This window comes from Cydia amplana, chromosome 13, assembly GCF_948474715.1.
Source record: "Cydia amplana chromosome 13, ilCydAmpl1.1, whole genome shotgun sequence".
NCBI classification, from domain to species: Eukaryota; Metazoa; Arthropoda; class Insecta; order Lepidoptera; family Tortricidae; genus Cydia; species Cydia amplana.
Genome location: NC_086081.1, coordinates 15,598,260 through 15,670,348, shown reverse-complemented (window position 1 = coordinate 15,670,348; position 72,089 = coordinate 15,598,260). Strand labels below are relative to the sequence as shown.

General features: G+C 38.1%; 4 protein-coding genes across 4 annotated transcripts in view; 1 reads left to right on the top strand and 3 right to left on the bottom strand.

Annotated features, from left to right (window-relative positions):
• The window catches only part of LOC134653732 (neuroglobin-like), an 18,953-nt gene extending 16,072 nt beyond the window's left edge, over window positions 1-2,881 (top strand). Inside the window, exon 3 of the mRNA XM_063509127.1 lies at window positions 2,606-2,881. Coding sequence (XP_063365197.1) covers window positions 2,606-2,881 — 276 coding nt within the window. The remainder of the gene's footprint in view (window positions 1-2,605) is intronic.
• A 43,075-nt stretch (window positions 2,882-45,956) lies between these two features.
• Window positions 45,957-53,041, bottom strand: LOC134653300 (uncharacterized). Its single transcript, XM_063508628.1, has 4 exons — window positions 52,853-53,041; window positions 47,590-47,778; window positions 46,851-47,009; window positions 45,957-46,042 (listed from the first exon to the last, which is right to left on the bottom strand). The coding sequence occupies exons 1-4, from the start codon at window positions 52,910-52,912 to the stop codon at window positions 45,971-45,973; spliced, it is 480 nt and encodes a 159-aa protein (XP_063364698.1). The 5' UTR covers window positions 52,913-53,041; the 3' UTR covers window positions 45,957-45,970.
• Window positions 53,042-55,571: 2,530 nt separating this feature from the next.
• Window positions 55,572-59,330, bottom strand: LOC134653299 (CD63 antigen-like). The gene is made up of 4 exons (XM_063508627.1): window positions 59,198-59,330; window positions 58,442-58,630; window positions 56,355-56,555; window positions 55,572-55,643 (listed from the first exon to the last, which is right to left on the bottom strand). The coding sequence occupies exons 1-4, from the start codon at window positions 59,255-59,257 to the stop codon at window positions 55,572-55,574; spliced, it is 522 nt and encodes a 173-aa protein (XP_063364697.1). The 5' UTR covers window positions 59,258-59,330.
• Window positions 59,331-66,749: 7,419 nt separating this feature from the next.
• On the bottom strand, window positions 66,750-68,178 carry LOC134653298 (aquaporin-like). The gene is made up of 2 exons (XM_063508625.1): window positions 67,649-68,178; window positions 66,750-66,992 (listed from the first exon to the last, which is right to left on the bottom strand). Exons 1-2 carry the CDS (start codon window positions 68,146-68,148, stop codon window positions 66,785-66,787), a joined length of 708 nt encoding a protein of 235 aa, XP_063364695.1. The 5' UTR covers window positions 68,149-68,178; the 3' UTR covers window positions 66,750-66,784.
• Window positions 68,179-72,089: the final 3,911 nt, after the last annotated feature.

Below are 72,089 nucleotides of genomic sequence, written 5' to 3'. Positions count from 1 at the left end.
GCCAACGCCCATTTAGTGGGGGGGAGGGGGGGAATTTCGACGCTGCCGCGTTTCAATTGAAGCCACATTTCTCTAAAGCTATAAATATTAGGGCACGTGATATATCATTTTCAGATAAATTGAGGATGAGGAATCTATTTTTAGAACAAAAACAATGCACTTTCTAACAAAAAAATGAATAAAGTAGAAAAGACTAAAAAAAGTATAATTTGTTTTTTTTTTATAATAACCATTTTTTTTTAAGTATAACCGAAATCTCAAAACAAAAAATATTGTCGTAAAGCTACACTTATCTAGTTTATAAAAATATATAGTTTATTATATAAATCTGTTGAAACATGGGAGATAAAAAATAATATTCAGATCACCCTAAGATCTCAATGCATGATCGTCCGTGAAGTAGGGCTTAGGTACTGTTTTAAACACACGAATGGTAAATATATTATTGTTTTAGATCTGTTAGCGCCACTTGCATCAGCACTTGTGCAGTGGATCGTCATCATCATCTTCCTCGCGTTGTCCGGGCATTTTGCCAAATGTACATTGCGTTGTTTCATTTAAAATACTACGCGCCACTTGCACGATCCCACTGACCCGGGGTTAAGCGGGTAAACCGTTAACACAGTGTCGAATTGTACTGGTAACCATGGTAACTCCAGGTTTAACCGGTTAACCCCGGGTTAGTGGGATGATGCAAGTGGCGCTAACAGATCTAAAACAATAATATATTTACCATTCGTGTGTTTAAAACAGTACCTAAGCCCTACTTCACGGACGATCATGCATTGAGATCACCCTAACCCACACTGAATATTATTTTTTATCTCCCATGTTTCATCAGATTTATATAATAAACTATAGTCAACAAAACGTTTATTTAACGTAAATAGTACAAACTTAATACTTAAGTACCTTATAAAATAATACTTATACTTCACGGACGATCATGCATTGAGATCTTAGGGTGATCTGAATATTATTTTTTATCTCCCATGTTTCAACAGATTTATATAATAAACTATATATTTTTGTAAACTAGATAAGTGTAGCTTTACGACAATATTTTTTGTTTTGAGATTTCGGTTATACTTAAAAAAAAATGGTTATTATAAAAAAAAAAACAAATTATACTTTTTTTAGTCTTTTCTACTTTATTCATTTTTTTGTTAGAAAGTGCATTGTTTTTGTTCCAAAAATAGATTCCTCGTCCTTAAATTATCCCAAAATGATATATCACATGCCCTAATACTGCTTTAATTGAAGCGCGGCAGCGTCGAACTTCCCCCCCCCCCTCCCCCCACCCAATAAAAGGAGGTGGCTCTCGTCGGCTCCCGATCTCTATCAACTCAAGACCAGCTAAGAATCAATTGTGCCAAGTTTCAGCGCATAGTCACAAAGTGCAAGGTGTCGTGCACTATCAAAGCAGCTATTAAATTCAATACCTTCAATACTTCATCTTAATCAAAAATATGTCAAGCAAGCGCATAGTGCTTGCCCTTAGAGTGGGTCAAAGATGCCTAGTCTTAGTAAGATGGCATAAAGTCGAGAAATTGGGACGGGTTCCACCAAGGCAAGTGGCCAAGGGGTTAAAGGCGTTAGCCCGGATTGCTAAAGACGCCGGTTCGAATCCGGCCTTCACCACTGGAGGGCGTCTACACTTTTTTTTACAAAAATATCTCACTAAAGAATAACTAACGGCTAAAGTGTTAACTTACTTTTCTATATAGTTTTCAAGCGACGCTCTATACTACCCAGAGGCCGCCTGAAAGTCTAATTTACTCCGTTCGATTTCTTACCTTTGTGCCCCGAGGGGAAATATAATGATCAGAAATCCATTTAAAGGAGCGACTACCTTTGATACAGCAAAAGGAAATCTTTATTGTGGAAAAATGTAAGGAAATTCGGTTGGCAAGTTGTTTAAGGTATAAGGTATAGGATCTATATTTACGTCATGCTCTCTGGCAACCCCACATTGCAAAACGTAATACCTACTGTTTAGAGACATTCCCAACTTTTAGCAAATTATGTCGTAAGAATGGCATCATTAGATCATTACGTTTCTCTTTCACAATTGTGATTAATTCAATAAAACGTATTATAAATAATTTATGACAAACGTTTTATTAAATCTTGACGCTATTTGTATATGAGATACACTACGGTTGTAAATAATGTAAATGGCATTTCAACTGTATTGTGACGTCGGTTTTTTTCTATTAAATATTATTTATTGTATCGTAGAATGATAATTTACGTTAGGAAAACCACCCTAAATAAGTCCTTCACCGAGACTCAAACAGACAGTTACTTAGGCCTGAGATATATCTTGGGCCTTACGCTGCGTCTTACGTAAGCGAACAACTCGCGAACGCGAAGCGAAGCGGCGCGGCGCGACACGGCGGACCCAAGGCGTTCGCGTTCGCAACGAGATCGCCCACGTACACGTCTATAAATAGGTATCAAAGGATTGATTCACCCCGCGCCGCATCGCTTCGCTTCGCGTTCGCGTGTTGTCCGCCTACGTAGTACACTGCGACATTTACATTATTAATTTAATAGGGATTATTTTTTTACTCAAAATAAAATAAATATTTTCTCCTTTCAGAAAGTAGAGCAGCCTTTTCTAGAGGCAGCGAAGATCACGCTTGGAGACCGCTACACACCTAACATTGAGAATATATACAAGCTGACTATCCGATTCATACTCGAGAACCTAGTTAAAGGCTATGAGGACGCCACCCCGGGCAGCTGTCAAAACGCAAACGGGGACGGTCAGAATGTAAACAGAAACGGTCAGAACACAAACGGGGACGGTCAGAATGTAAACGAAAACGGTCAGAATGCACACGGGATCGGTCAGACCGTGAGTTACGCGAGTTAGGTAACGGTCAGGCTATCTATATACAATGTTATGATCAGTTGTAATCTATAGCATTATCTGTATATAAAATACATGCAAATATTACGTGATAATAACCCAACGGCTCATATAGACGGTGCGCAAACTCGTATGCGATTTTAGTTACATTGCGGACTATTGAGGGTACGTCCAGTTCAGCCGATCGATCAAATATCGCATTGTAATGAAACCCGCGCCGTTTAAATGAACCTTAAGAGCCAACAGGAGTGGTCATTTCTCCATACAAACGTACTCGACTGTTTCCTCCGTGGGTTTTGAAGCTAGAGCAATGATTTTTTCAACACAGATTAATATTGTCAATATCTGTGTCGGACCGTTTTGCTTTTTTTGATATGTTTGTTTTTTAAGGCGCTAGAGCCCTTCAAAAATGGCCAAAATGGCCTAATTGACTATGCCGCAATGAGAGGCGTGCTATTCAAAACTGACATCAATTAGTCAAAAAAGCAAAACGGTCCGACACAGATAATGTCATAATCATTTAGATTTCCAAATTTGGTTACGATTGGTTAAGTTTTGGAGGAGGAAACAGTCGAGTACGAAACCTCGATTTTTGAGATTTTTACGCAGGATTTTTCGCCTTGTCCTTATCGCACTAGTTTTAGGAGCCGCTTCCGTTAGCGTGACGGGTATATTTACCTAAAATATTTAAATCTTAGCTCCTGTTGGCTCTTAAGACTCGGACGATTTATAATATTAGCATTGATAAGTAGTTATTTTAGCTTATAACTTCTTTGTTTCTCAGAAACATTAAAGTGTATATTGAGTAGGTACCTAGACTTAAGTCGAGACAAAAGTCTCGTAGACTCGTAAGTGGAAAGTCTCGTAGACATGTTTCTTAAATTGTATACATTATATTTATTGAGCTTTTGTTTTTTACAATATTTTTATAGAAAATAGATGAAATATAAAAATACACTCGATAACAATGGTTTTTGCCGCTACTCCTGTAGCTTATTTTTGTACCTACTTACACTTTACCTACCTATTATAATAAAGTGTAAATGGAAATTCCTTCTCTTATTAGTCATAATCTTAGAATGCCTATTACAGAGGCTTAGACTTACTTGTAAAGCCACATTTAAAACCCTTTATAAGTATAAAACAATTATAAACTGAAATAAATGTCATATACTAAGAAAAAGTGACCCAAGCCTCCACTCTAACTCGGTATCACCTGAGATGATCCAGTTAGAAGGTCGAACCATACTGTTCTACTTTATAGGTGGCCAGGGGGCGCTATAAGCCTTCAGTATGAAGTGCATATACTTGGAAAAATTCGACCTATGCCGCTGTGGCCCGGTGGCCAAGTGGGAACAGGCACCTGCTGCGATAGTAGAGGACGCTGGTTCGATTCCAGCCTAGGGCACTGGAGGTTTAGGTCACTTCTTCTTAGTATATGACATTTATTTCAGTTTATAATTTATATAGTAGTGTTTCTACTTGAAATAACAACAAATTAAAATATTATCTGAAAAATAATTTAATTTGTTCCAATATGTATAAAACAATTGTAGACTAGTTACCATTTAGAATTAAGACTAAGTAAATGCCTATCTTGGTATTATCAGTACTTAATTATAATATAAATAAAAGAAAAATGTATTGGCTTAATTTCCCTGATCTTCCCGACTGTAAATAAATAAATTAAAATTTGTAAATGCCTCAGTAAAAACGGAGTTACATTTGGGGCATTAAGAAATCAGAATAAACAATTAGATTTTACTTATGGTAATAAAACACAATAAAACTCATGGTGAGGGCACTGTTATCTCGGGACAATTTTACTTATCGTTGGGCATTTTTCGGTACAAGATTTTTGGCCATGTCTCCAGCGGGCGTAGCATGGTTCCATTTTTATCGCCTGTCACTATGCCCGTCCCTTACGTACTTACATACTCGTTAGAACGTGACAGACATGGTGACAAACGATAAAAATGCGACCGTGCTACCGCCGCTGAAGAGCAAAAACTTTGTCTCAGTATTACCCCAATCACAATCACAGTATTATTCTTCTGTCCGTCTGTCTGCCAACGGGCCAGTAATTACAATTTTAATCAGGACAAAACATTCACCACCGTAACCCTCTGAAACTCAATTACAGCTGTGCGACCCTAACCGTTATGTATTTTATGTTGTATGGAGTAACGCACGGCCATAGTGAAAACAGGAAAGTAGTTGCCTTTCGTATAACTAAGGAAACAAGATACAACTATACAAGAACAAATAAGTAGAACCAACAAGGAGAAACAAGAAGAAACAAGCTACAAGGTACAATCAATCAATCAATCAAGGTACAGGTAATGAACAAGGTCTGTAATGAATGTTTTGTGGCAAATAAATGTAGGTATGGAGGCCTTATAAGTAGGCTTATCTAAGCTTGCAACTTGCAATAATCTAATAAAAACAGATCAAATATATTATTAAATTGTACAGCGGGACTTAATCGCGTATATAAGTTTTTAAGATTTACCTCCGACGTTTCGAGGACGGTGTTGTCCCCGTGGTCTCGGAGAAGACTCAACCGTTGTACCGTTGTACAATTTAATAATGTGTAAAAATCGTGCAAGTAAGGCCTATACATACCCTACAGACCTATACTACATTACATACCCTACACAGACTAACGTACATCCAGTAATTTTTAACCTTCTAAGTCTATGTGTAAGGCCTGAGTGGACGCTCGAAGCGGAGCGTTCAGCGGGGCGTGCAGCGTGGCGTACGTACTATACGTTTGCATTTGTTTAACATGCACGCCGCACGCACTACCCCGCTGCACGCCCAACTCGAGCGTCCACTCAGGCCTTACACTAAGGCCTGAGTAGACGCTCGAAGCGGGGCGTGCAGCGTGACGTCGGGCTCACGAGTGATTTGAGCAGCGTGCACTAATATAAGGCCGCTCCTATACGCTTGCATTTGTTTAACATGCACGCCGCATGCCCAGCCCCGCTACACGCCCAACTCGAGCGTCCACCCAGGCCTTATACACTAAGAAGGATGTGACCAGTGAAACATTTAATACATGTTAGATTCAAGTAAAATTTCAGACTTTAACATTCGTATTTACAAAAAAAACTAGATAGACTAAGTACTGTTTTGATTGTACTATGTATGGATGGCGTGTCGAGACTCAGGGGATTAGCCTCCTGCGTTGGTGGTTTTGTAACTTTTTGTGGGTTTTTAAATGCGACCACAGGGTGCTTTATAGGGTAGGATTAACAATTTCTAATAAGGGTGTGAGTGGTGTGTGTGAGTGTGTTAAATAATAATGTTATCAAACATGAAAATGTCAAAGACAAAGACGCCTAATCTTAGTAAGGTGTAAGATGGCATATACGAGTAAGTAGTCGAGAAATTAGGACACTGGTTCCACCGTGGCGGGGTGGCCAAGGGGTTCAAGGCGTTAGCCCGGATTGCTAAAGACGCCGATTCGAATCCGGCCTTCACTAGAGGGCTTCATCACTTTTTCTTTAATATATGACATCTATTTCAGTTTATAATGAAAATGTCATCAAATTAGGTACCTAAAGTTCCGTATAATGCCTACATGACATACATAATTATATAAATTCTAATTCAATTTCAAGAAGCACGCACGAGCGCGCTGTGATTGGTAATGTTACTAATGTTATTCAAATTACATTCATTTGCATTTCTCTCCGAACACGTGCCGTGTTTACACGGAGCTTAGTCTTTATCTTAAGAAATAAAGAAGGTAGAAGAAAGAGTGAGAAGGCAAGAAAAAGCATAAGGAATAAGAGCAGGCGATACTATGTATTCACTGAGTCGTGACACTTTTTAGCACCACACTGTATCAATTATATCAATGTCAACTTATTAACTAGGTTCTTACTTAGATTTTAATGATTGACCTTGTATTTGGTGTTAAATACAATTTATCTCTCTCTCTCTCTCTCTCTCTCTCTCTCACTGTGGGCAGAATTTGTCATTACAACAAAATTTGCCCTATTGTATCGACCGCACTATGTTGCTGTATTTAAACATTACTCCACAAAAATCTCACTGTGAATCTAAATCCAATAAAAAATATTAACTTACTGTCTGGCCAAATTTCTTCATAGGAATTTGTATGGATATTTCAGATATAAATGGGAAATGGGCACAGGTCTAAAGGAATGACCTAAATCTGTTTTCAGGGTGTTTTGGGGTAGTAACAATATACCTACTTAACTAGAGGTATGCCTTGGTAATTATAAAAATCGCCAAATAAGCGCAAAACCTTCTATTGATCTTGAGTGTCTCGTGGATTTTGTTTTCAGCGGGCGGGCTTAAAATGGTTGCGCTTTTATGATATGTTATCATTGCATTGTCGTCGTTTTCTAGGGTGTCATAATACTCATAATCTTAGTTCAGGAGTGACGCAAGACGCTATAAAGGACAAAATTGCAACCATCATTATATCAGTAGTAACGGTTACTGCTCTGACGTTTCAGTGAATTAATACTGTGGCTCTAGTAAAAAAGGGTACGTTTAAAAAAGGGCATAAGTACCATGTACTACCTGTGCCCTTTTTCACTGATCTACGCGAGATTTGTACCCCTGTACACGAGTGCCACAATAATAAATGATACAAGGACTTAACATAGAGTTGTGTATTAATATTAACGACTGCAGCAGCTATGTAAACAAGGCAGTAAGCATTTCAATTACGCCATGCAAATGTCCGCGTGTGATTAATTTTCGAGACGAGAATATGGAATTAATATTCTGGATTGAGTTTTCACGAAGAAAAGTAAACGAAAGAGAGGCAGGTTACTAACACGAGCATTATGGCATCTCTTGCTATGAATTAAGGAAAGTCTTTATTAATTTAAACAAATTAAATAACATGATTGAAAAATAAAATAAAAATGGCGTCATTTTTGGAACAGCTTTGCAATCTTAAAATTATTGGATTAAAAAATTGCAAAGCTGTTCCGTTTACCATTTTAGATTTAGATTTAGATTTATTTATTTCATAATATGAAATTACAATATAAATTATTTTACACTAATCTATACGAGTTTATATTATGATCGTCAAGTAGGAAAATAACAATTGATTATAATTATACAAATTATTATTTTTTATCGTCTTCCTAAGTTTGAGTTTATACTGTTAACTACTGAAATTACGATTCATAAACAACACTATTTTTCGAAGCATGTCCCATCTCTAGCACTTGGCATGCGCCATCTTGGATTTACGCAGTCGGATTGATAGCGTCGCTGAGATTTGATTATGCATTTTATAAAGAATTCCCTCGAAGCTCAATGTTCTGTGTAAGTTATTAGTATGTATGTTAGGTAATCCGTTAATAGTCGTATCTCATCCACGAATATAAATGTCCTCCGCGTACTGTCTAAATAATGGCGTATGCGTATTTTGAAGTGAGAGTCATCTATCATAGTTAGCACCCGAGCGGAATGTGTTGTAGTTTCTAAACTAAAGATGTAAGGCAGACACGTCAACGTTACTCAAACTGATGAACAGGGTGGGATTATTAACCCCACAATATTAAGAAATTAAATTACTATATTACGCGCCGCATTTCGACGTAAAAAATTAGGTTGTAATTGGTCTCATTGTCAATGACATTACAGCTGACAATATTGGCATGCTGCATCGCTGCCGGTTACATTGGATATTGCTACTGAAAATGCCACTGTCACTGGCAATATTGGCAAAATTGTTGCCGGGCGCTTTTTCGGGGAAATGTCATGGTTAATCTCGATCTCAAAGCCAGACAACTAGCAGCAATATGCGACGTGGTAATGTAGCCTGACATTAGGATTGGTAACCGTCAATATAATAGGTTAGTTAGGTATACCTAATTATAACCGATACTAATGTTATAATTACCTAAAAAAAAGGAATTCCGCTATTCTAATTGAGTGCTTTTTAGGGTTCCGTAGCCAAATGGCAAAAAACGGAACCCTTATAGATTCGTCATGTCTGTCTGTCTGTCTGTCCGTCTGTCCGTCTGTCTGTCCGTCCGTATGTCACAGCCACTTTTCTCCGAAACTATAAGAACTATACTGTTGAAACTTGGTAAGTAGATGCATTCTGTGAACCGCATTAAGATTTTCACACAAAAATAGAAAAAAAACAATACATTTTTGGGGTTCCCCATACTTCGAACTGAAACTCAAATATTTTTTTTTCATCAAACCCATACGTGTGGGGTATCTATGGATAGGTCTTCAAAAATGATATTGAGGTTTCTAATATCATTTTTTTCTAAACTGAATAGTTTGCGCGAGAGACACTTCCAAAGTGGTAAAATGTGTGTCCCCCCCCCCCCTGTAACTTCTAAAATAAGAGAATGATAAAACTAAAAAAAATATATGATGTACATTACCATGTAAACTTCCACCGAAAATTGCTTTGAACGAGATCTAGTAAGTAGTTTTTTTTTATACGTCATAAATCGCCTAAATACGGAACCCTTCATGGCCGAGTCCGACTCGCACTTGGCCGCTTTTTTGGAATAAGCAAACGTTTGACATCCCTGAAGTCAGAACTTTACAAATCACCAAATCCCAATTTGTAGCAGACCCGAGTGTTGAAAGCCTTTTCTAAAATCTAAATTTCGTTACCTCCCTCTCTATCGCACGTATAATTTCCAGAGAAAGAGACGCAGATAAAGAAACGTCTTCAAAGTTCGCGGTAGAATCCTGGAGATGGATTGTTGGCAGTTTGGACAGGGAATAATTTGGCCATTCGATCCAGCCGCTATGTGTTCGACGATTAATTAGAAGGCTTGCACAGCCTGCTAAATAGCTGAAAACAGCAAGTTCATGCTTATTCATATTGTTTAAAGCAGTTAACAATAAATAAGGTATCTCAAAAATAAATAAGGTAACTATCTACCTACCTAATATATAAATTTATTTACAAAATACGACGATTTAATGACGCTGCTGCGTGAAGCCTCTTTCGACCCCCATTTGGTAGATGTTACGATGTTTTTACCACTTTTTTACTTTTTTTTAATAGGATCATCTTTTATGATATAATTTTATTACGTTGAGGTGCCGTGGAGTACGATACGAGCTAAGTTGTGCCTTTCTCAAGAACTTTCTCTGTTTTCTATATGAAATTTTCTTGCTCGAAAGTATTTCCCATAGGCAACGGAGTAGGTACGTTCTCGAGAACGGCACAACTCTAGATCAGCGGTCGGCAACCCGCGGCCCGTGAACCTGTCACTTGCGGCCCGCGAGCCTCCCTGGCTATTTTGTATGTAATATTGATAAACGACAATGTCTGATAAAGTCATAAATATTAACAAAGTGCGGCCCGCGTCAACTTCGTTAACTACTATGTGGCCCTTGCCCAGTGCCGGCCCGAGCCCTTGATCAGGGTAGAACGAAATCGGGTTTTGGCGCCCTTCGTAGAATTTTTCAAGTGTATTTCGCCACGTACCTCGCCACACTCGCGTCTTTTAAAACTTTGCATTTGCCATTTTGGCGCCCCTTTGCCATCCGGCGCCTAGAGCGGCCGCTCCACTCGCTCTACCCTAGATCCGGCCCTGCCCTTGCCTACTAAAAGGTTGCCGACCGCTGCTCTAGATAAGAACGAGTAAGTATGTAACATAATTAGGCGAAAAAAGTTAACATTTAAATCGGAACACAACTTTGGGAACAAATCAAATTATTTAATTAAATATTTTGATTTGTGTTTTTTAAGTAGTCACGCCTTGGCGTTGCGTTGGCGGGGTGGCCAAGGGGTTCAAGGCGCTATCGAAACGCTAGCCCGGATTGCTAAAGACGGCGTTCGGATCCGGCCTTTACCACTGGAGGGCTTCGTCACTTTTTCTTTTAATATATGACATCTATTTCAGTTTATAATTTAAATCGGAAGCTAAAAAATGCCTAAAAATAAACGAAAAGGACCCAATGACTTTCAAAATGTCTACTTCACTTCCAGATTTTTTACTCCAACGTAATAAAGTCATTCTACGAAGCTGTCTAAACAGGACAACCGTGCGGGGTGCGAGGGGTGGGTCGCGCGCACCCGAGCTGCATACATCGCCATTGTTAGTAGCTCGGTACTAACTTACAGGGCTAGCGTGTCTGTTAAGAAATGTTTGTAATTTTGGGCAGTTGTGTAAAAAAAAGTCTGTGACACATGTTCTTCAACATGAAAGTCGTCGGGTCCACTGTTACTTTTCACACTGTGCTGGTATTATGATTGATTACGATAAATGATTTTTTTTCTACTCCCTTACTTTTATTTGTCATATAAAGGGTCGTGCACACACCTTTAAAATCCTACCTTATAGTTGTCAAGACAAGTCTTTAGTCTATTCCCCAAAAAAGAATTTGTGCATACACGCAGTATCTTTTTGGCGATTTTACGATACTTCGAGTAATGATCACTTAAAAAATATTGAATAAAATACAGTATTGCCAACCTTATTTTAAATGTCATCTCTGACAAATAAGTGAACCATAGATATGTTTTTTTTTAATTTCATTCATTCATTCATTCTTTTCCCGTCCGTACCCTCCATTTTTGCTACTTCTTGAATTAAAAATATTTGTTAAATTTACAATTTTATTTCAAAGTAAGTGCTTGGTCGTAGAAAAAGTATTGTATGCAACGTTGTTTAACTGAATCAAAAAAATACTCGTGGCGTCTTTATTAACAATTTTCGACTTCGCCTCAAATTGTTACTCACGCCACTCGCCTTTTTTGACCTCTCTTAAACAACGGTTGCATAAAATACTATAACTGATCTTTATTCAGCACGACAGGTAAAACTCCCTAAAAGATTCACCTAAATAGCGGTAATTATTTCACGGCTCCCCGGGGAGCTATAAAGCAATCCAGACAGTTTAATTTCGGACCTCTGGCCCCTTTTAATTAAACACAGATACCTCGTGGAGCTAATTTGCTACTGGGTAATTCATCTCATGACCTCATAATGTACACTTGCTTGTTGCTGTTGTTGTTGTTGGAGAAAACTAAGGTAAATAAGTCAGTTTGAAAAATACGACTCGAATATTTAAATTAAGTGTATTTATAACATCAGAGTTTTCTGAACGGTAGGTATTTCTGTATGATCCCAATAAAAATGATACATCACAAAAATAATTGTAAAAGATAAAATCATTGTATCAAGTAATACAATTTACTCTTCGGTTCACCATAAGGACATGCACAAATGAAGCCCGAACGTTATTTTTATTTTTCTTCTGTTTAATATGAATTTTACACATACTACTAGTTTATGTTAGTTGAGAACATAATTAAATGTAACATTATAAAATAAATTAAATTACATTACATTAAATTAAAAATGTACAGGAAATGTAAGGAGTGTACAGGTTTTTAAAAAAAGGTCGGCAACGCGCATGTAACACCTCTGGAGTTGCAGGCGTCCATAGGCTACGGTGACTGCTTACCATCAGGCGGCCCGTATGCTTGTTTGCCACCTATGTGGTATAAAAAAAAAATTAATGCAGGGCAGAGAAACATTTCATCTCGCTCGGATCTGGAAAAGCTCAATTTGTTGCTAGCGTTCAAAAGTTGCAATGCACATCGCTGTCGAGGTATAAAAAAATATTGGTCGAATGAAATCGAGAGAAAGGTCAAAACTAGATAAGGCAAGGGGAAAGAGAATATTGAATAAATACATTATAAAGGTAATATTGATTATAGTCCAAAAGACACGATGAAAGAACAACGATAAATCATGACCGGGGCAATCATGACCCCCGGGGGCCCCGGGGCCTAGTAATGAGGAAAACAAGACGAGGAGGAAGATTGATTTAACATTAGTCTTAATGCATCCCGTTCGCATTAAAGCAAACGAGATCTACTGAAACATGTATGAAATCAAAATCAAATCAACATTGTATTTTTTAAATTGGAATACACCCTACGCGCTCACCCCATTTGTCAATTTCAGCTCAGACCGAGCATTAGGCAAATTGAAATTCTAGAAGCTAGGCTACATAATATGTGTTTTCCGAAACGTCTCGAATTACGCCTAGGGATATGTACCTAAGTCTGTCAGGTTTGTAGGTTACGTAGAGTTCTATATTATTTACGGGTTTTCAATACAGAATATTTGAAAAGGTCTGAGTTCGTGAGGTGAATAAAGTAGGCGTACCTACCTAGATGAACACACCGCATCATATTGGTATACATATAATCGACTTTTAGTTGTGTAAAACCTTGAAATCGTAATATGTAGGTTTAAAAAAAAATTAAAACCCGACTATACCTTAGAACTGAGACAAATCTAAAGACACGTAGGGCCCGATTCGGATTTTGTAATAGACATCTATTAGAGATATCTTTTAGACATCGCCAAGATACGATAACGATATGTTTAAGATCTAACCTGTCAAATTTGACATTTCCGCGATTCTGGAGATACTCTTGAACGATTTCCACAAGATATTACTTAGAGATCTAATTCACATCTAATAGATATCTAACACGATCTATCGTAAAAGTGACATTGGTTGCCCGAATTGCGCTGCAAAACAGAACTAGTTGAAATCTAAACTACTTATAACATATCTAGAATGGATCTCGTACGTGTCGTCTCTTGTGAATATCTTGAAGTTCGAATACGGCAGCTTGTCGAATGTAGAGAGAGGGAAATAGATAGTACTCTCTCCAGCCGGGCTAGCACATGATTGGCGCGACAAGATCTCGCGGCGAGATAGACTACCCGTCCCTCTTTTATTAACACAGTTAGAAAAAGACCGGTAAGTAGTCTATCTCGCCGCGAGATACTGTCGCGCCAATCATGTGCTAGAGGTGCAGGCGGGTGTTATGCCTGGGGAAGTCCAATGAGAGTTGTTTACGTTACGAGTTGTTTATATTGCAACTGACATCCGGATCTCATTTCATTTCATTACGTTTATTCATGCTAAAATAAATAGCCCGGTTGATGGGGTATAGCAGAATAGTTATTTTCGATACAAGTGCGAAAAAGAGGAAATTCGAAACGAGCGGCGATAAACAACAACAACAACCAACAATCAGCAACATGCTGAGATGAGGCCATTTCGTGGCACTTTAATCTTATTTTGTGTTTCTTTTATATTATGTATTGTCTGTGCTTACGAATAAATTATATTCTATTCTATTCTATTCTATTCTATTCTATAAATTAAAACACGACCGAAGGGAGTATTTTAAATCGACACGAGTTGCGAATTACCTATTCGCACGTGTATCGAACAACGTTTTACAGTACATATTGCACTTTAAAGTTTCGACATACGCACGAAAAGTGCTATTTTATGCACTATTGCGGAAAAGTAGCCCCATATGTACTGTAAAACTTATTATTATCTCACGACGGCACGACGTTGAAAGTGAAAGAGAGACGCCACGCCACAACCTCATTGTAATACGTCAAACGGTGCAGTCGGGTAAAAATTTAATTTTTAGTCACTAAAAAAGTCCTTGGTTGAAATGTATTAATTAGTTTCATGTGTAGTTATTTAGTACTTATGAGTTGTTTATGGTAGGTACAGGTATGTTTATTAAAGTATCGTATTCGACTTGCAAATATTCTAGAGTCTAGACAGTATAAATATGTATGTTGAATACCATGAATGAAATCCATTCATTCTAACCATGAATGGATTTCAGTCCGGAAAACAAGCTGGTGCTGATGATGATTTTTTTAGGTCTTAAAATAGAGGTAGTAATGCTTATAGATAATACTCGTAAAACCAATAACTCTTTAATAAAATGTAAAAGAATAAATCCCACCAACAAATATCCTCCTACTTGGTATTTGTAGGTGAAAGGGTCTACTGTAAATCACCGTCTTTTCACTAAGTGCTCTGACACATGCTGAGTGGTATTCTAGTGATGTCTTTGAGACAACAAGTTACAAAACAATGTCATTATTTATTAATATAGTCTGTTATTCTTAAGAAATTGAAATCCGTGGTCTCTGCCTACCCCTCCGGGAAATAGGCGTGATTATATGTATGTATGTATGTTAGTCTTAAGATTGGTGTGTCAAATCAATTATTTTCATTTCATTTCAAATTGTACTTCTTGTCCAAATCGATAGATATGTCCCGTCCTCAGAGCAATTCTCATGGGTATGTGTAGCTTTATGTAGTTTTTATGACCATCGGATACTTCAGGAGGTCTATTCTCGAATAAAAATGTGACTTTTCGCGTTAGATTGAAATCGGATTCCTTATATTGCGTTTTAATCATGTATCACTTTCGCACTTTCACAGTCATATTAGAATGCGTTTTATCACCTGTTACCATAGGTGATAAAAACTCGACCATGCTACGCCACCAGCTTTTGTTAAGTTGTCATACAAGAGATACAAAATCTAAGAAAAAATCATGCCCCGAATTTGACAACTGAATTAGATGGCGCCGTGTGGAGCCAAATGTTTTGTGGTAACTGAATTGTCAAACGTCAACTGTTGACAAACAAAGTTACCGCTAAATTTTCTTTGTCAAGCTTTATACCTCTTCTGTTTACTATTGTGGGAACACACTTGGATTGCCAATCCCACTACGCAGCGAAATTGAATCGGCGCGCGAGACGCGCGGGGAGCTTGGCGTCCATGTATGTTCTCACTAGCCCCGCCACTTCTTGATTTACCATAACTGTGTGAACACGTAAATAAATAATATAATTAGCACTTCTGATTTTCAATGGGTCACCACCTAGTCTCCTAGACCTTGAGCGTGCGACATCAAGACCACAAGTCGCACACTATGAATAACTCGTTAGCTTTTCCATACAAACGTAATAGTCCCCTTTTTCCTCTCCGGATATTAACATTATAGAAAATATATTTACGCAACCCTCGAATTTCTCTCTGCAAGCGATATTTTGATCATCTTCCTCGCGTTGTCCCGGCATTTTGCCACGGCTCATGGGAGCCTGGGGTCCGCTTGGCAACTAATCCCAGTAATTGGCGTGGGCACTAGTTTTTACGAAAGCGACTGCCATCTGACCTTCCAACCCAGAGGGTAAACTAGGCCCGTATTGGGATTAGTCCGGTTTTCTCACGATGTTTTCCTTCACCGAAAAGCGACTGGTAAATATCAAATGATATTTCGTACATAAGTTCCGACAACTCATTGGTACGAGCCGGGGTTCGAACCCGCGACCTCCGGATTGCAAGTCGCACGCTCTTACCGCTAGGCCACCAGCGCTTTTTTGATCATCAGATTAAATTGGAATTAGATGGAGAGATTTATGAATTCAGTCATTATGACTGATAGACATTTTATTGAATTTCCAGCATTTACTACCGCAACGTCGGCGGAATATAATATTTTAGGGTAGAATTTGGTGGTCCTGTCCGTTTTCCATATGCGGCGTCTGGAGAAACTAAGCGGAGAGCTAGGTTAAGGATGACTCACGCTGGACCGGGCCGGGGCCGGGCCGAGGCGTCCGACACGTCATTTTCTATGACGGCTGATCGGTGATCACGTGGTGCTTTCCATAGAAAATGAAGCGCCGGAAGCTCCGACCCGGCCCCGGCCCGGTCTAGCGTGAATCATCCTTTATGTTGTAACCCAGGGCGCATGGACTTATTTTTATACCTTTAAATTTCCTCGCAAATACCTATAACATAGACTTTCACATTGCATATTTTACAGTCAGCATTTATTTATTATTTATTCAGGCAATCACAACATAATATCTAACAATAAACAATAAAAAAAATTATCTGACAATAAATGATTATTTACTTAAACTTTTTTACATATATAGGTTTATATTTAGTGACGCCAAACAAAAGCTGATTGTTCAGTATACATACCTAAGTTCTAAGATGTCCTTTAGTTTTGCCAGCAATTTTTTTTAATCATTGTACGTAAATAACTTATACGCAAAAGTTTTTAAGGTAAAAAAGATAAGATAAAGATAAAAGATAGTTTATTCAAGTAGGCATAATTACAATGCGCTTATGAACGTCAAATAAAGCTAGGTAGACCGGCTCCAACCCTACACCTCTGCCCCGAGAAGATTTAAATCCCCCCTCAATTGGAGGAGGGTATCCCAATATGGGACCGGCAACAAACTCGGCGGGACACATCTTTAAAAAAAAATTACATCTTATAATTAACATGCATTACGAGAAAATAAGGAAAAAGAAATACAATTTAAATTACTATAGAATTCATGCAATTATACACATAAGGTGTAATAGAAATTAGATTTAAAAATATATACACATGTACATGGAATCATACAAATACGTAGCTCTTTCAGAAAACATATCAAATTCATACAAAAGGAAAAGAAAATAAAGTTATTAAAATAAATGGGAAAACATATATAAATCTGTGTATAGTTTGTAGCTTTCTAGTAGAGCCCGAAGGCTTATCCTATTGTCTATTGTTCAGTAAAACCGCACGTGCTACTTACCTGCAAAAAAGGGTCCTAATTATTCTATTTGGCACTTGAGCGCGGGCTAGTCCAACGCTCAAAAAACCAGTGTAGGTGCGCTCTCCGATAACGCGCCTTTGTTACGCATCTCGATGACACATTTTAGAGTGGTTCTGTAGCGTTCGACTCGCCGGCACTCTGTAACCGAAGTACCGATTTTTTATGCAGGTGGTTGTGGCACGTGGCACGAGCGGTTTTACTTAACAATAGACAATAGGATTAGCCTTCGGGCTCTATTAGAAAGCTACAAACTATACAATATATATAAAAACATATGTAAATGCAATGAAACCAGAATGAAACATTGAGTAAGCGTCATCTGATCCCCGTACTAGTAAAAACTGTATCACGGTGGAACAGGATTCCCCTTGTTGTTTACATGAATGTTTAATTATTATGAGTAGGTAACTATTATAACATGATTTTTTTTAACACTATTTCTCAATCAAATCTCCGAATTCTCATCGCCACAAGGATTTTTCCACTCCCAAATAAGAACTAATCATGTCTGGGCTGATTCGAGTTTCCGGAAGTACAATCAGTCTTATTTATTCACCAAGCTTAACTGTCACTTTTGTACGGTTGGGCCAGTTGAAACTTGCCTCCGATTCCTCTTATCCCTTCCCCAATTGCATCATTATAAGGACCCCGAGATCTGCTTTTGGCAAACTTATTGGAAGAATTGGTACAGGCACTAGTTTTCGCGAGCGGGACTGCCATCTGACCTTCCCTATGGGTAATCTAGACAAGATTGGTGTTCAATCTCCTCACGAAAATTTTCTGCATCAAAAAGTGGCTGGAAAATAATTATCAAATGACATTTCGTACATAATTATGTTCCATAAAACCCATTATATCTGGGCATTATAGTCTTTGATTAGAAAAAGACTTTTGTTAATATTATTAGTTACAAGTTGTTAAGCAATCGGCCCCTGGTTGACCTTACCTACTTTTTAGAGTAGGTACTTACCTTAAACTCAAGCAACATTTGGTGAAGCGTAAAGCGTAACTGCTGAAGAAGACCAGAAAACTATACTTCGGTTATTTTTTGTCAAAGATTATGCATGATCAACAAGGAGGCAGGGATGAACACAGTCGAATACACCATGTTTTGTGAACAGCCAGGCAACCCCGGACGGCTGACGACCCCCATTGTACGTTTGACGTGATTACGGAACCCAATTTAGGCCTCTGGGGTCCCTTACCGAAGGCCCTACCAAACATTTATTATAGCCACCTAACGAACATAGACATTAGATTAGAGACTGTTTAACCTCGTAAGACCCACCATATAAAGTTTTCAAATTATTAATTTAACCTTATGCGATAAGTTAGAACGAATTTCGTTTGTTTTAAAAAAAAAAAAAATGCTACTTTATTTCGTTCATGAAAGGTTCAAATTAGATTCCACGAATATGTACATACCTACATTATAATGTTCATTTAGTGTCAGGAGGTTAAAATTTTGCTCGTCACGTCCCTCGGCTACCTATATAGTTTATTGGCTATATCAGTGGTAAGCAGGGTAACGAATAACGATACAATTAAAATGAAAATTAGATATACCTATTTTCGTCATTTATATCTATCGCGCCAACTTTAATCTACTAAGGTTTTGGTTAGAGTGTACCCTTGCATCTAATAATATAATTAATCTAGATTTTGTGTGATTTTTTTCATGACTTTTGCCTTTCCAAAAACTTACAAGAAAACTACTATTTTGCATTAGTCCCCTCTCAAGGCGTGAATGGTGGTGCGTGTTAAAATTCAGTAACCAGGCAGGTTGGAGCTGGGTTAATTAGGAACACTTGTGTTAATCAATATTCAGGAGGGGAATATTCGTCCGAAACTTTAAGCAACAGTCTGGCAAATAAGTTTGTGGCTAAAATCTGCTAACCATATTATAGCTACATACATTTGCAAATAATATACAACGAGCTGTGAGAAAATGTTCTTTTAATTCATCAGATAAAGTAAATAAATTAGAAGAAATGTTTTTACAAATCTAACGAGAGGTATAGACATCTAAGCAGGTTAATATCAGAGATGTGAAAAATACTTTACAAAAAGTATTTAAATACAAAATACAAATACTTCCTTGATATACTATTTCAAATGCAAAATAGTTTTTGAATTTGTATTTAAAATACAAAATACGAAATAGGTATTTTCAAAATACTTTTTAAAAATACAAATACTTTGCGATAAAAGGTACTCTGAATAGTGAATACCTAGTCTGAATTAAAAAGTATACTCAGAATATCCGAATTGAAAAGACTCTATTCATTCTTTGAAAACAGTGTGTCAATCAGTCCTCTATCTAAAGTGCAAATTTCTAGTTGTTTGCTCATATTAACCGGAAGGATGGATGGATGATGGTTTATAACGGACAATTTTTAAAAGCATTAATTTAGATTTGTAATGTTTTACAGCTAGTATAATGCCTCTCGTTAGTGTGATGAAAACGTCTCGTTTGTGCAGAAAAGTTTGTTCTCCTCTCGTACATTGAAACCCTCGCAACACTCAAGATTCCACTTTTTTAACCACTCGCTACGCTTGTGGTCATGTGCGACGTTACTAAACAGATTCAACAGTATGAGAGAGTTGCCAGGATTGTAACATCAGAAGAGATTGTAACTCCTACCTACATTACCTAATACTATAAAGTATTTTGTATTTTGAAAATAGAAAATAGGTCCCAAAAACTATTTCAAATAAAATACAAAATACTTTTCTTCAAAAGGTATTTAAATACAAAATAGGTATTTTGCATTTAGTATTTGCATTTTAAATACAAGTATTTCAAATAAGTCACATCTCTGGTTAATATAGATAATGATATGTACTTATAAATACTTCTAGTTGGAATAAAACAGTTCCCTGCAAAACTGTTATTTAGAATAAGTATTGCGATACAGCGAGGAAATGCTGCCAGCATCTATGTACTTACGGCACCATGCCGCAGGGGAATACATAGCTTTTAGTAATTTATTTGAAGACGCGTTTTATTTATTTTTAGATTTAGTTTTTAAGTTTTATAGGTTAGTTATATATGTTTTATTTATAGGTAGGTATACATCAAAATGTTGCGTAGCTATACATTCACTTTAATATCAATCTTATTCTATTGATTCTAAAACAATTTCCAAATTTTGCCCTTTGCTAGTTTATTGTTCCATGTTTAATTCCGAGTAAAAAAATGTCGCGATCCCCTGGATTTAAAAAAAACCATTAGAGCCCTTGTTACTCGCCGCGCCGCTACACGACACTGTTTCTTTTGAGAAATGCCCTGCCTGTTTCAAAGACCGATGACAGGTTTCCAACGCAGACTGAAATATTGGACCGTTAACGATGGTCCACCCACGTAATGCTATCTTGTAAAATACAGGCTACAGCACAGGGTATACAGCCAGTATTTCTAAATGTACAGTCACCACACGGGATTGTTACGCCATTTAGAGTCCTAGCTAAATTGGTTGTTCCATACTTACGCTATGGAATGTCCTAAATGGCGTAACAATCACGGAGCGTGACTGTACGAGTACCTACAGTACCATCGGGAAGGAGACAAAGATTTTCACGTTTCACGATATGCCTAGGAATTTCACGATCTGCCTAATCTTACGGTCGGTCGCCGACACATATGCATATTCCGTCGCTGTATCAAACCGTCGCCTTCCTGAAATTCTTGCCTGAAACGTCAGGCCATAAATAAACGTAAGTCTTACGCGATTAAGTCCCGTGGTAGTTATAAAATTATGAGTGAGAACCGTGTTAGTTTTAAATCAATTTGCTAAGCTTGCCTGAACCTTACACAACATTCGCATCCTTGTTTTTAGGGATTGCTCCCGGTACTGAGTTTGTATGGCGAGAACCGAGAATTCCCGGGAATTCCCGGTTCTCGCCATACAAACTCAGTACCGGGAGCAATCCCTACTTGTTTTCGAACAAGATGCACTTTGTTTAGAATAAATTGCACACGCGGGGCAGGAAACACGGCCAAAGTCACAGGAGTCGCTGTTATAAGGAAAACATTTCTTGGGAAATGTCAACATGTAACTTCTAAGACAAATACATGTTATTCCTTTGGGATTGGGAAATATCTTGGAGAACGGTAGGGTAACATTTTCGAACTTTAAGTGAAGGCCTTAAGGTTAGGAATAGAACAGGCCCCGTAGACAACATGCCAATCGCTAACGCTACGTAATGCAACTGTCACTGTCACACTAATATAAAAGAGTGATAGAGAGACACAAAGCGATTCGATGGCGAAGCGCAAGCGATCGTCACCTTGGCTAGGCCGCCTGGTCTTGTTATAATACTTTTTATGCACTTCGAATGCATTGTATCTGTTGAGCTTGTTGGACTTATGCCTGTGACTTATTGTGGTCGATTTGTGTGGTAATGTCCTATGGTATGTATTAACGAACTATAAGCTTTAATCGTTGTAAGAAGGCAGAGTAACGTTTTATTATTAATCTTTGTTACAAAAATAATAAGGATGATTATTGTTATAAGTACATAGGTAGAGCCTGTTCGGAAAGAGAAGAGTCGTGGAATGTATTGGGCCCCATACATTCCACGACTCTTCTCTTTCCGCACAGACTCTATATGTGTGCGGTGTGCGTGACAGAGTGCCTACCGCGAACCACGTTCGACGTGTTACCTCCCTGTCACACTTACGTACGAATTTACAAGTGCGACAGAGAGGCAACACGTCGAAAATGGTTCGCGGTAGGCGCTCAGAGCCAAAAAACCGAAAAAAATACGGGAGCTAAATTTGACTACTTTTTCTTAAAACCTCTCTCTTGAAAATAATAGACAGTCACTGGGCACACAACAAAAAACAAATTATTATTCATCAAATTTGGCTCGCGTCGTATGAAAATTTCCTCACAAAGTCACCCATTTTCATTGCTCTGGAGCATATTTAGATTTACTTGAGTCTCGTTTCTACACGAGATAGATAGCGTTTCGTTGTCGTAGCGCAAACGACTGTCACCTTGGCTAGGCCCCCAGGTACTACAAGTAAATATGATATTAAAGTGCGCTGTCTCCATAAATCCTTTGTGCGGGCTTAATTTCCCCCGTGCACCGTATAATGCAACACCGCCTGCAAAATACCTGCAAATGCCTTTAATATTGCACTGTCGCCACTTATACGACAGGAGCAGGTTTAAATTTGATAAATTCGCGTCATCCTGCACGTTCATAGGTACGTTCAAGGCTTGGAGGATACAACTAAACGGAGTAGCCATTAACAGGCTTTCCCCTCTGTCGAAAATAGGCGGCCAACAGTCATACACAATGTATGGACTGACGTTTATCTGACATGGCTATTTTTACGTTACGCATACATTTGACGTTCCCCTCCCCCGCAAAAATCGGCAGACTGTTTTGTACAGAAAATTACAGACATGGCGTCTCCGTTTGATTATATCCTCCAAGGTTCAAGGTGTTCGCATCAGTCTAAAGCCCCCTCCACACTGGTGCGCAACCGCGGCGCGAAGCCGCGAATGCGAGTGTGGAGTCAAGATCGCAGATCTGCGAAATCGACTCCACACTCGCGTTCGCAGCTTCGCACCGCGATTCACGCACGAATGTGGAGGGGACTTAACAAAACGCGTCTATTACGACAGATATGACCGCTAGGCAAGCGCGAGCAAGCGTCCGTTCCGTCATAGAGAAATAAGTAAGACAAGAGTGCTCACTCCATACATCAGTTCAGACTATTAATTTCAGTGTCTAGTGTAAGTCTTATGCTGTTGAGATAAGACTTTCCGGTCGGTGCTACATCTATTGTCAAGTAGCAGTACTGATAGTTCCGCTACTCGATGCAAGATACTAATAGTAATAGTCTTTTTGGTACTAAAACTGATGTATGGAGTGAGCACTCTATGTATTTTTTTCTCTATGGTTCCGTATAGAACTATGGCTAGACACCAAAATTAGTGTGGGCCGCATGTACTTGTTGCTAATTTTTTTATACTTGTAGCGACGCGACGAAATCACGGAGTGTGCCACGCCTGACATAGCTTGAAGCCCGATACAAAAACAACTTGTTACAGATTAGATCTTATTTTCCGCTATTTTGGGATTCTGGATTTCGGTATTTATGTCATGCGGTGCTTCCTGCTTTCATGTGCCTAATTATTATAATAGGTACTTCATATTATGCAGTATCAGCAGTGAGTTTTCAAACTTTTAAATAGACCCCGTCTACGGTCCCTAATGAATTTCCCCATTTTTCAAGCACTCTTAATGTCCTGCCGTATCTCCCTGATTGCGCACGCACTTCCGGTCGCGATAGAACCACTTCCGGTGCTCTGCGTGCTTCCGGTGCACTGATAATGCCCTTGGCTACGTTTGTATGCTAAGCTTATCTATCTGTCTATCTACTCGTATTTTATTTAAAGTTGTCCCCTATCCTTTTTTTTTAATTTGTAAATGTACATGTTATTTCTACTCAGAATCACGAGCTCTTTCTATCCTAATAGAAGAAAAAAAGTGTCCCGAGGTTTTTATTTCCATTCCGTTACCATTTTTCATAGACTTTGTATGGCGGTCTCGGAATGGAAAGATCGAAAAATGTATGGAAATTTTGGGACACTTTTTTTCTCCTATTAGGATCAAAAGAGCTCGTGATTCTGAGTAGAAATAACATGGGGGGGGGGGCAACTTTAAATAAAATGGCCCATCTAAGAGGGCTGCTTGGAAAAGTTGACGTGGCAAAAGTGTGAATATTTGTGGACAGTGGCATAATCCTATAGGTACAAAAAGAGGAGGCATGAGGCCAGTGATAGATATTAGTCAGTCATACTCAGAATGGCAATGATGATGCCATAATAGGAGCTTAGCACACTGGATCCGATTCACACGTCGCTCCGACGTGCGAGCGGGATGTCGCTATAATACGCGTATAGAGTTATCTCGCTCAAACATTCGGAGCGACGTGCGAATCGGATCCAGTGTGCTAAAAGCGCCATACAGGATAAGTTTATACGTAAGTGTGTATACGTAAGTGAATACGAACGTCATATTACCGCTTTTACGGACTAAAGGATGTCTCACGCTCATAGCACGGTCCGGTCAGCCTAATATACAAGCCAAGGTTACATCGCTATCGCTTCGACAGCGAAACGCTTTGTGTCTCTCTATCACTCTTTCATTAAAGTGTTTCAGTGACAGTTGCGTTTCGATCGCTACGGAGCGTAAGCGATTGGCATGTTGGCAACGCAGCCGGGTCCGCCAGGCCGAAGGCTTCCGATACTTCGAAATCTATTACTGGTGATATATGACCACGTGATGCTTTCTATAGAAGACTAACGCGTGGGATGCCTCGGCCTGGACCGATCGGTCACCCTAAAGTGACTCACGTTAGACCGGGCCGACCGGGCCGTGTCCGGGCCGGAGCTATCGGCGCTTACTTTTCTATGACAGATGACAGGTGATCACAATACATGATGCTTTCCATAGAAAACGAAGCTCTGGAAGCTCCGGCCCGGACACGGCCTGGTCTAACGTGAGTCATCCTTTAAACCCAATAACGCGACAAAATAATGAGTTTTTTCATAGAAAATAAAAACTTAGTTACCAATTAAAATCACTAGAACCCCATTATAAATACAATCCAAATTATTATTGCGGCTCCAGAACATCCCAATATCCTAAATTGATAAAAACCGATAAAATTTAGAATTCCGGTCTCGTACAGATTATTCCTAATCGTAAAATGTACGAGAATTCTCGAGATTTCCATTCGAGATTCGGACTCAGGAAGGGAATTAATGGAATGCAAAATTTCCTCGGAGTATTTCAGGACTATATGCAAATTCAGAAAACCAAAATATAATACCAATCGGCAATCGATTATTCATATAAAATTTGATCTCATATTTGCGTTGCGCTCAAGAGGGTAGGTAGTTAAACGGGTGTGAGTGTGACACATTGATTTTGTCACGATTCAAGAATTCTTGGATTATTTTCTTTGTATTTTTCAGGCCCCAACCCAACCTTGTATGTTTAAATTTGGACACCATATTATTATGTAGAGTCTGGCTACTGAAATATTACACAGATGTGTGGCGGGAAATTCAAAAAATCTTGGGCTGGTCACATTTTGTGTAGTAGGAATTATAGTTTTGATACTAGAAAATAATTTTGATTTTCTGTGCACACGTCAGGTACCTAAGGATATAAGTTAAATAGGTATACGTTGACGTGCACTCAAAGTTTGACTAGGTATAGTTTGTGCATTCCTATTTGCATTATTTGACACACTATGACTGACTTTTATAGAGTTTTAACTAACCCAAATCGATTGTCACAGCAAGCGATTACGATTGGATGGCATCTAGACTGAGGTATCGAATTGTCACGTTTAATGAATTTTTATTTGAGATTTAAATAAAGCTAGAATTTTATGGTTAATAAATAATAATAAGAAAACCCAAATCGGCTAAGCAGATACGAGCACATCGAGCAAATGCGGCAGCAATTTTGGAATCGCTGGCACAAGGAGTTTCTGGCCGAATTACAGGAACGGATTAAGTGGAAGGTCGACACAAAACAACTTCAAGTTAACGACGTGGTTGTCGTTAAAGAGACAAACGTCCCTCCAATGAAATGGAGAATGGGTCGAATAGTTAAGTTGTACCCCGGACAAGACAACGTATCCAGAGTGGCGGATGTTAGCACGGCACGTGGCATAATACGAAGAGCAGTTCATCGTCTATGTCCACTACCCAAACCGGAAGAAGCTTTCTTCGTCCTCGAGGCTCTACCTCCTCGAGGGGGGGGAGTATGTTAGCGCCTCCATGGTGCTACCTTCATGCGGTGCTGGCCGCTGATCGCCGTACTAATTTTGAATTGAGTTTTTCTTGACATTGACTCGAGATATATGATTTTGTTCTTTCTGTATGAGATTATTGATTTTTTTACACGGAAGAAATGTTATTTATTTTACAAAATACGTTAGAATATTAGAATAAATTGATATATTAAAATGATTGTATGTTCTTAAACATATTGCTCTTCTATACGGCCTTGTGGACCGCGAAGTACCGTACTACAAGTATTCACCTGCGCCAGTTCTCGAGAATGGTCGTACCACGCTCTATTGGGATCGATCTATCATCACTGACAGGACTATTGTAGCCAATAAGCCTGACATTGTGATAATAGATCGATCGCAGCGCCGGGCCGTGCTCGTTGACATCACCATCCCCCATGATGAGAATCTCGTGAAAGCCGAGAAGGACAAGTCCAGTAAGTACCTAGACTTGGCTCACGAGATAACCGCCATGTGGGATGTTGATTCGACGATCATTGTCCCGATAGTTGTTTCAGCGAACGGTCTAATAGCGAAGAGTCTCGACCAACATCTTGAGAGACTCTCGCTAGGTGGTTGGGTCAAGGGCCAGATGCAGAAGGCGGTGATCTTGGACACGGCGCGGATAGTTTGCCGGTTCCTCTCTCTGCAGCCCTGACCACCGGCAGCTTGGGTCTTGCCCCGCTGCTGGCGGCACCCTAGGTTAGGTTTTTTATAATATGTTTATAAGTATTTTGTATTGTTTTTGTAAGTGTTTTTGAATTTTATTTTTATATCCATATTGTAAAAAACCAACCTAAGAAGAGAAATAAATAAAAGAAAATATAATAAATTTAATAATGCTTTGTTGCGACCTATAATGAAAAATGTATATCGATTTACTTAGACGACTACCGATTCATAACGGTGGTGTCCGGCCAACCCTAAATTTAAAAAAAAGTGGCCAAGTGCGAGTCGGACTCGCCCATGAAGGGTTCCGGTTTTAGGCGATTTATGACGTATTAAAAAAAACTACTTGCTAGATCTCGTTCAAACCAATTTTCGGTGGAAGTTTACATGGTAATGTACATCATATATTTTTTTTAGTTTTATCATTCTCTTATTTTAGAAGTTAGGGGGGGGGACACACATTTTACCACTTTGGAAGTCTCTCTCGCGCAAACTATTCAGTTTAGAAAAAAATGATATTAGAAACCTCAATATCATTTTTGAAGACCTATCCATAGATACCCCACACGTATGGGTTTGATGAAAAAAAAATTTTTGAGTTTCAGTTCGAAGTATGGGGAACCCCAAAAATTTATTGTTTTTTTTCTATTTTTGTGTGAAAATCTTAATGCGGTTCACAGAATACATCTACTTACCAAGTTTCAACAGTATAGTTCTTATAGTTTCGGAGAAAAGTGGCTGTGACATACGGACGGACAGACAGACGGACAGACGGACAGACGGACAGACGGACAGACGGACAGACGGACAGACAGACAGACAGACAGACATGACGAATCTATAAGGGTTCCGTTTTTTGCCATTTGGCTACGGAACCCTAAAAAGTGACCAAAGTCCTCGCCTAAGTGGCCAATGCCGCAAAATAATATAATTTGAATATAAAAAGCCCTTAATGAGGTTATTATACTTAAATATTATTTTCTTCTCGTTTTTTACGCGTTAAGGATATTTATTTTCGTATGCTTTTTAATTGAAACTTCTGCTAATGAAGGCTAATTAATATATTATAAATATAAGTTTCATAATGCAGAAGCTGGTATGTAGCCTGTGTCGAATCTTAAGTACTTATACCTACTTAACTGTATTCCAAAGTTTGTTCAAGTCTGACCTCCTCAATCCCAACTTGAAGGAACAAATGGACAGACAGATTGAATAGATAAACTATTTACAAAGGTTGGAATTGTTTCAATCGCTCACCAATCGCAGGCGAGCAAACCAATTGAATATAAAAGCCGTTACAGACGGCCGCACCGGACCGCGAACTTGGTGCGGTCAAAATATCTCTATAGCTGCGTCCCGTTATTAACGAACGCACGGCGGACCACACGATCGAACGTGCGCCGGACCGCACCAAGGTCGCCGTCCGGTGCGGTCGTCTGTTAACACTATATAATAAGCGCCACTTGCACCATCCCACTCCCGGGGTTAATCCGTTAACCCAGTGTCAAATTGTACCGGTAATCATGACAACTGGTTTAATCGGTTAACTCCAGGTTTGTGGGATGGTGCAAGTGGCACTTTGTGGTATCTCTGACTTCACATACTTGGTACTAGTCAAGCGTAATTTTATTTATACTGGTCTTATTGATGAACGCTGACAACAACTTAGGCAAAGAGAACCGTAGCTCATTAGTGGAAGTAAATTTACTAAGTGTTACTATAAAACGTGTAAAATCTACACGTGTCTTGATTTAAGCGGGAAAGGGATGCGGCGTGAATTTATTTCCATTTGCCCGAATTTGACCAGGTTTTGGTCCACCTGGCCTTTTTGAAGTTAATTTTCAAGTTCGTGGTCGCCACTCAAGAACCTTTTTACTTGTTGTTGTTGTTAATTAAATGTTGTAGGGTATCCATGATTGTAGATAATTAAATAAACTTACCATAAGTAAGTATAACAACAGAAAAAAAGCGTGATTGTTTAACATATTGTGGTGAACGATTGTTTTACATTTTCTACTGAATGTGTAGGCTTAGTCCTGCTCACGTCTCACCCTGTATATCGTTGGGAAAGGCCTTAAACTTATCCCGCAGTGAACAGTGTATAGCTGATTATCCCTATTTCAACAAATCTACAACCTACTACTGGTCGGAAAACATTCCTCTCTCCAGAGCGCTCCCATCACTATGCTTTACAGACGTAAGCGCCATAAAAAAATCCATTCAATTCTCTACCGTATCCTCGGGTAAGAAAATCAAAATTCAAACTTGGTTTTTCATTGGCTCTTATGCATGGTGGAAAATAGTGATTGTTTCGTTTGTACCTGTCACGCTCATTCAGAGAGCAGAGGGCCTACCGCGAACCACGTTCGACGTGTTGCCTCTCTGTCGCACTTGTAAATTCGTACGTAAGTGTGACAGGGAGGCAACACGTCGAACGTGGTTCGCGGTAGGCCCTCTGAGCAGAGGATGTAACACTGCCGCCTCGCTGCTGCGAGTCTTAATTTAAATGTAAATGGTTATTCAACCAAAAAGACGAATGACAACAGAAAAAGTAGACGAGTCTAACGCGAAATTTATTCACATACCTTTATTTACCGTCGTTTCGACCAGGGCTTTAAATACCGTTAAAAAGTTGGTATCGTTACCGCAAGGTGACAGATTTAACGTTAAGTTGTAACTAACGTTAGACCAGGTACCGTTAGTTATACTACTCTTTACCGGTAACAAAATGGTAACGTTAGCAGCTGTCAATTTGAGCTAACGTTAAGTCAAAGGTATCGATACACCATTGTTAACGTTAGTAGGTAACGTTAACAGCTGCTTATTTACCGTTTGATTAACTGATACGTGCCATCATCGTTGACAATCGAGCGAATGTTCATTCACTCTCAAGCAGAGATGGGCAATTTTAATAACAAAACTTCCGTGAGACAAAGACATATTAAATGGAGATGGGCATTTCGTAATTGATTCCTGGTTCCACGATTACTCGAAATTACTTTGTAATCTGATTACCGATGCCCAGATTACTTTGTAATCTAACAATACCGTATTACTAATAGTGGAGTCAATATAAAGTTAAAGTTACATTAATTGCACAGTAAAATGTTTCTACACGGGTGAATTATATATCATATTGAATACCCGTCTGCGAATTAACAACTATATCTGTTCCCGTTTTTGAGAAATAACATTTATTTTATTTTATATTTTATACTACCTAAACAGTAATTTCTAACTAGATTTTTTTTGAAGAATGGGCTATGAAGCTTACACGACTACACGATCAGAATTTCTCCCGACAATAATATTAATTATAGATTTAATGAAAAAAACAATAATTTTGTAAGGTTTCCATGACCGAGAATATCCCACACTGAGAGAAAAGTTTACTATTGTGGTTAATTTAATAGTAGGTATTTGTTTCGATCATGTTTAATTTATCTGCCCGAGGAACTGCTATATTCGCAGAATAGCAGCATGATTTTGGAAACAAACAGCAAATAATGTTCGACACAATTAATGGACTCTTCTAGTTTTTTGGCAGTACATAACTGTACAAGTTATTGAAGACTACATACTTATTTTTCTCGCAATAATTAAATCAATTTCCAGCATAAAAAGTCAATGAAGTATGCTGTATTTCCAGGCTTCCACAGAGGCCAAGTCAAACTTTGTTTAAGATGTCAAAAAGATATCATTTTGTTATCATTCGCCCAACCGTCTCGCTCGCACCAATACATATTTCATCTAGTACGAGTGAAATGCACGCGCGAATGATATAAAATGACATCTTTTATAACATTATTTATTATTTGGTTAGTAAGTACCGTCCACCAAGTTATACTTCGAATAGCCACCCGGACAAATTCCAAAGCTAATTTCGAATTTTAAAATTTGACAATTCACGAGAAGAGTAACGTAACGTCAAAGGATATGTTTGTCCCTTTTCAACGATCCTGTCATCCGATGCTTGAGTAGAGAAACTAAAAGAAGCAAATGTCAGCAATTCGTAACGCTTAGTTTTTGTTAGCAATAGCGCATCGCGACATGAGAACTAGTATGAGCCTGGCCCTCGATTACGTATAATTGCAAGGAAACTTGGGATCAAGTTATCTTAGTCAATTTAGAGCAGTTGGAAATCAACTCATTGTGAAATTTTTGAACGTTTTCAAATAATTTGTTGGATTAAGTAGTAAAAGTGTTACAGTATGTTATATATTTGTGATCTACTCACAAGGCCCTTTCATTTGGTACCCCACATGGTATGTTTAAAAGAAAAATGGTAAAAACTTTGCATCACAGTAACTACCCTCACCACTTTCGCGCTTGTCATCTCATATATTTGTGTTCAGGATATTATACTGAATGCACTGATACCAAATAAATAAATAAATAAATAAATAAATATTGGGGGACATCTTACACAGATCAACCTAGCCCCAAACTAAGCAAAGCTTGTACTATGGGTACTAGGCGACGATATACATACTTATATAGATAAATACATACTTATATACATAGAAAACTTCCATGACTCCGGAACAAATATTAGTGTTCATCACACAAATAAATGCCCTTACCGGGATTCGAACCCAGGACCATCGGCTTAGCAGGCGGGGTCACTACCCACTAGGCCAGACCGGTCGTCAATACTAATAAATATACTCATATCCGAGACGACATGAGCGTAAATTTTTCTAGAAGACTTTTCGAGAAAAGGCCAGGCTACAATATCTTTACAGGTTGATTGATACTGAGTGTATTAACACGATATGACGTATTAAGACGATATGAACGAAAAGTAACCTAAAGCCACCCTACCAACATTTTCGTAACAATGAGAGATTACACTGATTTAAACTTTCACGATTTTTACACATTATTAAATTATACAACGATACGCGATTAAGTCCCGTTGTATAATTTAATAATGAGAGATTATTTCTTGGAAATAATGTTGTAATATAAACTCCTTGTAGAGCACCTACCTGCGAAGAGATCGTGCTGTCAAAGTTGTTAATGATTTAATATAATATTGTTAGTTAACTAAAGTTTTATTAATGCATCATTTCATCTTATACACCGCGGGATTTAATAACCCGAAAGATTTAAACCACGTATTTTTGACGACAGTACGCGTAAATAATGTTATATCAACATGGGTCCAATTATATATTTTAATTAAACTACTATTTCAGTACAAATTAAATTATATTAATTTACCGCTTCTTTGTGAACAAACCTTTATTCAGAGAGTGAGCGAGTTTAATTAATCTCAAGTAGAGAAACAGAGCGAGCATGACATTTCACGAATCACTCCGATATCATACGATGCACGGCGAATGCAGTGACATGTGTTCCATGACAAGAAGTGTCAAGTTATGTCTAGGATCATGTTTACGTTGAAATTATTTCAATTGATTGGCACCTCAAAATACCACAAATTGTATCAAAACTTTATTAATTACTACAACAGTAGGTACAGTGCAGTTATTATTGTTGAAACTTTGCGATAAAATCTTTTCCTTTGAGTGAGATAACCAAAGCCATTAACCATGATTATATCCGAAAGAAATCATGTCTCTTATTGTTTTAACTCATACTACAGCTGGAAAGGGATGATTACTTTGTTAAAATCAATGAATGACCTTTTGTTAAAATATCGATCATGCTTATCAGTACGTATTTTAAATTCTCGATGTGTTGATTTATACTGAGTAAAGTAAAATAAACAACTATGTTAAACAATTACGCTTTTTTATTAATTTAATGAATTAGGTTTTCACACCTGAGGATGCCAAAGACCGGGCAAAGTGGAGAAGGCTGAGCAGGAAAGCGGACCCTGGCGCTAGACCGGGAAAACGCTAGGTTGAAGAAGAAGAATGAATTAGGTTTTCGAAGTGTGTACCACCGTTTTCAGCACAAAGATTTAATTTTAAACGGATTTCATTATTTAGGTTTACAAAAGGTGTTCTTTATTTCTTCGGAAGCCGTTCGAATTTTTATTAATAATTCTTCTCCAGACTTCACTGGTGTTGAGTATTCCTTCCTTATCTCATCAGAGTTCCCCATAGAAAAAAAACCAATGGCGTTAAGTCGGGTGACCGGGCGGGCCAGGTTAGGACGTTGCTTCCACGGCCAATCCACCCCTAAGGGTATTGTTCGTCTAGCCAATTTACGAACTGGGAACGAGGCTGAAGTGGGTCCGCCGTGCCGGAAGCACATAGTTCTTCGGGTTTCCAAATCCGTACACAAAGTGAATATCCGCTAAATGAGCCGGAGGATAATGCGGCATGGCGAATTTTATTTATTACAGTCAATCAAATTTAAAGATTTTATCTTGCGCATATCTTGACATCAATTTCGTCATTTTCGTCAAACTATCAGCCAGTTATCGTGAAGGTAAATAGTTTGCACTCTCGTGATTGAGAACAGAACAAAATTTCGTTAGAAGTTCGAATTTGGCTAATAACCATGCAGTTAGTGCGTCTGCGTGTAAAATTAGTTGGTGGCTACGTCACGCATAAGGGTGTGTTAGAATTGAGATTTTTTAACTTGTGATTTGTTTTAAATAATTAATATCTCTTAAATTAAGGGTTTTTGGACTATGTGTTATATAACTTTATATACTCTAATTAGGATCTAAAATCGTTGGTTTAAATCTTTCGGGTAATAACCCCCGCGGTGTATATAACCCTATTACCCTTTGAATTACCTTTTTCACGTTTTCTACAGTAATGCAGTCGACTGCAGCAATTTTGAAGCGCGACATTGCTACCGACTGCATTACTGTGGTAAATGTCAAAATCGAAGTTCCTGTCTGGATTTTGGCGTCCATTAAAAATAAATAATCAAAGGAGGTCATCGATCAAATGGCCCGGAGGACAAGCCATCGTTAACTGGTAGAGAATTCCTTATGGCATTAAGTCCGCCTCTTGTACTATAAGGTTTTTCTTTTGTGCAATAAAGATTAACCACTTTATTCATAAACTTTACGGGCCTGATTTAGTTCAATTATGTTTATCCCTTACTTACAAATACATAAGTTAAAGTGACAGATAAGGACAAACGATTATTACTATTATTAGCTAATTGAAGTTTGTAGCGCGTTTATGAATAAGGGGTTAAAGAAATAAAATAAATACAGATGATGACAGTAATTATATACGCATTTTATTACGGAAAAAGATTTAATATTGGGTGTAAATGAAACGGGAATTGGAAATATAAAATAAAATGATATTATATTATTCATTTCCGTAAGTCAAACCATCATCTTTATTAGCATTGACATAACGCTCAACTTCGCACAAATCCGACTAAATTACATTTCAGCAACACCTCCATATTTCACAAAAAAAATCAAGACATTATCCAACCTATATAATCTTGACGTATATTATATCAAAGACGCCTGTACCTAATATAAACCGACCAAGTAACGAATTAGCTATACCATCATATTTAACAAACTAATTTATGACGTTTTGCAACCTTCTTATTTTGGCAAATATATTCCGACACAGCCGGGTGGTATTTTATCTGTCCAATCTCGGTCCATTGTGTATTTGCGTCTCACATTTTGCTTAATGAGAGAGTGATACGCAATGCATATTGGACAAAGATCTTAAACAAGTAGAATACCACCTCTTTCATTTGATAAACATAAAGAATAATGACAAAAGACTATGAACTCTAACTACTAGAATTAAAGTTGAGTTTTACTAACGTACATAATTATCTTTAATGAATTTTGACTGATTCTATTTCAATTTGACAGAAGCCCTGCCGTATTTATGGTCAATAAGGTCTACTGGCCTTAAAATTGTGTATGAAATTACAAGCAAATATCAGCTTAAAGAATGATAGTGTTAACGTTAGTTTGGTAACGTTAGTTTATAATGTGAATTGGGTAACGTTAACAAGCCCTGCAATAAAAAGTAAAATTACCGGTAAAATTAACGTTAACTAGCTAACGTTATAATAATGTTAAGTTATCAAGTATCGTTACCATTTACTACCGGTAATAAGGTATTTTTATGATTTTAACGTTAAGTAACGTTACTTTATAATGTGAATTGGTAACGTTAACAAGCCCTGGTTTCGACACAGGTGTCACTGGTCATGGTCGCGGCCATGGACCTATAATATTACGGACGGACTGTCACCTAAGACAAACTGTGACACTGCAATGGCGGACGGTTTGAATGTGTGCGTGTAGATGAGTGTTACCATGTAACACAAATTCTCCCCTAATGGTGAAACAATAATTTTTAATATCGTCCTTGTTTTCAAATAAAAAAATTAGGATAGTTTTAGGTTAGACAATAAAAAAGGTGTGTACGTATCTGATTTTATAGGTCTTGAAAATGCGCAATATTGCACAATTACATTGTGCAAACATTATTTTCAATACCTAATGATATTTAGCATCGTAATGAAATCAGTTCATGTTTTTTTAATTTATACATTTAACTTGAAACATATCTGGTTTTCAACAAAAAAATTATATTACATAACAAACAAACGTTAAGTATCGCTCCTTCGTATCGGGAAATTACCATACCGACCTAGTTTGAAATGCACAATCAATAATTTAACCATTTACCTAAATGATCTCTTAATACATAATGATTTAATAAGAAGGGTATCAATTACCCTACTTTCGGGAAATTACCCTATTCATGTTTCTGGTCACACTCCTGTTTTGCAGTTTGGTAATTTATAAACAACAAATTATCGTGATTTTACGTACTAATTGATAAACTTAAGTATGAAAAGTTATTCCGTGACTTTTTTTCTTTCGATCGGTACAATTCTAGCAGGATTTAACTACGCATGCCGGCATATTTTATATTTTTCTTCGACATGTTTACTTCAATGACGTTTCGACTCGTCTGACGGCAGACTGGTGGATGTGGGCTGTCAATGTGTGTGTGTCACGCGTAAATACTATGAAACTGGTGGATGTTGGAATCACAGTTGTGTTGTAAGCGAAACTCTGTCCGTAATATTCTAGGTCCATGGTCGCGGCTAACTGATGTCCCAGCAAAATGCTTTAAATTTTTAGACATAAATGGTTGACTAGGTAAATCCAGGGATGTCGGTATTGTGAGATATTCAAAATTATTATTTAGACTTCTTTTCTTTCTGACATTTTCTATGCAAGTTATTTTAATAATTAATTGATCGACGGTATAAATAAATGAACGTATTACGTACATTACGTATTTTCCGTGTCCCGTCACATCTGTTTTTTTTAAACGCGTGACGTCGCGGAAAACCGCAAATCTAATAAAATGTTACCTACTAACAGCATGCATGACGAGCCCGAAAATCAAACAATACACGTATTGTTTAGAATATATACTCTAGACCAATAAAAATGGGTCACGATCCATGAGAAATGTACTACAACGTGACTCGTTTTCATGATTTTAGAGTGTATTTCGGCACGACCGGTGATTGCTGACGCTTTGACAAATGAGGGCGCCTATTGTTACATCGTACAATATCATATTGTGATTAAAACCTGTTGGAATACACAGAAACCATTTTTCAAGCTACATACGAATATTATTGGGTTTCAGCTTTCCGGTTTATAACTGTTAAAAGTTTGCGGCTTCAATTTCAAGCTCCTCTGTGTTAAATTCAGACGAAACTGCATAGAAATGGTGTCCGCTAACAATGCAATAGAATATTTTACGCCTACGCCCGACTCTATTACTATGAGGGTGCCGAAGCCCTCCGGTATTGGAGCACGCGCAGCGCGCCTCTTACCTACGTCGGGCTACACTGTTCTCTCTTAGTATGAGGGTGCCGAGGGCACCCGACATTGGACCGCAAGCAGCCGTCTCGTACATCGGGCTTCGTCCGATTCTTTTAGTGTAAATTTGCAGGGGCGGATTAAGCTGGTGCGGGGCCCGTAGCACATTCGTCAGCGGGGCCCCCTAATGGTTTCATTTAGTTTCTTAGGTTAAGAGGATAAACAAAACAAAGTTGTTAGCCATTCACTTTTCGTGATTTTATAAATATTTGCAAATTGATGTATGAGGTCTGTGTCAATTTCTTCAAGGAGATCATGTTCTATGTTCATCAAAGACAGATGATTCAGACGTTCTTGTCCCATTGTGTTCCTCAATTCGATTTTAGGGTTTCGTAGTCACCTAGAAACCCTTATAGTTTCGCCATGTCCGTCTGTCTGTCCGCGGCTTTGCTCCGTGATTGTTAGTGCTAGAAAGCTGCAATTTGGCATGGAATATGGATACATAAATCATGGATGGCGACAGAACGGTAAAAGGAAAACTAAAAAAAATCGGTGCCTCCATAAAAAATGTTTTATTTTTTTTGCTTCGATCCAATAGTGTGGGATAGGTCTTTCAAAACGAATAGGTAAGGGTAACCAAAACCATTTTTTGATAAAGTTAATATATTCGGAAATAATCGCTCCGAAGGAAAAAAATATACCTATGCCCCCTCTAACTTTTAAACCATGGCTCCAAAAAATATGAAAGAATCGTTAAACAAAAGCTTAATAAATACTTTCAATGAAAACTATAGCGAATATGATCGGTCCAGCCGTTTTTGAGTTAAAAGACGTACAAAAAGCGCTGCGAAGGTACTCCCTTATGCTTGTAAATCTTGTAACGTACATGATTTGTACCAGGGATGTTGCGAACATCCGCATCCGCAACCGCGGAACTTCCACATTATTTTCAACATCCGCATCTGCATCCGCATCCGCATAAAATCGATGCGGAGCTTATGCGGATGCGGATGTCGAACAAACGTACAGGAACGTCTTAGCGGCGGCGTAAGTGCTAGGTAATTTCGTCATTACCTATAACGAAATCGTCTAGATCCAGAAAAGTCGGCGAAGTTACTGTTTAATAAATATAACGCACCTATATTCTTGCTCAAATACTAAAAGTTTCGTTTTTTTTAATAAAAAAATACTAAAAACGTAATATTTGACGTTTTCTAAGTACCTAATCTTGACATCCGCATCCGCATACGCGGATGTGAGCCTTTAAATATCCGCAAAAATCTGCATCCGCAACATCCCTGATTTGTGCTTACTAATAGGCGTTTGGCCTATTCTGACAGAATGGTAACTATGAAACCCTACACTGAGCATGGCCCGGCCCGACATGCTCTTGGCCGATTTTTTAAATTCTTTTAGCCAAAAAGTCGTATGTGGCTATTAACTTCCTATTATGACATGACTATTTACCATTCACCGTAGAAATAAAGAGAGTTTGTTACCGTATATTTAAGTATAAATATCTGGGAGACCGGGCTTTGCTCAGACAACATATAAAAACTCAAAAATGCGCGTTTTCCCAGAGATAAGAACTAGCCGGATCGATTTTTCGCCACCGAAAACCCCCATATAGCAAATTTCATCAAAATCGTTAGAGCCGTTTCCGTGATCCTCAAAAAATACCTAAGAATTGCTAGTTTAAAGGTATAAGATAAGGTCCTTAAAATTTTGTATGCAAGCAAATATTTAATTTCACAAATACCAAGTCAAGTTATTACCTTAAATCAAGTTTTTACCTTAAATTCCGACGTTTCAGCTGAGTTGCACCAGCTGTGGTCACAGAAAGACTCTGCAACAGCTGGTGCAACTTAGCTGAAACGTCGGAATTTAAGGTAAAAACAATGAAAATATATCGTGTTAGACCCGTTTGTGAAATTAAATATGTACACAAAACGCGAGAATTTAAAGTGTTATATTACAAGCAAATATCAGCCTTCTTGAATTAAGTATTGTATCCATGATGTTCGAAAACAAAAAGTCTTATGCTTATTTCAAAGTCTATAAACTCTAAGTATTAGAAATAAAGTAGAATTTTACTAATGCTGTAATTATGTAATGCGACATGCTGCTCCAAAAATTTGGGGAGATAGAATAAAAGTTACGCATTAAGATTATAGGTGCGAATCGCGATTATGGCGAAAGGTTTTGAAGGCGATAGATGATTTTGATTTTGTCACGCGCCTTTTCGTTATTTAGTGTAATTTTTTTTTGTTTTTCATACAAGTCAATTTCAAAATCGCTTGGTCAGGGGGTCAGGGTCGAAGCGCGGGGCCCCCCTAGGCGCGGGGCCCGTAGCATATGCTTTTTCTGCTGTTAGGTTAATCCGCCACTGTAAATTTGAAGCCCGCGCAGCGCGCCGCGTACATCGGGCTACGCCCGACTTCTCAAGTATATGGGGGCACCGAGGGCGCCCCGTATTTACTAATTACTACTAATTACTTTCCACTAACATTATATTGAACATGAGTTCGAGCGGTTAAGAGATTCATGAGATTTTTTAAACTAAAACATAATTTTTGTACAAACGCGATAACCTGAAAAAATGGTCTGACTAGACGAAAACATAATATGCATTGGGCTCGTATTATGTTGTAAAGATCGATTGCAAAAAGTGGTCCAAATATTGCGAACCGATTCATGAATAAGAGCGGTTTCGCACTACGTCCGATCCGAATCCGATCCGAATCCATGAAAATACGTTCCAAAGTAGCCGTAGAACTATTTATATGGTAATTTACGCACTAGATCCGTCTGATTTCTTTCCGAAATCGGATGACGGAGTGCGTAAATCACCATAGAAATAATTATATAGCTGTTTCGGACCATATTTTCACGGATTCGGATCGGACGTAGTGCGAAACCGCCCTAAAGGGTAATTTTTCCGTAGTTCGAACAATAGCTTTTACTTTACCATTTTTTATTTATACAGTCGTAGTCGTAAGTAATAAATAAATAGTAAATAATAGGGCTGGGAGGTCAAACCCGATAATTCAAAATATTTTTTCATTCAAATTAGAACTCCACGTATGTCACATATAGTTCCAATTTCAAAAACCCTTTTGCTCGAGTTATCGGATTTGACCACCCACCCCTCAATCATTTGTTTACCTAATGGAAGACAAACTATTTAATAACCGCATGTTGTTTAAGTAATACATTAATGACAATAATGCTGGCTTTTACAATAATTGGTTACATAAATAGGTATATAAATAACCATGAATACTTAACTCTAGTCTATTCCACTACATGTATGTATTATTTATTTTTCTATAATTATAAAGGCAATATTATTTCCATAATAAATGTAATAAAATTCACGCTTTAGTAAATAATAATGAGATAAGGATAACACATAATCTCAACATCTATCAGTTAGTTATCGAGAGAAAAATACCATTTTGAACATCTGGGTCGCTTAGCTAATTAGGGTGTGTAGGTACCTAATTTTCTAAGAACTTGTGAAGTGTAACTTTCAAAAGTTGGCAAATTAATTATTATTACGATCTGTATTCAAAATATCTACTTGCCTAAGATGTCGCTTTTAACTTATTAAATGCTCTTGACTGTACATAAATAAATAAAAACATATTCCCGTTCACAATCAGGGCTAACAAGGTAAGAAAGGGCTTTCAAGATGGCGTCCATTCTTTACCAATTTTCTCCTCATTTGCGTGCCGAGATTACTTGTCGAATTGTTCGTGTTGTCTTTAACGAAAACTTTATTTATCTTTTTCGATACAAACCTAAAATAACTTGAACGCTAGGGCGCCCGCTAGCTGGCGTGGTTGCATGGAGCGAGTTAACGAAAAATTGTATGAGCGAATACAATAGTACATTGTGCAACATGGGGCGTAAGCGGAGCGATTTATAGACTCGAGTTTGCAATATTATTACGCCCCGAGTTACACACAATGTTTTTCATCCCACTTGCGATACAAAAATGAAGTATAAAGACAAAAAAACTGTTAATTATGGTACTAGAAACTTCATTACTCACTAGGGAAAACGCTTTTAGGGTTCCGTACCCAAAGGGTAAAAACGGGACCCTATTACTAAGACTCCGCTGTCCGTCCGTCCGTCCGTCCGTCTGTCACCAGGCTGTATCTCACGAACCGTGATAGCTAGACAGTTGAAATTTTCACAGATGATGTATTTCTGTTGCCGCTATAACAACAAATACTAAAAACAGAATAAAATAAATATTTAAGTGGGGCTCCCATACAACAAACGTGATTTTTGACCGAAGTTAAGCAACGTCGGGCGAGGTCAGTACTTGGATGGGTGACCGTTTTTTTGCTTGTTTTGCTCTATTTTTTGTCGATGTTGCGGAACCCTCCGTGCGCGAGTCCGACTCGCACTTGGCCGGTTTTTTCTATTACTCCCGCTAAGCCTGCGTGCGATTCTACATTTACTGAGCGAGTGTGATGAAAACAAAATAGTAAAAACCGGCCAAGTGCGAGTCGGACTCGCGCATAATGGGTACCGTGCCATTACACAAAAACGGCTTAAAAATCACGTTTGTTGTATGGGAGCCCCACTTCCATATTTATTATATTATGTTTTTAGTATTTGTTGTTATAGCAGCAACAAAAATTAAACTATTATTAAAATTAAGTATAAACTAAATAAATTAAAACTAATAAAATAAATAAATAAAACTTACCCACCTATCTTAGGTCCCCCAGATCTGTCCCCTGCGGAAGAGTGCCCAACAAAAATACATCATCTCTGAAAATTTCAACTGCCTAGATATCACGGTTCATGAGATACAGCCTGGTGACAGACAGACGGACGGACGCACGGACGGACATGCAGACGAACAGCGAAGTCTTAGTAATAGGGTCCCGTTTTTACCTTTGGGTACGGAACCCTAAAAATGATAATACAACATTTATTAAGTAATACTTAAATTTTTTATGACCTCTTCTTTAATTCTCGAAAATCATTTTTTACTTAAAACCCATCCTCTGTTTATATAATTATGTCTCTCTTTCTGTCACAAGCTGTTGGTAGAGATAGAAGTTTCTGCCAATTCGTGTGGCAAAACATCCGAGCGACGGATTATGATTTTCGCAAATATCAGACGAATCCCTAGTTATGTTAATCTGGGGGCACGGTAGTGCCCCCGCCAAGACGAGGAAAGCGAAGCGCAAGGGCACTACCTACCTTTTCTCGAAGCGCTTCGTCGTTTTTTTGAACCCTCATAACTTGGTTTTGGATTATACCAGATAAACAAAATTCTCGGGATATGATGTCAATAGTGGACTTATTAAACATGAAAAATTTCAATTGCATAGCTCTTATACTTACGATTTTATTAATATCTAAAAAACCCCGATTTCGTCACTGACTCACTCACTCACTGTTGATCATCAAAACCTCTAGGGTACTTCCTGAAGTCCTAGGAAGCTGAAATTTGGTATGTTAGATAGTATTAGTACACAAACAACAAAAAAATTCAAAAACTTGAAATGTTTTGCCCCTAAGGGGGGGAAAATGGGGGTGGAATTTTGTATGGGAAATCAATAACCGCTGAACCGATTTAGTTGAAATTTGGTATGTAGATAGTTTTTGTAATGGGGAATGGTATAGAATAGTTTTCAACCCCAAAATCACCCCGTAAGGGTGAAAAGGGGGTGGAAAAGGGCGTTAGGGGAAAAAGTTGGTTGAAGTTTGTATGGGGAATCAGTAAAAAGCAGATTGTATAAAAGAATATGCCCCGAGGTACGTATTTCAGGATTTTTAATAGTAGGTCCTTATATCACACGCGCAACCCTTTAAATTAGGGGATGGAAGCAACTTACAAAAAGAAGTGAAATCCCACCAAAAACATTTTCATGTAAAATGTTGCCAAGACGAAACCATAAGGCTTGCACTGACAAAAAGTTATCAGATCTCTCGTAGAGCCAAGCTTCTAACTCTACAAGTCCTAACTTCACAAACTCTACACGTTAGTCAAAATATGTGGCTTGGCCGTTTCGTTACTCCACCATATAATTTAATTACAAGAATACATTTTTCACCTTACGTCCATGTACAGTAGCGAAACGGTCAAGCCACATATTTGGACTAAGGTGTAGAGTTTGTGAAGTTAGGGCTTGTACAGTTAGAAGCTTGGCTCTACGAGAGATCTGATAACTTTTTGTCAGTGCAAGCCTTATGGTTTCGTCTTGGCAACATTTTACATGAAAATGTTTTTGGTGGGATAAGCACTTACATGATATTGATCCTTTTCACTCTTCCTTGTCTAGTCTCAAAATTGAACTTAAACGTAAATTGTTTTAGTTTAAATATTAGTTTAAATATTAAAAATTGTTTTAAATAGGTAACAAAATGTATAAACGTAACTTTCGGATTGTCCTACCTACCAAATAGTAAAATAAATTGATGACAACTTGTCTTATCCGATAACACTAAATTAGATATTGATGTTAAACCTATTTACTAATCTTCTACGTACCTACCCTCTATATAACTTCACACAATACTGTTTGTTTTGAAGACTGGTAATTTAAGTAGGTATGGCTCATAATTTCAAATTTCTTTTTCTTTCTGCGGTTATTATGTATGTGTACTCATTACTGAACCTCCAGGTCTGTTTCTTAAGTATGGTAAGTGTACTAAAAATCCATTTGCATTATGTGACTGTTTGTGTTCTAAATAAAAAAAATAAAAAATATGTCTTTCGATATCCCAATTCAATAGGTTGGTAATAGACAAACTAATTACCTTTTTCTTTGTGACATTTACGAGTAGTAATACAATATCTGGGAGACCGAGCTTTGCTCGAAAAACATATAAAAACTAAAAAAATTGCGTTTTCCCAGAGATAAGACCTAGCTAGATCGATTTTTCGCCACCGAAAACCCCTATATAGCAAATTTCGTCGAAATCGTTAGTGCCGTTTCCGAGATCCCCGAAATATAAATAAATAAACAAGAATTGCTCGTTTAAAGGTATAAGATATGAGACAATATATATTTTGTATAATAATACCTATGAGGCGAAATACAGGCTGATTTTGTTATATCTGACCATACTACGAGTAGGTACCTATGCAGTTCATACTGAATCACTTGCACTATAGGGCCAAACCCGAAATCGCAAAAAAAAATTTTTTGCCACGGCTTATGGGAGCCTAGGGTCCGTAACTAATCCCAAGAATTGGCATAGGCACTAGTTTTAACGAAAGCGACTGCCATCTGACCTTTCAACCCAGAGGGTGAACTAGGCCTTATTGGGATTAGTCCGGTTTCCTCACAATGTTTTCCTTCACAGAAAAGCGACTGGTAAATACTCATATCAAAAGATATTTCGTACATATGTAAGTTCCGAAAAAATCATTGGTACGAGCCGGGGTTTGAACTCGCGACCGCCAGATCCCCGAGATTGACATATCAATAGGAAATCATGATAATATTTTTGAAATTGGAATTCAAGAAATGGTGGTTTCCAAGGACTAAGATACCGCAAACTTAAAAAAAAACTTATTTATAAAATACAATACAATACAAATCCACTTTATTGCACAACCTTAATAAAACATTTACAGAGGACACACAATACATGAAGACAGAGGTAACAACAGGCGCTCTTATCGCTAAAGATCGACCTCTTCCAGACAACCTTAATGGTTCAGCTGGCCACCCAGAATGTCTCCTGGGGTAAGATTGATGACTTTGTTGCGCTGTGACCTAGATCTAACCGTAGACTATCTCACACAAGAAGGAGTAACACGACTCTAATACTTAATATATTACATACATACATATAATCACGCCCAATTCCCGGAGGGGTAGGCAGAGACCACGGATTTCCATTTACTTATCTTATCAGATATATATCGACCACTATCTATTTACCAACTAACATTTTTTTTCGTATGGCTTTTTGTGTTACTCTACTTCAGAGATGACCAATTAACATTGAAATGAAATAAATAATTATCTTATCTTATATTGATATATAAGACCGGTCGTGGGACTGATGTCCCACGACTCACACGAACCTAGCCGCCGCCATACAAACTGTAAAGCTGATTTGGATGACAACTGCAGCTGCATTACTGTTGCGGCCGCTGTATCTGTCAATTTCGTAGTTGTCGAGCGACGGAATGAACGTCACAATTGCGGCAGTAATGCGACGGCGACCAATCGACCATCACTCATTTCTTCAAGAAAATGCAAAAACGTCACCGCAACAGTAGTAATGCAGTTCTGCGTTTGACATCCCTACGTCACATTATTAAATTGTACCACGGGATTTAATCGCATATCTAAGTTTTAAGATTTACCTCCGACGTTTCGAGGACGGCGTTGTCCTCGTGGTCTCGGAGAAGACTGGCTAAAGTTTACATCAACATCTTCTAACCGCGCGAGTTTTTCGAACTACCCGCCGTTAACCGTTGACCGTTGTAAAATTTAATAATGTGTAAAAATCGTGAAAGTTTAAATCAGTATCCCTACGTCACCTTGATATTTACAGGGGGCGTGCTTACTTGCTCATAATAATCTATCTTATGAGTGGCAATCTCTGAATCCTAAAGGGTTGGACGGCGAAATTGATGTTCGACCAATGGAAATCAAATTTAGCTAATGTAAGTTAATATTGTAACACGAAAACCTAAAATGTCTGTCATCTCTGCGCTGTTTATTATGAGAATTATACTAATACTTATTCTAAACCCTAAATATCGAATACGCCTATGCAAACCATGATGTGATACAACCGACCTAAATTACAAAGCAAGGTAAGTCAAGAAAATAAAGAAAGAATTTTATTAAATTTTATTTTAATTTCAATTCCAATATAACAAACCAGAAAAAGTATAGACATATTTGCTAGAATTTGGGTTTCTGATTCGCCTTTGAGAGTGTTAAGGAGGACATACCAACATGCAACATTATACCTATCAATCGGTGCATTTCATCTCACTCGTAATAGACTTATTTTCTTAAAAACATGAAATCTAATTGCGTCTCAAGTTTGTTAGTCTCTTTTAATGGCTTTTATTATTTTTTCCTTGTTCTTTGTGTTGAATAAATAAATGTTCAGATCTAATCGTTTCGTGCTGGTGTCCACAAATTTAGAGTATGACATATACACCTAAACACTTAACTCAGACGATCGCCTGTTATTGCGTAGTATTACTCGTGAAAAACTATTTAAGAATAACTTGTAATTCGAGTTTAGGTATTCAATTATTGCTAGGAACTAATTCCATAGGTAACCATTATATACGTAATGTAAGTACTTCTTAAAAACCGTCCGAGTTAAGCGGTAGAATGTAAAATCGATAGTTCTCCTTCTTCTTAGTTTTCATTTTCTTGGGGACATGTTTTGATGTGACGTATAAGATTGTAAGCAAACACACAAGCTGTTATCTAAAAAGATAAAAAAACACATATTAAACAGGTACCTAGGTTTTTTTTATTAGGGTAACATTCCATTTGTGACCGCAGCTGCACTACTGGTACTGAACGCGTCGCTGTTACTGTCAATTTCCATAGTAAAATGAACAGTAGTGCAGCTGCGGTTGGAAATGGACTGTCACCTTAAAGCTGCTGCTGTCTCTTGCCAGGGTCTCCTAGCCCGACTGACTTGAAAGAAGCAGATTTTATAGGGAGACTGGGGAGACTTGATGCTGGGAATACTTGGGCCCGTAAATTATAAAGTTATATTAAATTAAATGGCAATTCTTACTCTAGGTACTTATTACCTACTTACTTTGTCAAAATCAGAACAGAATAGTGATTGGTTCCTCTTAGGACAGTGTTTTTTTATTGATTGGCAATTATTTATAGTTTCTCCCTCAGTCGGCTACTGTTTCGCGAAATATTTTAAATTCAATCGATCGATCAAACACAGCTTACCTACACAGCATGGTAACGAAAATTGCATGCAAGGACTTGCACTGTCTAAATGAATTTTTAAGTACAGCGTTTGAATCTCCAACGACCGCATGCAAGTACTTGCACACTCTAATTGTTTTTAAGTAAAGAGTTCGAATCTCCAACGACCGCATGCAAGTACTTGCACTCTCTAATTGTTTTTAAGTAAAGAGTTCGAATCTCCAACGACCGCATGCAAGTACTTGCACTCTCTAATTTTTATTAAGTAAAGAGTTCGAATCTCTAACGACCGCATGCAAGTACTTGCATCGTCTAATTGTTTAAAGTAAAGAGTTCAAACCTCTGCAGCAGCCATAGCAGCCATAAAGGCCGTAAAGATCATCTGGAACTTTTCAGGCTCGTCTTTCGGGCCGGTTTTGGCAAACCATTCCTTCTTTATGAAAATTAGGAGCACGCACGCTACCTTGGCAGCCAGCAGTACAATCAATAGGACTTTATACTGTAATTCAAAGATTTAAATAAATATTATGGGACAATCTGTACACATATCGAGTTATATCCTTACCACGAGTTTGACACTGACATATTTGCTAGCGACAACGTAAACTAACTCACTTTGATGCAAGCGAGATGCACTGCGTTTGAGTTGACGCAGTCGCTAGCGTTCACTCATGGTAAGATGATGGTGAGAGGAGGTTATATATGAGTTAAAGTTATGCGACTTTCCCGGAAATAAACGGACTTAAAAGCCTTGTTTTTAATTTTTATCCTTATCGGCATGTTACCTTCTTCTTTAAATTTGTGTGATTAGATGAAAGTCTGAGATATCTGTCACCGAAAAGTTGTAAACTCTCTTCAATTTATAATATTCAATAGGTATTCAAATCTCGCTAGTTAAATTATAAACTGACGGTAGAAAGATTACAAACTAGCCAAACCTAACATACGTTAGATTGTAAACTCACGGGGTGCACACGGTGTCATATCCGAATCGTTAACTTTTGTAATGTCCACAAAAAAGACTTGTGATCTTTGATCCATTTGACCCATATGATCCCTTCAAACATTTTGTAACTTACAATGATCAGAATAAACACTTTATGTGTGATAGCGCCATAGGCTCCCAGGAACCCAACGGCGGTCGCCAGCAGCCCAGCCAGCATGAGTGCGACGGCCATCCATTTGCTGGTCTGTCCGAATACTTCCCATATCACCTTCACCTCCAAAAACCAGCATAGGCCCACGCCGAACACTCCTAGGCCGACAAGCTAAAAACAGAAATACGATTACTTCAACACACAATACTACACACAGTGTGTAACACACTACACTGTATTAGAAGCGTTTACAAAGAACACTAGGTCACCAGGGACATAGAGGAAAGTAATAAGAATAGAGTGCTCACTCCATTCATCAGTATTGGTACCAAAAATACTATTATTTTCGTAGTCGACATCTAGCATCGAATGTGAGCACTCTATGTATTTTTTTCTCCAGGGACCACCCGTAGGCTATTCATAAATTACTTACGTCATTTCAAATTGGAGGGTCTGGACATCGGATGACGGTAGCAAGACGTAGGAGGAAACGGGGTCATTCGAAGCATGATTTTTGGATGATTTTAGGGGGGGGATCAAAAGTCGTCAAAAATAGATGACGTACTTTATGGACAGCCCCATAGGTGCAATTTTACTTGTTACAATTTAAGCAGCACTCATGACAGATGATCACGTGATGCTTTCCATAGAAAACGAAGCTCCGAAAGCTCCGGCCCGGACAAGGCCCGGTCTAACGTGAGTCATCCTTTACATCTAAATCGGGCTCCGGGCCGGGCGCCTTATTAGAATATGGCAAATTATTTGTATTTGAAGTCTATTATTTATTTATCATATTTTTCTGAACCCCTGGTGTAAATTTCATTCGATAGCGTGACGATCGTTCGTTTTGTGTTGTGTCTATTTTTGTATGTGATTTTGACCAGCGCGCCAAGCAGGATGTTTTGGAAACTCAAAATCCCAACTCGTGCGTCACGGCACGTTATGGAACGGATTTTTTTAAATAGGAGTATTCTTGCAAATACAGGGTGTCCCAAGAAGTAGTGATATACTGAAGCTGGGGGGTAGAGAACCTAGAGGGCTTTTTCGTATTTTCGGAGTTATGATTTTTTTAAATTTTTCACCTATCGCCGAGTACGATGAGATTTTTATTTATGGTGACGTGAATTATTGCGGTAGATGCTTGATTTTTTTTGTGTGCTAAGCTGATAGATAGGCCAATTCAGTATGGTAACATTTACTATCGTTAGATCTTTGAATGGAATTAAAAAAAAATTTTACCATACTGAATTGGCCTATCTATCAGCTTAGCACACAAAAAAAATCAAGCATCTACCGCAATAATTCACGTCACCATAAATAAAAATCTCATCGTACACGGCGATAGGTGAAAAAATAAAAAAAATCATAACTCCAAAAATACGAAAAATCGCGGAACATACATGGGGGTGATTCAGATAGCCCTCTAGGTCCTCTACCTCCCAGCTTCAGTATATCACTACTTCTTGGGACAACTTGTATAGTCTAGTTTCCGTGTGTTTTAAACGTGTCAAAATCCAATATTAAAAACTAAAATTTTGCGTTGGCCCCCGTCTCTTGAAAGTCTACATCTATCTATCTATCGTCGTATATGTCCGTAGTAGGTACATAAACAACTTTTGTATTTCACGATAATGCTTCTAAGTGTTTGATTTCAAGAGTACTGCTAATTAATTATCGACAACACGTGGATACTGTTGATTACCGATGCTGCAATTAATTTTGGTAATCATTGCTTGCTTAAATTAGATCAAGTGATAATTGATTTTGGAACGATAAATGGCAGTTATCAAACAGAAATAGCTTTGTGTTTAATTATTCTATTCTGTTTCTATCCAAAAGACAAAAAATATCAAGGTGAAGTTTATTCGGATGATTTCGAATATCGGGCAATTTCAAAAATATAATCATTAAAATTATGGAATCACGAGTGATTTCCACAATTTTGAAAGTAAGGTGTACCTAGAAATCAAAATACAACCCAATCCCTGGAGTTGAAACTCTAGGTCCATGGGGTCCCAGCGCGCATAAGTTGTTCGCAGAAATCGCGAAGCGTCTGGTTGACGTAACTGGTGACCGAAGAGCTGGCGGCTACCTCGCACAACGTATCAGCATTGCGATACCGCGAGGAAATGGCGCCAGCATCCTTGGTACAATGCCTCAAGGGCCTATTTTAGATTTAAGCTAGTTTTTAATAATTTCTTTTAGTAATACCACTGTATATATCTTGTTTGTAAATAAATGAATATTACATCTCTTATTAAGTGTCATTTTGTATGGGATTTTGAGTTTCCAAAACGTCCCGCTTAGCGGGCTGTTCAAAATCAGGTACAAAATGAGACTTAACGTAAACGCGTACAGTCGTCAACCGTCACGCTATCACGCGTCACGTGTAGGTACCCCTATAGGGGCTGGAGGGGGACAGAAAAATACTGCTTTTGTTTTTATGTCCTTACTTTATTTCCATTAAATCATGTACTATTATTTTTTTATTCAGCACTAAATAGGTATTTATATCAGACATATCTTGTAAATATGGTCACTGCCAGTTTTACACGCTAACGTGAACATTTAATTAAATAAATAAATAAAATAAATAAATAAATATTATAGGACATTATTACAGAAATTGACTAAGCCCCACGGTAATTATTGTGTTATATTTTATATCTCTCGTTCGTTTTATTTATACCATCAGAAAAAAAGATTGAACAAATATTGATTCCAATTTTTTTTTTTTAATTTTTATTTACAAACAAGATCTCGATATATACAGTGGTATTACTAAAAGAAATTAAAAACTAGCTTAACCCTTTGACCGCCGTTGGCATGTATACAAGACAACGATAGAACGACACACTGGCGCCGCTGTCTTGTATCCAAGACAAAAATTCAACCGCTCGGTAAATGTGGAAAAAATATCAATTATATTTTTTTTACACTCATGTTAATGTTTTAGGTCCTTGTTTTAAAAAAAAATTGCATTTATTGCAGCTATAGAAATCCATTCTTTTATAATAAGGCTCTCAAAAAAATTGCTCCAGATTTCAACGTTTTTCTTGTTCCTCGTCGCCGTTGTCTTGTATACAAGACAGCTAGGGATGGGAATGTTAACTCGATATGAGAATATTCAAAATAAATATCAAATCGCAAATCTGGTTTTATTTAAGCATTTGAACACTTGTTAAATGCCAATTGGTGGTAACTAGTAACTAGAATACGTAAAACGAGACGAGAGAGACAGGCATTAACTATAGCTGAAGTTCAGGGAGCTTCTTCAGCTGTTGATAGTAGAGTCAGACAAGTAAATCTGGCCTTGTGGTTTATTTGCAGAACAAAAGATTCATGTTAAGATGATAGTGTAGTGGGGAGTGATACCCTGCAGTGACCGCTTCGCACAAGAATGGTACAGGCAGACGCTAGGACTATATAGTCAGAGTCGCCTAACTATGAGAATGTTATATATTTGAAATTGACGAAAAATTGTCATGGTAGGGAGGATGTAATACGGGAACTGAGAAGCTCATCTAAGAAACATGTCGAATGTGAAACATGCATTCCCGAACATTTCCGATCCCCATCCTTTTCCAATATTATTGTTCTTCACTCATTGACAATTCAATTAACCCACGTGCAATTTTCCCCAATGCAGTTCCGGTACTTACATTTATATTATCGACACACGATGCGCGGCTCTAACGTTACGCTTATAAAGTTTACGTACCGACAAGCGCTTACGCCGTTGACCTAGAGACTATTATTACTTAATCCGCGCGGAAACAGTCCTTGTCGGTCTGCACTGCGGATAGTCCATGCGCGCCGTTGTCTTGTATAAACGACTTCTTGAACAGCCTAGTGCGGTGATATTACGTCATGAATCGATATTGTTTAGTGGTTGTTTTTAATGATAAAGACCTTTATTTTTAACATTGTCGTGTGTAAAAAATATGTTAATTTTTGGCATTTCGAAATAAATTAAAGTTGGATAAGAACAAAGCCAAATTGGGAAGATTTTTACCATAAATTGTAAATATCGATATCACTATTTGCAATCCCTAAACTTTTTAATTAGTTGTTTACTTAAAATTTGCTCTGGCGTGTGAGTGAGCGTCTTTGCGGACTAGGTCCGGCGGCCAAAAGGTTAAATCGAAAATAGGCCCTTGAGGCATTGTACCAAGGATGCTGGCGACAGTTCCTCGCTGTATCGCTGTAGAAATTATTATTTAATTTTATTCTAGTATTACGCGGTACAGGTGTAGTGTACAATTGTTTTCCATCGCATTTTCTCGGAAACGTTCGTATGTGTCATGCTACTTCAGTCAACCGTACTTTTTGTACCGAGACTGACTGAAATGGCAAGACATGTTCGTACGTTTCCGTGAAAATACGTTGGAAAATAATTGTGCTCTACACCTGTAAGCTAAGTTCTTAAGAGGGTGCTAACACAAATATGCAGTTTAAATATTAAAATTTTACACGTCTTAATCAAAGGAAAATGCCATTTAAAAATTCACTCTAAAACTAGACTATAATATTTGCGATGGCAGACTTTTTTCAGCAAAACCGTAAAAGGTTAAAGTTGGTTAAATTAAAAAAAATTGTTTTCCATTGTATTAACCTTTTTTTAGGGTTCCGTACCCAAAGGGTAAAAAACGGGACCCTATTACTAAGACTTCGCTGTCCGTCCGTCCGTCCGTCCGTCCGTCCGTCTGTCACCAGGCTGTATCTCAAGAACCACGATAACTAGACAGTTTAAAATTTCACAAATGATGTATCTCTGTTGCCGCTATAACAACAAATACTAAAAATAAAATAAAATAAATATTTAAGGGGGGCTCCCATACAACAAACACGATATTTTTGCTCTATTTTTTGTTGATGGCGCGGAACCCTCCGTGCGCGAGTCCGACTCGCACTTGGCCGGTTTTTCGGTTTTGATATTATACTGAGCGTCCTGATTAAAAATAAATAACAAAAGATCACAAGTCTAAACCTAAATTTAGCCTGAGGCATTTGTTCCCAGAGGACTCTGGCCGCGTTCCCCCTCTGCACAGTGAGGCTGAGTTTTTGAGCAAAAAATGCGCCAGCTCGTATTAGGTCGTTACTCGTTACCTATCCTTTATTAGTTTATTCTAAAGCAGTATAATTTTAGTATAAAATAGCCTGCATGTGATATAGCCGAATGATTTTACTAGATTTTTTTTAATTTCAGAGTTATTGAGGTAAAACGTTAAAAAAAGCTACTTACCATAACAATCACATCGACAATCATCAATGTGATCTTCATCGAAGTATGTTTGCACGCCATGTTGAGTTCTTTTTGCTCCTGAAGTGGGCGACTACTTCAGCTGAAATAAGTTTTCAGACTGAAAATGTGTACCCTTATGATAATGCACCTAGCTCCATCAGTATTTAATATCCACTCATTAATTTTACTTTGAACTCATTTTACATCAATCATTCGTAGGTCGTAGGTAGATACATACGTATTACGTAGGCACAAGAGAAGAGAGTCTAAAAGCAAGTATGTATACTAGTTGCCACACTAGGGCGATCAAATTAGATTTTTTCGGTGAATTACTTACAAGCTAAATATAAGTCGTTTTAGGGCCATTTTATTTAAAGTTTCCCCTACACTTTTTTTTCAAATTTTGGATTTTTTATGTTATTTCTACTCAGTATCATGAGCTCTTTTGGTCCTAATAGGAGAAAAAAAGTGTCCCAAAATTTCCATACATTTTTCCATCTTTCCATTCCATTCCGTGACCGCCATACAAAGTCTATGAAAAATGGTAATTTAATGGGAAAAAAACTTTGGGACACTTTTTTTCTCCTATTAGGATAGAAAGAGCTCGTGATTCTGAGTAGAAATAACATAGAAATTCACAAATTTAAAAAAAAAAGTGTAGGGGACAACCTTTAAATAAAATGGCCCTTTAATACCTTCATTTGGTCCTAAATGCGTGTAATCCGAGTTTGCACCATCCAAGGAACCCGCATACATTTTTGTTTTTTGCTTTTATTTTTTAAATAGAAAACCAGGGAGGAAAATGGGAACAACGTTTGTATGGTGAAGCGTTCATCCACTATCGTCTATGGAATGCGTCCTTGTGGCATTTCTCTATAAGTACATCTCTTTACCTTTTTTCGTATACCTACATTGACACACCCACGTTACGCCATTTCCTATTCGCTACCGCACGCGCATAATTATGTTGCTGTCCCGTTCGCACAGTGGCATTGACCTCCGGCATCATCGACTAGACAGAAATATGTGGCTTTCCATCACAAAAGCATCTTTGTCTTTCAAATGCAATAAAGTCCTTTCCATCTAAAATTACAATAGAAATTCTTAGAAAAAAGTTAAGGCCCCTTCTCTGTGGAAAGCCACATATAATTATGCACGAGCGATAGAGATAGGAAATGCGGTTTAAATGTACGAAATTCTTCGCGATAAGCTTCCTTACTTTAGGTAAGATATCTCTTTAAGTAGGTACTTTTGACGAATGACAATATTGTGTCGATAATCCATTGCCATGAAACGCAGTAGGATACATGCTGTCAATTGTAATGGATACGGATGCACTCGACGGATCAGAAATGTATGGGAAGATCCGCGGATCCGGATCCAGATCCGGATAATTTCATACATCCCGGATCCGGATTTCAAACCCTAGATACCATCTATCAGCTGTCCAAAGTGACATTTTTGATTGAAGAAGTTAGGTAGAAACAGGGATAGGAGGAGATTAAAAAAAACAAACGCTTCATAGGTATCAAAAAATATATTTTTAAAGAGGCATGAAACTGCCAAAAAAGTTGGCTAAATATTACATTCTTACCCGTGAACGGCAAAGCAAATGCACAGAATAAGTAATAGTGGCAAAAGTGAGATGGTTTTGGTCGGTATGTTTAAAAATATTAAACCGAAACCGGTTAAATATGCGAAAGGAATCACACTTATGACTGCTACCGACTTCATGTTTAAGAGGAAAGGGGACGGCTGTTTCTCCTTACAAACGTAGTCCCCATTTTCCTCTCTGGATATTGACATTATGGAAAATATTTTTGCATAATTTAATGTATATTAACTATAGCTATTATATTTACATTAGATTTTTTTCGATTTTTTGATTATGGTAAAAATTAGGAGCGAAAAACAGATTTCATACAACGTTTTTAAATGCTCCTAAGGGTAACATTCCATTTCTGACCGCAGATGCACTACTGGTACTGAACGCGTCGCTGTTACTGTCAATTTCCATAGTAAAATGAATGAACAGTAATGCAGCTGCGGTTGGAAATGGATTGTCACCTTAACTAATTAAAAATTCGAATATAATCAAACATAGGGGTATAGCTGTGGTTGATATACAATAAATTGTGTCCAAATATTTCCAATAATGTTAATATCCAGAGAGGAAAATGAGGACTACGTTTGTATGAAAAGGCGATTTCGCGCGGGTCCTCCACTTTCGTCATAAGATTTCGGATCTAACGATCCGGTAGGGTAACCCCGGAGCTGATCTATTAATTTGAAATTTCTAAGGAAGACTCAGAGGTGCTACCGCGAAAACCGCAAATTGCGGGGATCTTACTCTTTTACTCCAATGAAGGCGTAATTAGAGTGACAGAGAAAAATGCCCGCAATTTACGAAATTCGGTTTTCGCGGTAGAAACCCTCAGTAGTTAAGTTAGTCGACTGTGTGTGTGGCAATTAGGGCAGAGTTGATATTGTAATATTAAAGGTTACATTTGAATTTCTGCAGCATTACTGCTGCAGCGTTGCAGCAGCATGAAATAGGCGATATCAATGTCAATCTCTTTGGCAAAATGAGTGATCACAGTGCCGCAACAACAGCAACGTAATTTATCAACGACGCCCGCTTTCCGCACTAGTGCAGCGTTGCTGCTGCTATCCGAATGTAACCTTTAGTCGTGGTTATCCGAGGATCTACAGCGTAGGTTTAGGCATAATCATAGCCATTGTTCCGACGCACGTGGACAGCAAGGCAGCACCCGAACACCATTCCGACCATCTGAAATGGGACAAAACTTATGTATAGGTATAAAACTTAGGTCAAACTCTTTGTGTAAGTGTAAAGGGGCCCACTGATTAACAGTCCGCCAGACGATATCGGCCTGTCAGTTAGAACAAAAAGTTGACAGCTCCGAACAACTGACAGGCCGATATCGTCCGGAGGACTGGTAATCAGTGGGCTCCTTAAGAGGAGTAGTCAACATGAATAAGTAGTAGCGGATGAAACGACGCGTCAAAAGTATCTATCTGGATAATTTTTCCAAATAGAGATAGTCTCTAGAGTTCGTGTTTACAAGTATCCCACCAAAAACGTTTCATGTAAAATGTTGCCAAGACGAAACCATAAGGCTCGCACTGTCAAAAATTTATCAGATCTTTTGTAGAGCCAAGCTTCTAACTCTACAAGCCCTAACTTCACAAACTGTACACAAACGACGAAGCGCTACGAGAAAAGGTAGGTAGTGCCCTTGCGCTTCGCTTTGCTCGTCTTGGCGGGGGCACTACCGTGCCTTCAGACGTACCGCCAGATCAGTATTTATCACAGTCCAATTGTTGTTTCGAGAAATCCCATTTCGTTAAGTTATCAGAGAATCTACTACATTTCACTCATAGCCTGATACTCTACTTAGTCTACATGATGTTGACTGTACTTTACAATACGGCACAGAAATCACATGTCATTCTTAAACTGCTGGGAAAGAAATCTCACCTCCACGGCGATGATGGCAGAGCAAACGCCAGCGAAACAAATCCTGATGGTCTGAGGGTCCACCGAGTCCGTTAAAACACCTTCAGCTTCCAAGGCCTCATTAATCTTCGCGATTTCTTCATCCAGCCACTCTTTCTTCACGAACACCAAAGCCATCAGAATTACTTTCAGGACCATCAGCAAACCCATGAAGATAGAGAACTGGAATGAGACAATATTCACTATGGTACCATCACGAGTACTTTGTACACAGACAAGACATCCTCCAGACTAAGCATGAGTAGCGCTACCCCCTCTGCCACAAATATACGGTAGTTTACTCCATTTTCGAGTCAAACGGCCATATTCGAATTTTAAGATACGTCAAATACTAGAGATTGAAACGATATGGATATTATGGATTGGATATGTCAGTGTCAAACAAGTGTCAAAAGTGACGCGCAAGTATGAAGAAACGTCACTTTTGACACTTGTTTGACACTGACATATCCATTCCATATCGTTTCAATCTCTAGTATTTGACGTATCTTAAAGTTCGAATATGGCCGAAAGTGTCTTTGTGTGACGTCGGTGTCTTTGAACGGACCAATCACGGCACGGGACTCGCTTACCTCGTCCCCCGCACCCCAGTATTTTTGGCAGCATCGGTTTCATGAAATAATTGCTCTAAACTCCGTCTAGAGGATTCCTAGTCTATGACTTTGTATAATTATGCAAGAACAATGTATTCACAGATGTTGTAACTGAACAGTTTATTCTTTATGCTGGCCGCGTAATTTGCGGTTTTTGAACGCATCATAGAGGCTTAGAGAAAAATATTAAATACGAGTAGGTACAGCTATTTCATTTAATGCTAAACTCATTTTTATCAACTTAGAGCATTTATGGTCTAAGCTAGCGGTCGGAAACAAGCGGTCCGCGAGCCTCCCTGGCTATTTTGTATGTAATAGTATTGACAAACGACAATGCCTGATGAAGTCCCAAATTGCGGCCCGCTTCAACTTCGTTAACTACTATGTGGCCCTTGGCTGCAAAAGGGTTGCCGACCGCTGGTCTAACAAAAGCCAACTGGGTTCGATATATAAGTACCTACCTAAAGAACTTCGCTTCGCTTTGTTCATTATTTTGATTAAAACAAATGGGATAAACGGGAAAAATGTATGAGGATGAGGATATATAACATTATCCTCATCCTCATACATTTTTCCCGTCAGGCAGATCAGTTTAGCTCGACCGGATGGTATGTACCTATCTAATTCGTATAGGAAAGCCATAAAATTGAAATTGATGTCATATCATAAACGCGTAATACTATATAAATATTTATTGAAATTGAAATTATTTATTTCAGGCACAAATCCCATTTATTAATATAGCAAATGGCTGTGCTGGTGGCTAATATGGGGGTTAAAAAGGGGTTGAACGTTTGTAAATAATATTTTACAGTGCATATGGTCCTATTTTTCCGCACTAGTGCGTAAAATAGCACTTTTCGTGCGTATGCCAAAGTTTAAAGGGCCATATGTACTGTAAAACGTTGTACGATACACGTGCGAATAGGTAATTCGCAACTCGTGTCGATTTAAAACAATTTTCTTCTCGTTTCGAATTTCCTCTTTTCCGCACTTGTATCGTAAATAACTATTTTCGAGCGCTAGACTTGAAACTTCTTACAAAGACGTGATTAAAAAAAATGAAAATAGACTACTGCGTTTTTGAGAATTTATCCCTAAGGAAGTTCAATTGGGGCTGAAAATATTGCTTCAGATAAGAGGCCTGCGTAAATATTCATAATATTTCTTCGGGAAACACGAGCCGCTATTTAATATTGTCAAGCTTTAATTAAAGTTATTCCTTTCGATTTATTTGACTGCGAGTGCTTTTTTGGGCCTTTTCCACCACCAGTTCATTATTTTTAACTCTGGCGGCCTAGCTAAGGTGACAATCGCTTGTGCTTCGCCATCGAATCGCTTTGTGTCTCTCTATCACTCTTCCATATTAGTGTGACAGCGACAGTTGCGTTTCGTTCGCTCGTAGCTTTAGCGATTGGCATGCTGTCTACGGGACCTGGATACGCGTGTACTCACAGTAAAGAGCAGGCACTGACTCTCGGTCACAGCCCCGCAGCACCCGAAGAACGCGACCCCGAACACCAGCGACCCCAACACGATGTAAAAGATGGGCACATGGCCTCCATAGGGTCCGAGAATCCTCGCTACAGCTTCGACTTTCAGGTACCCAGCCACTCCAAGGCCTAGAAGCGTCGCGCCGATCAACTAGAAAAAAGAAGGTCACATTTCTAAGTTGGTACACGCACACTCAGGGTTCAGAACTAGTTTAAAATATACCGGTTATTAATAGCGCATGAAAACCGAAATTCTAGAATCGCAAATTATAGGATCGTACTTAGGTATATTATGATTCTTCAAAACTGGAATTGAAGAGATAGAGAGGATATTGAAATTCCGGTATTAGTAGAATTTTGTAGTTTCATTTTATACAAAATTACGACGAAAACTATAAAAAAATATGGAACAGAGGACGGCTATTCTGATTATTTAATTTCAAAATAGTTATTTACGATATAAGTGCAAAAAGAGAAAATTCGAAACAAGTGGCGATAAATTAAAACACGACCGAAAATGGAGTGTTTTAAATCGACACGAGTTGCGAATTACTTATTCGCACGTGTATCGTACAACGTTTTACAGTACATATGGCCCTTTAAAATTTGACATTCGCACGAAAAGAGCTATTTTACGCACTAGTGCGGGAAAATAGGACCATATGTACTGTAAAAGCTATTGTACCTAACTGAATATTTACTAAAAAACAGAACTTACCGCAAACACCAAGTTGAAAATGAACAACAAAAATTTGACTGTGGATTCACCAAACCCCATTTTGACGTTTTCTGATGTGACCGCTATGGCAAATACTCCAGGCAGAAATGGTGTGAACGCTCATAAATAATTTATAATTCTTATCAAAACAGGATAAAGTCATACATTACTCACAAGTAAAAATAAATGAGAATGTATATACAGTTATGATTCAACCGATGTTAAGGAAAATGTTTTGGGTATATACTTTGGTAACTATAATCGACTTAATTAGCGAATATAGGCCTTGATTAAAATGTCTGGAATGTCTGGGTTAGAATGTCAGATGGAAGTCACTTTCATGAATACCTTTTGCCAAAATTATTGGGATTAAGCTGTCAACCCCGAAAACGTAAAGTTAAGGAGGAATTGACTTTCTGAGCGTTTTAACCGCTCAGTTAGAGCTGTGCCGCTCTCGAGAACGTTATCCGTTTTGTATAGAGAACGTTCTCGCTCGAGAATATTTCCCATAAAAGGAGAACATTCTCGAGAACGGCACAACTCTGCGCTCGGTAACCGATCGGACAATAGGTAATGTCTACGACTATTACCAACCCGTCATCAATGTTGCAATTCGCTGACAATCAGGGTTGGCATGTTTAACCGCCTATCAAAAAAAATAAAAAAACGGTATGTTTTAAAACTTCTTTACTTATACTTTTATAACGACCACGGGACTTAATCGCGTAAGACTTACGTTTATTTATGGCCTGACGTTTCGAACGTGACGTTACGTTCGTGGTCACAGGCAGACCCTAGCGTACAAGTGAATAATCAAGATCAAGTGCGGGTAGTTCGCAAAACCCGCGCAGCAAGAATACGTTGATACACGCCCATGGTATAATAAATACACGCCAGTCTGCCTGTGACCACGAACGTACCGTCACGTTCGAAACGTCATGCCATAAATAAACGTAAGTCTTACGCGATTAAGTCCCGTGGTAGTTTTAAAAGTATGAGTGAGAATCGTGTTAGTTTAAATCAATATACTTACTTACTTGTTATTTATTAGCTAAGCTTTACGCTTGGCATAGCGGAGTCGGCACCGAATCTGAGGGCCTACCGCGAACCACGTTCGACGTGTTGCCTCTCTGTCGCACTTGTAAATTCGTACGTAAGTGTGACAGGGAGGCAACACGTCGGACGTGGTTCGCGGTAGGCCCTCTGATTAAGGTTAGTGTGCCACACGGTCGATGTTTAATCACTTAATCTTACTTACGTAGCTACGCTATAAAATCTAGGTAGGTAAAAAGCGGCCAAGTGCGAGTCGGACTCGCCCATGAAGGGTTCCGTATTTAGGCGATTTATGACGTATTAAAAAAAAACTACTTACTAGATCTCGTTCAAACTAGGGCTCCCGGTATCCGTGTTACACGCCGAAACGAATACCCGTGTTCTTAAGCCCGGCGGTGCTAAGAACACGGTTTACACGGAACCGCCGAGATCCGGATACGTCTCCAATAAACGTTCCCAAGACACGTTTCTCAGATACGTATCTCCGTTTACACGGGTACTTAACACCGGCCCGAACGGATCCGAAACAGGTTGACCCAATCAATGCTCTAGTTCTGGGTATGTAAGGTCTAATACTGAATGTTGACTTCAGATGAACTCGTTTGACGTACGATTTTTTTTTTAATTATTTATAACTGTGTTGACATAATATATTTAGCCAACTATACAATATATTAATCGAAGTAGGTGTCCCTATTTTTAATTTTAAACCTACTCGTCCCTAGTTTAAATTAAAACCTTCATTTTTAGGGTTCCGTAGCCAAATGGCAAAAAACGGAACCCTTATAGATTCGTCATGTCTGTCTGTCTGTCCGTCTGTCTGTCCGTCTGTCTGTCCGTCCGTATGTCACAGCCACTTTTCTCCGAAACTATAAGAACTATACTGTTGAAACTTGGTAAGTAGATGTATTCTGTGAACCGCATTAAGATTTTCACACAAAAATAGAAAAAAAACAATAAATTTTTGGGGTTCCCCATACTTCGAACTGAAACTCAAAATTTTTTTTTTCATCAAACCTATACGTGTGGGGTATCTATGGATAGGTCTTCAAAAATGATATTGAGGTTCCTAATATCATTTTTTTCTAAACTGAATAGTTTGCGCGAGAGACACTTCCAAAGTGGTAAAATGTGTGTCCCCCCCCCGTAACTTCTAAAATAAGAGAATGATAAAACTAAAAAAAATATATGATGTACATTAACATGTAAACTTCCACCGAAAATTGGTTTGAACGAGATCTAGTAAGTAGTTTTTTTTATATACGTCATAAATCGCCTAAATACGGAACCCTTCATGGGCGAGTCCGACTCGCACTTGGCCGCTTTTTTTTACTATTATTGCTTTTAAGTAGAGATGCCACGAATATTCGGCAACTATTCTGTATTCGGCCTATTCGGCCACTTTGCCGAATATTCGGTATTCGGCCGAATGTTGCCTACTATTCGGCCGAATACCGAATATCTGTTGCCCCTAACTAAAAAGAAAAATTACACAAAAAAAAACGAAAAATTAGGTATGTAGTATATTTAATATTTAAAAAGTATTATTGGAAAGTTTTTAAAAAGGAAGACCCTTTTTTAAGCATTTGTTGATTATGGAATGTTTTCATTTTATCATGGGTCTGATTTGATTGACTCTATTTATTAGTTCTGTTTTACAAAAAATATATCTTAGCAAACGTTGTGCTTTGTTGGCGAACAGTTTTCATAATAATTGTGACTCACAATGTTCGCATCTCATGCCGAATATTCGGTATTCGGCCGAGAGGGTGGCCGAAAATTCGGTATTCGGTATTCGGCCAAAACCACTATTCGGGGCATCTCTACTTTTAAGCTAACATATTCATCATTAATTACATAATTAATATAATTATATTTCAATCAAAGAAATACATTTTATACATGTATAATTGTGTAAGTAAGTAATATAGTTTCGTGAAGAATAGATGTGCAGACAAAAACTACCTATATTAGTTAAAAATAACAGATAATAACAGGTAATAAGTATGAATTACGTCGTGGTTATTTCTTATTATTATCAATTTACTGCTGAGCGAAAACAGCAAATCTGCCAATGACCCAAAAAAAAGTACACACAAGCGGCATTCGAAACGAAGGATTTCACGCGAGAACCTTAAAAAAATAAAAACCCATACTACTTTGGTTACCTAGCGATTATATTGTTAAGAACATTAAGATAGATCTCAAAATTGGTAATCATTCATGTTCACTTGGGTCATTTTCACACGAGTGTTCAGGTAATAAATGCCGGCCGCTGGTGTTCCATTCATTAGAACATGTTGTTTTCCAATACCCTTTTGTCTGATATCGCCGAAAACAAGTTGGTTCCCAAACCATTATCAGAACTACCACAACCAATTATAAGCTTTATGTCGGTGTAATAAGGTGAACCCGTCTACATAAGAAATTGTAACAAATGCAGCGGCAGGTTCACATGATTATTTATCAATTTTTACATGGTTTACTATAATACTTAATACCTAGATGCCTGGCTTTCGTAAGTTAAAAAATAATACGATTAAAAAATATACATTTCTTATTGACAGAATATTTATTCGATAAAATATACCTATTCGAGAAAACTCACACATACATAATATCAGTAATATGATTGACAATTGATTGAATTTTAATTATAATTATACTTATAGGACTTATATCTACAGATTATTAAAAATATAAGAGCTGTTTAATAATGTGCAATTGGTAAGAATATTGTATGTATACCTACCAGATCATGCATGGCCAGTTTTTATCGTACAGTCTTCTCTTTATACTCTTTATTGCTTTTATTTTTTATTACTAGCACTTTATATTTATTGCTTTCAAATTATATAATAAACCATACAGTATTAGTATTTGAAGTCTAATACAAAATACTATTTTGATAGTAGCATGTAGGTATACCTACTGTATTTCTAATTTTCTACTCGTATTGCAACATTGCAAGCAAAAACTACCTGCTCGGAAAAGGGTTTTGTAAACCGTTTATTGAATTTCGACTATGAACCACGAAATAAAGTTAAATATGACAGAAACTCCTCATGAATCTTTTGTCTATTCATTTGTAGCTCTTAAGTACCTACGCCGCGCCGGTTCGTTCCTTCGCTACTCGTCAAGGACGTCTCCGGAGCCACGGGTAAATAAGATCCGTTTCTTCGAATACCCGTTTATCCGTGGGAACGGATCTTAATTACACGTTTCTTAATTACACGTGCGGAACGGGCCAGAAAACCGTGTACGTGTTATTCGAAAACGGGTATTCGAAACGTGTAAACGAAACACGGACTCGACCGCGAGCCCTAGTTCAAACCAATTTTCGGTGGAAGTTTACATGGTAATTAATGTACATCATATATTTTTTTTAGTTTTATCATTCTGTTATTTTAGAAGTTACAGGGGGGGGACACACATTTTACCACTTTGGAAGTGTCTCTCGCGCAAACTATTCAGTTTAGAAAAAAATTATATTAGAAACCTCAATATCATTTTTGAAGACCTATCCATAGATACCCCACACGTATGGGTTTGAAGAAAAAAAAAATGAGTTTCAGTTCTAAGTATGGGGAACCCCAAAAATTTATTGTTTTTTTTTTCTATTTTTGTGTGAAAATCTTAATGCGGTTCACAGAATACATCTACTTACCAAGTTTCAACAGTATAGTTCTTATAGTTTCGGAGAAAAGTGACTGTGACATACGGACGGACAGACGGACAGACAGACAGACAGACAGACAGACATGACGAATCTATAAGGGTTCCGTTTTTTGCCGTTTGGCTACGGAACCCTAAAAATGAGCCAACAAATGTTTTTACCATTTTTTTATTAGGTACTACTTAAAGTTTATATTTCTAAATATAATAAGAATAAGTAATGGGTAAGTTTATAGGTAGTAAGTAAGGTAGTTTGTGTTTTTTTATTTTATTTATAGTTATAATTAAGATTATTGCCAACCAATAGCATAAAGCTTTTAAGAAGAAAGATATTTTCCATAAAGCACACATACACAGGACAATAAGCTGAAAGAAATAAGATAAACAGAAAATAATTAAAACCGTAAAACAAGATAAAATTAAATTATGACACATGTACCTACTCTTTTGGATCATACACGTTTTATTGTATGCTAATTCGTTCGCATCTTTCCTGTGGAGATCGCAAAGTTAAAAGAATCAAAAACTAATTTCACTGGCGAGATTTATACATAAGTATTTTAGTAGGTACTTGGGACTCATTTAAGAAAAACTTGGTATACAATTTATACTCTGAACCCCTAGTATAAATTTCAAAACAATACCTATGTAAATACTGGTATTTTTAGATCGCTCGGAATCGAACCAGGATAGCTGGCATTGACACATGGAAATTGGATTTGTGTATTTAACTGAGGGCTTAAAAGTAAAAGATTGAGCCGATTCTTCTTTAACTATATAATTCGAATGTAAGGTAATAGAGTTTAAAAACGCATTAAAAATGTTAGTGTCCCGAGAAAGGGCAGTGTTTATCACTAAAAAGAAGAAAATTTACTATGGTAGTGGAATATAAACATACAAAAACATTACCTATAAAACTTAAAAACTAAATCGAATATTAATTCCGCGTTCATTATCTAAGTACGCAAAAGATGTCGCAGGAAGAAGCTAGTGATCACACATGAGGATTATTCGATGAATAATTCGATAGTTTAATATCGAACGGCTTAAACTAAACCAATTATAAGTTCGGAAGCGATTAGAGGCCCCGCTGTCGTAATGGGGTGTTAGTGCAGATTACTCAAGTAACAACAGATACGACAGGGCTATAACCGCGAAAATCGAGTTCGTCAATTGCCGGCATTTTTCTCTGTCACTCTAATTACGTCTTATTAATGAGAGTAAAAGAGACAGATATCCCAGGGCCCCAAGATCCAAAAGGAACCTAATATGAATTCGTAAAGTTTGCATTTTGCATTTCTTTGGTATAATCATGTTAAAAATCTAAAAACGCCTTTTTACCAGTGTTAGTGTCTGGCCCCGTAGACAACATGCCAATCGCTTACGCTCCGTAGCGATCGAAACGCAACTGTCACTGTCGCACTAATATGGAAGAGTGATAGAGAGACACAAAGCGATTCGATAATAGGGAAGCACAAGCGATCGTCACCTTGGCTATGATCCGCCAATCCTTGCCGGTAGTGCCATTGTAATTGATGGTGGGATCCTTCTACATCGAGTTTGTTAAGCTATCAGATTCTGAAGGGCTGCCGCGAAACCCGAATTTCGCAAATTGCGGGCATTTTTCTCTGTCACTCTAATTACACCTTCATTGGAGTATAAGAGAAAGATCCTCGCAATTTGCGAAATTTGGTTTTCGCGTTAGTCCGTCTGATAATGTAGATCAGATTCTTTTGGCGCATTGTCTGATAGGTACGTTACTTTTGATGCCGAATTTATGATGCCGTAGATCAGCCATACTCTAAGTGTGTTCCGCGGAACCCTAGGGTTCCGTGACACCCCTGCAGGGGTTCCGCAAGAATTTAGAACACTATGCTTTAGTCGCCTCGAAAAATTTTACTATGCCGCCACCGTATTGTAGGGTTCCATCAAGTATTTCGCTTTCCAAAAGGGTTCCGTCAAAAAAAAAAGATTGAGAACCGCTGCCGTAGATTAACACCGAATGAAAAGCTCTTCACACAAAGCGACTTTTCGATGAGCTTTCCTAATCAATTCTATCCCAAGTTACCCTAGCCTAGCACCGCAATTTCTTTTAACCCGCCCGTGTTTTCCGATTATAATTGGATGTACGAATTCAATTAAGAAGTTCTCTCTGTTTACGTTCATTTCAGTAATAAGTGCCTATTATTGCGTTTAATGAGTTTCTCTTTCATTCCAATGTAGACTTCCTTCAGTCGGTAATTTAGTTAAATGAGTTGAGCTAATTAGGTCTTAATGCTATTTGGAATAGAGGTAGATAAGTCTGATAATTATATGTAAGTAGACTTATTTGATGTGTCGTGGAATGTGTCGGTGATTCAAAGATTAAAAGAATTCATTTGCATAGAACACAGTTATACCGGATGGGCCCTGTAACACAAGCAAATAATTAAAACATAATAAATTTAATATTGTACTTCTTAAACGAGAAAAGTTTCGTTTAAATCTTCTAACTTCCGTTTTAGATTTTGATTGATATTTGAGATCTTAGAGGATATAACCAAACGGAGACGCCTTGTCTGTAATTTTCTGTACAAAACAGTCTGCCGAGTTTTGCGGGGGAGGGGCACGTAAAATGTACCTATACATACGTACGTACGTCAGATAAACGTCAGTCCATACCTTGTGTATGACCATTGGCCGCCTATTTTCGACAGAGGGGAACGCCTGTTAATGGCTACTCCGTTTGGTTATATACTCTAAGTTTGAGATAGGTACATAATGCATAGGTATTACATTGACGTTGCTAGATGTCCAACAACATTCAAAGACGTATCATATACAGTGAGATTTTTAATGAGGTCATTTATTTTTGTATCTTTACGGATTATAAATAACCCGAATGTGAGCAGGTCTACTATAACTCAGGATAAATCTATACACCAGTCCAGCTAATAGTCCACCGAGCAGCGGCCCGCCCCAATACACCCAGTTGGGTGATGATTTTAGATATATTGACGACGCTAGATGCCCGACGGGGTTCAAGCTTGCTCTGTATTCTGTCACTGCGCAGAGAGAAGCTGCTGCACTGGAATGAAATAAGATCCATTTAAACTGAAATAGATATCATACACTGAAGAAAAAGTGACCAAGTCCACCGATGGCCGAGGAGAGAATCCAACCCGCGTCTTCAGCTTACAGGCTAACGTCCCAAATTCTCTGGTGTATGCTATCTTTGAAAGGCTTCATGCTCCATCCACTTCCATCCATCCACTAAGATCCATTTACATAGGTGCTTATTATTGACCTTGCACTGTGCGGTTTCATTGGAATTTTTGCGAACGCTCCGACTGAGGATATGCCCTGTCGAGGTTTGCTCAAGATACTACTGTAGGTTCTTCAACAAATGAGGGTATAGGTCGCTAATGGATCGACGCACATGCGACACTCCTGGATTTGCAAGCACTTTGCAAGGTCTTGGTAAAAAAACCGTGTAACGTGGCACGAAATCATATATGCAACTCCTTCCATATTAGCATAATGATTAAAATTTATATTAGGAATGTCAATCATATTCTAGTTTCGTATGTAATAAATGGACATAGTTACTCAAAAATACTGAAAATATTGTGAATTAAGTAAACAAATTAAATGCATAAATGAATGAATTTAAATGCGCTGCGGCATTTAGTCACATAGTTGCATATCGGGTCGAATCGACCCTAAACTGAATGTAAGTCATACCTTAGACCGATGGCTAAAGCGGCAGAACCAACTCCCCGAGCACTCCTCCTCGGGTCCGTCACGCTCAGAGCCACCGACACCAACAAAAATGTCTCAAGCACCTCCAGACCAAACTCTGATCGCTCCCCCACCTTCCGACCACTTATCATCTTGTAATCTTTGTTCACAATCAATCGTGCTACCATTTGGCCTAACAACGCTCCAACTATTTGCATAACCACGTAGCACAGCGCGGGGACCAGTTTTATATACTTGCAAATTAACATTCCAAGAGTCACGGCCGGATTCACATGTCCACCAGAAATATGGCCTGTATACGCTATGATAGAAGCTAAAAGTAATCCATTTGCTAGTGCGAAGCCAACTGCAGATTTTATTTCGTGTATTCCCGAGAGCGAAATGGTTATCAGTAGAAATGTTCCGATAAGTTCTGCTAACAATCTCCTCAGTATATCCCAATTCTTAAACTCTTGTATTCCTATTGCTTTTAATATTTCCATGGTTATTGAAAAGTTTTACTTTTACTCAACGAAATCATGTGGTAACTCATCAAAGTTTGATCTAGTTGGCTCGGATAAGTCATGTTTAAATGTTGTTCAATCAATTGACTTAAATAATGTGGTTTGATTACTTCGCTGGGAGTCATGTATAAGCGCCTTTTTTAACCGACTTCCAAATCTAAAAGGAGGAGGTTATCAATTCGGTTTTTTTTTATTTTTTTTTATGTTTGTTACTCCATATCTCCGTCATTACTGGACCGATTTTGAAAATTATTTTTTTGATTGTATGTATATGCATACAGATTGGTCCCGTTTTTGTCAAAACCCAGTTCTGATGATGGGATCCATGAGGAATCGAGGGAACTCCTCAAATCTTAAAGGCACACATATAGTGATTTTTGTATTTTTATCAACAAATCAAGCATATACATTTAAAAAAGTGACATTTGATGAAGTGGAACTGCTGATGATGATCAGAACGGAACTCTTCAACGATGCATAGCACACGTCTGACGATTTGTCCTCTTCGTTATGTTTGTTAAGCAAGTTAAGTTTTTAAGCTACATTTTTGTCAAGCTCGAGTGCTGATGATGGGATCCATGAGGAATCGAGGGAACTCCTCAAATCTTAAAGGCATGCGTATAGAGATTTTTGTATTTTCATCAGAAAATCGAGCATTTTCATTAAAAACTGTCGCATTTGATGAAGTGGAACTGCTGATGATGATCATAACGGAACTCTTCAACGACGCATCGGAACTCTTCAACGACGCATAGCTCGCATTTGGCGATTTGTCCTTTTCGTTATGTTTGTTAAGCAAGTTAAGTTTTTGGGCACATTTATGTCAATCTCAAGTCCTGAACATGGTATCTATGAGGAATCGAGGGAACTTCTCAAATCTTAAAGGCATCCGTATAGAATTTTATATATTTTCATCAGAAAATCAAGCATTTACATTAAAAACTGTGGCATTTGATGAAGTGGAACTGCTGATGATGATCAGAACAGAACTCCTTAACGACGCATAGTACACGTTTTGTGATTTTCAATTTCGATTTTGACTTGGATTGGGCCCCGGAATCCGGACCCGTACTCGGACTCGGACCCAGACCCGGACCTTGACCCGGAAAACCACTATGATACCTAAACTAAATCAACCACTATGATTACCATAAAATGTATACATATTACCAAATAAAGTATAAGCACCGTTAAGTGGGTTAGGCTAGTAGTTAGAGAAGTCGGTTTTTTTCTATTAAAGATTATCTACTGACAAAGTTGTTTGGCAGGCTATACTTTTGACACATACCCATATCACACTTACGTTACGACTCCGTTAGGCATAATCATGCCACAAGGGAGAGGTCCTCTTAGCATTGGTGTGCAATCCATCTAGGAGAAGGATACTCCAAAATAACCCGGAATGGAGTTTCCGTAAGGCGCGAGTAGGGTCTACGTATTGGCTCGCCTTTCCTGTGGGATAAGACAGTGAAGCCGAGAGGGTAATGCAGGTGCTGGGCATCCCTGTGTATCTTTAATTCCGTCCCAGGCGGTGTAATAGACGCTAAGGCCAATGATGATGATGATGATGATGAGGCATAGGTATGTACAGTCAATAGCGGAAGTACACGATCACAAGATAACAAAAGCAAGAGTACATCATTTTGAACACGTCGTCACATTCTCGAAACAGATTAAGTAAAAGGAACGAAAAAGTTAAATTGGCATCCAAGGGCGGTAGGTCGGGACACGCAAATTGCCAAACTTTGCGGACAGCTGCTGTATACAGAGGGGAATCGAGTTCGAGAATGAATGTTAGCGTGAAATATTTGACTTTAACTTTAACTTTAATTCATTAAGGTATTCGATCTAGCCTCATCAACCATCAACTAACATTCCAGTATTTTTTTACTTTTTTTTATATTCGTGTTTTTACCTTTGGTACCTATACATAATCTCGTACATTATTGATTAAAGAATCTTAACATTTATATCAAGATCCACTGCGGGTCGCCGCGCCTCAGCAGTAAAGTATAGGTACTGTTGCGAACGCAACCTTTATAATTGTATAAAATCTCAATACATATATTCCTAATGCAGTAGCTAAACGCGGCTGTCGGGCTCGGCTAGTATTCGGAAGCTTTTCTTAAGCGCCAATAGGAGCGCTCCACATACTTTGTATAGCGGCCAATTAGAGGCACCTAAATTTAAACCACCTTTTGTACTATTCAAATTATGCAAATCACTCTCTCATCAGCCTCCATACAATAACCACACCACTTCTGCATTTAACCGTTTAGTCAAGAAACCCTTGTAACCTGTACTTTGGAAAATTATATTAGTTCACTAAGAATTGAAGCTTTTATTTGAGTCGTCGAGCTCCTGACCTGCGCGGCGGCTACAGGTACCTATACTTAAAAAACAAATTAAAATTGGAAAAATTCACTGTTTGGGTGGGACTTAACGTGACTTAACCCACGACCACCGGTTCGCTAGCCCGGCGGTGCTCTTCCACCTGAGCTACCAAGGTCTTGCTCAATACAGCGAATATTTCCAACATACGAGGGGCGTTCAAAATATTCTCGGTATTGATATCTTACGACCTCTTCTAAAATTTCTTTCGTTACTGGCCGCTAAGGTTTATTCATTGACATTAAAAAAAAGTATAATTCGAACCGAGATGTTCTTTTGTTTTTCTGCAATTGCTGAACAAACATGAACATCATGTGGGAATTGACAATGTTAACTAAATTAGAACATCGATGCGTGATAAAATTCTTGACAAAACAGGCTAAAAATCAAAAAACCATAAAAGAGGAAATGGATTGTGTTTACCGTGAGTCTGCTCCTTCTTTATCTACCATTCAAAAGTGGTCAAGCGAGTTTAAACGTGGAAGGGAGAGTGTTGAAGACGACCCTAGACCTGGCCGGCCTGTAGTAGCTACTTCACAAGAAAATATTGATAAAGTGGAAAAACTTATATTGGAAGATGGTCGAGTGAAGGTAAAATCTATAGCACAAGTAACCAATCTCTCTATTGGTACCGTACATGATATTATCCATGACCATCTTAATATGTCAAAAGTAAGTGCAAGATGGGTTCCGCGAATGCTGACTCGGCTTCAAAAAGACATGCGTGTAGCTTGTTGTTCCGATTTTATTGACCTGTGCGGTGAAAATCCTGATGAGGTGCTGCAAAGAATAGTTACTGGAGATGAAACCTGGGTTCATCATTATGACCCAGAGAGTAAACAAGAGTCCATGCAGTGGCACATTAAGGGTTCAGCTCATCCCAAGAAGTTCAAGGTCATCCCTTCAGCTGGCAAGGTCATGGCCACGATATTTTGGGATTGTGAAGGAGTATTACTGATCGATTATAAAGAAAAAGGTGTAAATATCACAGGACAGTACTACGCTAACATTCTACGTCAATTAAAGGATGCAATCAAAGAAAAGAGGCGAGGAAAGTTAACCAAAGGTGTTATGCTTCTGCATGACAACGCCCCCGTCCATACTGCTCATATTGCCAAGGCAGCTATTGTTGAATGTGGGTTTGAAACTGTTACTCACCCACCGTATAGTCCGGACTTAGCCCCCAGCGACTTCTTTTTGTTCCCCAATCTTAAAAAGGATCTGCGTGGAAATAAATTTTCCGATGATGAAGCATTGAAGGCGGCAGTGGAGGAGCATTTTTACACCAAAGATAAAAAATATTTTTATGCAGGATTAAAAAAAATAATTGATCGATCTTTTAAGTGTATGAACATAGGGGGGGAGTATATTGAAAAATAAAAATATCAAACTTTTCGTACTTGTTTGTTTTCATTCTCATACCGAGAATATTTTGAACACCCCTCGTATATATTTTCTTATTATTTCATCTTTTACTGAAGTTTTTTTTTGTCTTATACTTAAATGAACAATTTACAGTCGAGCTTTGT

What these genes read in the sequence shown, in the direction of transcription:
- LOC134653300 (XM_063508628.1), bottom strand. Translation starts at nt 52,912, where the DNA reads ATGGCGTGCAAACATACTTCGATGAAGATCACATTGATGATTGTCGAT. An exon ending in TTGTCGATGTGATTGTTATG is followed by an intron (nt 47,779 to 52,852) that starts GTAAGTAGCTTT and finishes TTCTGTTTTTAG; the next exon opens with CTTGTCGGCCTAGGAGTGTT. An exon ending in AAGTGTTTATTCTGATCATT is followed by an intron (nt 47,010 to 47,589) that starts GTAAGTTACAAA and finishes TTTGAATTACAG; the next exon opens with TATAAAGTCCTATTGATTGT.
- LOC134653299 (XM_063508627.1), bottom strand. Translation starts at nt 59,257, where the DNA reads ATGGGGTTTGGTGAATCCACAGTCAAATTTTTGTTGTTCATTTTCAAC. An exon ending in TTTTCAACTTGGTGTTTGCG is followed by an intron (nt 58,631 to 59,197) that starts GTAAGTTCTGTT and finishes TCTTTTTTCTAG; the next exon opens with TTGATCGGCGCGACGCTTCT. An exon ending in GTCAGTGCCTGCTCTTTACT is followed by an intron (nt 56,556 to 58,441) that starts GTGAGTACACGC and finishes GTCTCATTCCAG; the next exon opens with TTCTCTATCTTCATGGGTTT.
- LOC134653298 (XM_063508625.1), bottom strand. Translation starts at nt 68,148, where the DNA reads ATGGAAATATTAAAAGCAATAGGAATACAAGAGTTTAAGAATTGGGAT. An exon ending in GCTTTAGCCATCGGTCTAAG is followed by an intron (nt 66,993 to 67,648) that starts GTATGACTTACA and finishes ATTTCATTCCAG; the next exon opens with TGCAGCAGCTTCTCTCTGCG.